Source organism: Mustela erminea, chromosome 3 (assembly GCF_009829155.1).
Source record: "Mustela erminea isolate mMusErm1 chromosome 3, mMusErm1.Pri, whole genome shotgun sequence".
In the NCBI taxonomy this organism is placed as follows: Eukaryota; Metazoa; Chordata; class Mammalia; order Carnivora; family Mustelidae; genus Mustela; species Mustela erminea.
In genome coordinates, this window is record NC_045616.1 from 24,847,353 (window position 1) to 24,919,441 (window position 72,089).

The following is a 72,089-nucleotide window of genomic DNA, read 5'->3' on the forward strand; positions in this document are numbered from 1 at the left end:
AGTATTTTACATATTGAGTTATTCCTAAATTTGACCTTTACTTCTTCTATAAAAGGAAAAGCATAAAACTAATGGGTATATAATATCGTAGAAACCAATCATAGATTTATATAATCAAGTAACCATATGTTCAAGAATTCTTCCCTGTGAGAAAATCAACCCAGAATTGAAGGCTTAAATGTTGTTTTCCTTTTCTAAATTTCTATTTTTTAAATAGTAATATTATAAGTGGATTTGCATGCCATGAACCAGAGGAGTCTGTAATTAATAAGAAAAGAATCATTTTCATATTGTATTGGCAGAGACGCTTATGCTAATTTTCAACAATTGAGGAGGTATGGCTAATAAATAATGTTCTAAATTTTAATACCGTCTTTGTTCATCCTTATTTTTCCTCAATATGTTTTGACAATGATACTTACATTACTACAGAGATCATTTAGCAATGCAGCATCTTAAATATCCCATTACAATTAGCTTTTTGTCATTGTTTTTCTTCTTATTTTTCTTTGTTTTCTTAACACAAACTCCCAACTAAATAGTTCTGGCATCAAAGACATTACCTGAAGAAAATTCACCTCAGCAAAGAGAGCGTTTACATGTTGGGATGTGTCAGGGACCCATCATGGGCCAGTCACTGGAATAAGTGATAACGATGTAGTGAAGGACCAGCCTCCTTGCTTTTCTTCAAGGAAAAGGCAATCTAGCACTGTCACTGGAAGATACATCAACTACTGAAGTAGTAAATCAAGTAAATAGTCCTTAATAGCAACAGGCACAGAGTAAGGTAACAAACTCGAGCTTTAAATCTTGAAAAACAGATAGACATCATGGCATATCATGGTTCACAGTGTTAGAGTTCTCAGGGAGGTCTGTGTCACATGAGTGCCTCAGAGGGAAAATCTGGAGAAGGTATTTAAGTGCAACATCACTGTGTATTGCACACAGATTTGATGTTAACTCATTATCCATGACACAGGCTTCAACATTTGTAAATCTAGCCAGAATTACTTCAGCTAGAACCTTAGTAAGTCTAATTCAACTATTAGTTCCTTTATATAAGTACCATCTCTGTCTTCCATAACTGATGAAGACCAGAGACTTCCTTCTTTTACTTCATTTTCTTTTATCTCTAAAAAGACTGCATCACTGAAAATCTACTTCTCAACACTTCCCCTCTTTTATACTTATTATGAATAAGAACCATTCAGACATACAAGGTTGGCAAGGGCATTTTGGCATCTTGGGTCCCCTAAGAAGCAGGTGCCAGGGTAGGATTAGAAATGTAAGTGAGGGTGCCTGGGTGGCCCAGTGGGTTAAGCCGCTGCCTTCGGCTCAGGTCATGATCTCAGGGTCCTGGGATCGAGTCCCGCATCGGGCTCTCTGCTCAGCAGGGAGCCTGCTTCCTTCTCTCTCTCTCTGCCTGCCTCTCAGTGTACTTGTAATTTCTCTCTGTCAAATAAATAAATAAAATCTTTAAAAAAAAAAAAAAAGAAATGTAAGTGATTGTTCCAATGCAATGCCTGTAAAAGATAAAGGGAGAGAGAAGGAGTAGGTGGAGAGTGACTTCAGACCATGACACTGGTCTGACACCTGCCAGCCATTTTTCATGGTAGAGTTCTCTAAGGCCAGAAATGGTGTCTGACATAGAGAAAGTTTCTAATGAATGCTAGCTGAGTAATAAATAAGTTTTTTGGGGGGTGGGGGGAGCAAGGAACACTGGATACAGAACTCAATGTCAAACAAATAAAGTAGCAACAGTAAGTATGGCTGTTATCACAATGGTGGGGGAACTGGCTAAACTAAAATTTACTGAACTAGCTTCTTCTGAAAGCAAGGCTTTCCCAATTTTTTAGGGAAATTAAAGTGTGACTCTACCATTGCCAGAAGTCAGTAGTAAGCACTGGCTGATCATTTACTGAGTGCACATTACTGAGCACACTTTATTGAATGTGAATGAAAGACCTGACCATATGATAGAGCCATTCAGACAGAAGAATAAATGAGGGTCAAGGAAAACTAAGGGAAAAGAGACATAGTTTAGTGTTTCTGTTATTGATGTTGTGCAGTCAAAAACCCCTAAGCTTAGTATATAAAAGATGTCCATTTTATTAGTTTCAAGGATTCTATGAGTTGAGGATTCAGACAGAATACAATGGCAATGCCTTGTTTTTGTTCCATGAGATCTAGACCTTCCACTGGGCAATATTAGATCAATACTGAAGTTAGAATTCCCATGTATTTGCCTCTATAACTACTTTTTGTTTTCATTTTATTTATTTATTTATTTATTTGTCAGAGAGAGAGAGAGAGCGCAAGAGAAGGAGCACAAAAAGGGAGAACAGCAGGCAGAGGCAGAAGCAGGCTCCCAGCTAAGCAAGGAGCCTGATATGGGGCTCAATCCCAGGACCCTGACATCATAACCTGAGCTAAAGGCAGATGCTTAACCGACTGAGTCACCCAGGCATCCTGCCTCTCTATCTTACGATGTTCTTTTTAAGATAATCACTGTAAGTGTAGTGATCTGAAGGGGCGCGTGCACCCAAATGTTTATAGCGGCAATGTCCATAATAGCCAAACTATGGAAAGAGTCTAGATGTCCATCAATAGATGAATGGATAAAGAAGATGTGGTATATATACACAATGGAATACTATGCAGCCATCAAAAGAAATGAAATCTTGCCATTTTCGACTGAAAGACCCGCGGATCCCCTTACCCAAGAATCCAACACTGCCACTGGATGCAAACAGCAAGAGGTTTATTGGGACGCAGGTACCGGCGGGTGGTCGGCAGCTCCAGCTAACCGAGCACACCGACCGAGGGGAAAGCGGAGTTTATATAGACAGGTACAAACAAGTTTTGGGGGGGACGGCGCTGATTGATTGATAGTTTGAACAGGCATACTTGGCGTCAGTGGATTGGGTCAGGGGACCCGCGCGAAAGCAGACAAAGCAATCTTACAGAAGCAGAACTGGCCGGTTAGCCCATGCATGCGAAAAAAACACTACCAGGATATTGAAGGCCTGGTTACTTATCAAGTAAAGACAATTGGGAGTCTCCTGGTGGAGTGTTACATTCCTGCTATCAAGCATCCTTGTTAATGAGATTTAGGTTTAGAAGAAATTGAACTTTATTTACTTTTCCTTCTACCTCTGCCTCCTTCCATTTCTCATGGAGGGGAGGGTGACATTAGGGCTATTGATAAGGTAACTTCTTTGTTCTAAATCTCAAGGACATTTGCAAACCAAAGGAGACTCCTACCTTGCAGGACTGTGATCTCTGCAAGATAACCATTTGCCCTTCTTTTAGGGCAGTCAGGGGTGCCTGAGGAATGCCACACATATGGAGGGGAGCAGATGAAGGGGGGGGTGCAAGGCGCCAGCTTTTGCTTTGTCTTCAGCCAGCCTCCTGCTCCCTCATCATTCCCCCCTGAACAATTTTGACCCTTAAATCTTTAAGGTGGTTGAATGTGGAAGGTCTCATCTTCTGTAACTTCTTCGTGCTGAATAGGGGCGTAGAGCTGTCCCTACCTGCTTGGGTCAATATTGATCAGGATAGGAACATATAGGGGAGTTACGAAAGGTGGAGGCAGCTTAATCTGGCGCTGACAGTGAAGAGGCGTCCTCGTGTGCGATAAGGATCGTCTGTCGTGGTGTAATCATTGTAACAATGGAGTCTTGGCACCAAGTAGAGAAACATGGAACAAAGCAACATTTTAAGGTTAATAAGGCGATAAGAATAAGAAGCCCGAAAAGGAGATTTGGCCATAGCCCTCCTCCAAGCCAGGAACTTAACCAATCACTAAAAGAGAGAGAGAGAGAGACCTTGTAGAGCCTTAATCTGGGCATTCATATCCTTTATTAGTCCTGTGATATTTTTGTGATAGTCTGGGATGTACACACAACATTCTGTCTTGATAATTGCACATGTGCCACCCTGGGCTGCTGTCAGGACATCTAAAGCCATCCTATTTATCTCTTAAGGGAGGGGACTCTCCAGGGCAGGGGTCTTTCACGACGATGTGGATGGAACTAGAGGGTATTATGCTAAGCGAAATAAGACAATTATCATATGATCTCCGATATGAGGAGTTTGAGAGGCAGGGTGGGGGGGGCGGTGGTAATAGGTGGAAGAGAGGGGAAAATGAAACAAGATGGGACCAGGGAGGCAGACAAACCATAAGATACTCTTAATCTCAGGAAACAAACTGAGGGTTTCTGGTGGGGAGGAGGGATGAGAGGGATAAGGTGGCTGGGTGATGGACATTGGGAAGGGTAAGTGCTATGGTGAGTGCTGTGAAATGTGTTAAGACTGATGATTCACAGACCTGTACCCCTGAAACAAATAATACATTATATGTTAATTGAAAAAAAAAAAAAAAGATAATCACTGTAGTCCCTGAAATGATAGGGTCTATTTTTCACTACTTAACTTTGCACTTTGTTTTCTGATGTTGATTTCTTTCATTGTTCAGGGCCACTTTGAGCAGCCTTCTGCCCTTGACCTAAATGGAATTAGTCTTTCTGAATACCCTGTAGTCATCAGTGGGACTGTTTAACAGATTACCAAGCAGAAGGACCATTAACATTTGTTAATGTGTATTGTGGTTTTTCAACACAAAATGTCCTTATAGCTTAAGCCCTTATAACCTCCATGATTTTCATTTATGCCAGTAATCTCTATCGATTAAAAGGTCTTTCCCCAGAAATTGTATTATTGTAATTATCTCATCAACTCTGGTTAGCTCTAAGCAAAAAGGAAATGTATATCTTCATCGGATCCTCTCAGGAAAGCTTTGATACTTCTAAAGAATGGAATTTATTTTTACAGGCAACACTTTATTTTTACAGTCAAATTTCATCCTTCTTTTGCTACTTCTATTTTCAGCATGGCTGGAGAACCTGTTACTTTCTAAACTCATCCCTTGTTAATGTAATTTAAATGCTGTGTCTTCAGGAATTGGAATTTTTATTCTGGTTGTGAGTCTTTATTGCACAGCATCTTATATGTAAAGATGTTCTTTTAAGGAACTATGAAAGGTTGTCATTACTGTAGGTGAATTGTGAAAATATGCAGGACTAAGTAAAATATGATTCAATTTATACAGAGTTTGAAAGGATGGACAAAAATAGACTGATTTTTTTTTTTTTTTACAGGAGGGTAGAGTAGATGCCACGTTCCTTCTCTCACAGAACTTAGAGTCTCCAATATTTCTCTGTCTCACTGCCCTTATGAGAATATAGAAATTCTTGTTTAATCTCTAATAGGTGTCCTTCTTTAATTCACTTTTAATCAATGTCATTTTTCCAGTCCTGGCTTCAGAACATCTTCTCATTGGCCTCTCCCCTTCCAAGAAAGAGAGAATAACTATGCACTCATTACATCTCTTCCTGTCTGTTTGGGTAAAGAATCCATTAAGGTCTTTGTATCTGCCTTATTTGAAGCCTCCATCAGTAAAACATGAACCCAGAAGAATCACCTTCTCTGATTCTCTTAATGACATATAAGCCATACTATCTCTGATACCTTGGCCACAAATGATTAGATCAGAAGCTGGTGCCTAAATCAAGGGTAAAGAAGCCTAGGCTGGATGTGAAGAAGGCTACCTGTTTCTGATGTGGCTTGGCCTAAAATTCCACCCGATAGGGGAGCTGTATATTTAATGGTGATAAACTGACACAATCCCTTGGGCTTATGACATAAAAATAAGCACCAAAACATTCCATCATTTTATTTGCCTAAATATCTCTTGTATAGTTTAGTTCTGGGAATTATCAGTTCCAAGTGATTAGTAATCAAAAAGGGGCTATAGCTTTTATATTCTTGGTCCTTCATGGTCATTATGTAGCTTTGGAACAAATATTCTCTCAAAGGATTCCTGGAAAAGATTTCCCTTTATAACCCTGAAGAGCTTAACTAAGACAGAGTACTGACAGATCGATTAACCCTTTGTGATAAGGGTCCCAAGACTACCCCAGGGTCAGTGATTCTTTAGAAGGACTCACAGGCCTCGGCATATACACACACAACTATAGTTAATTACAGTTATAGTTAATTATAATAAAAGGATACAAAGCCAAACCATCAAAGAGGAAAGGCATATGGAGTAAACCGGGGAAGGAACTTCAAGCTCAAGCTTCCAGGAGTCCTCTCCCAGTGGAGATACACAGGATATGTTCAATTCCTCTAGCACCAGTTGTGATAACATGTGTGAAATGCTGTCATTAGATACTCAGCTTCCAGATTTTTGTTAGGGGTCGGTCACGTAGACTCATTCCACTTAGCACATACCAAAATGCTTGACTCCTTGAAGATAAACAAATCTTCAAATTAGGCCACACTCTTTGCACAGTCTAGACACAAGGACCCACCTTCATCAGTTATGGAACAGTGGGAATACTCCCAAAATTCAAATGCCCAGACAAAAACCAATGGCCAACCTTGCAAGCCAAGTTTCCTAAGGTTAGCCCTTCAACATCCCTTCACCCTCTTGCCAGGTATTTCTGTTTCCTAAGATAAATAACTTCAAATTATTCTACAATTAACTTAAATAGCTTTATTAATAAACTTTATCACTTTTGTAATTAGTTTTAGCTTTTCCTAAGTTAATAAACATGGCAATGGTTCAGTTATGGAAGATTCATTGCCACGGTCCACTTGGGTCCACAAGAAGTAGTTGCTTTTGATACATCTCTACTGAAATGTAAGAAAAATCCTGTAGTGCCATGATTCCAAGCAAATCCGGTCATGGAAATTAGTGATTCATATTGGCTATCAGGATGAACTTTATTATTTGCATCAGAAGACCATTACGAACTAAACCATATTCTAAGGAAGAATGAAAATAAAATACTGTGCATACAGATGGGAACAGATGCCATGTTATGACTTGCTGGATTATCTGCTGAGCTTAGAAAGTCTGCACTTTCCCATTTGGGGAAAGCCATAAGAGTACAGTTAGAACTGATGCTCTCACCCTGAAAAAGAAATCAGAAAGCTAATGGTGCAGCTTTGATTTGTAATCAGGACTTGGTCTTCTGCATCTCCACTCTGTACCTTACAAAAGAACTCGCTTCTCACTGATCCCTTTCCTCCCAATCTATTCCACAGGGAGCAAGACCTGATCTCTTCTTAGTTCATTTTTTTCTAAGACCTCCCCCAAAAGGTGCAATGGCTATTTTATTGGCTAATTACTGTATCCATTACTTTTTCATAATGAACTTAATCAATTAGAATTTTTTGTTTGGGTTCTGTTGATGATTGCAAACATAATTATTAATCCGTTTTTAAGCCATCAAATTAAATAGTATCTAAAAAACTGCCCATGTTCTATCACTTTCTAAATGAAGAGAAAACATCAGCAGAGGAAGTTTCTCACACTTTTCTTTTGGCCTAATCCTTTGTTTAGATGATGAGACACGTCCATAATGACAATTAATCACTTCCAGGGTGGCTGCTAACTAAATCTGGACTTACACCTTTGAATTCTCCAATTCACTAGCCAACATTCTTCCTAACAGGTTTATAGCTTTTATTAGCATCAGAAGTGTGTACTTTAGAAGAACACACATAAGCAGCATAAGAAACCTAATTTCATAAAAGGGCTTTAACCAAGCGACGATAACTAGTAGCATTCAGTAAATTAGAAAAAAAACAACTGAGTTTGCATTTGTGTGCCATCTCGGGACAGCAATGACGGTCCTAGAATTTTTTTTAAGCAGTGAGCTAAAGCACACCAAGACAGTGTATTTTTTGTAACAGTAACTACATGTATCTGGGTAATAAGATCTACTTTTCATTCAGAATAATTTTCTTCAGAACAAGAAAATAATAAAGACAACCTTAAACAATGGGTAAGAAATCCCCTAAGTCTACAGCTTTAGCAGAGTGATCTAAAACTTTACAAAATGAATTTTTACTATGAAGCTAAGTGACTTGAGTCTCTCACAGGATTCACCGGGAAGTTCTCTGCCCTTCAGTCACCCAACAGACAAATTTCAAGCACTGCATTACAAAATCTGAAATCCTGTTGAAAGAGGGCATGTAATCTAAATAAAACTAGACTATGCTTTAATTTTTTTTTTCCTGTCTGGATATAAAACTTAGGAAGTCTGGAGAACAAATGGCAATTAATTTCATCCTGTAGTTGAATATTCCAAAACTCTGGAAGAGGAAGAAAGTGAGATGCTTAGGGAATAAAATTATGACCATTATACACCTAACCGCTATTTCTGCTTCTGTACCTTCACTTGCTAACCCATGAGGAGATGGAAAAATACCAGCAGACTTTCTATGGACACTCTGTAACCACACATCCCCTGCCCAGAATTGAACCTGGCAGAGTGGCCGCTCCCGGACCCCCCACCTGGCTCTGGGCTGAGAGATAACAGCCATCTGGCGCCAGAGAAACTCCCACCCAGAATTGGACGTGACAGAATGACTGCTCCTGGACCCCCCCACCCAGCTCTGGGGGCAAGAGATAATAACCATCTGGCACCCCACGGCTTGACAGGGAGACCCCAGCCAATCCTGAGGTGACACATACCCTAGCGGTGCCAACCAAGCAGTTTGAAGAAAGACAGCCCTTTGACCTAACCAATAATCTGTTCCCAGCCTTTTCCTGCTCTGTAGCGTGCCAGTCATACTATAGAGTTGCTTTTTGATTTTCCCATGGTATGTGGCGATTTGTTACAAGATACTATGATGTATGCTAAGTCCCTGCCTCCCCAAAAATAGTGTATAAAAGGTGTTGTGATCCCGAGCTCGGGACCTCTTAGCGTCACCGGCAACAAGTGCACGGAGGTCCGGGTTTGAACTCGTAATAAACGACCCTTGCTGTTTGGCTTTGACTCTGGACTCTGGTGGTCGTCTTTGGGGGGTCTTGGAGTTTGGGCATAACAAAAGATATGGCAAATATTTGACCACTACAAATTTCAGGGCTATTGATGGCTTTTCAGTCTGGGGAACATACTAATCCCATCTCGGTTGTCTGGAAACTCTAATTAATACCAATTCCAGAGTTCATCTTCCACAGAGGCAGAAAGCATACTTCACATGCTTTAGTCCCAGTTTCCTAAATCTTTCTCAGGAAAATAAATAAATCTTCTCATTTACAGAGTCTGGGGGAGATGACTGTCCATCCAGGGAGGGTCCTGGTATGTATTCATAGCCACTGCCCTCACCGCCATAACATGTGTCTGCTACAAGGTGCCACTGTGGAGGGCTGCTTCCCCAGGGTTCTGCGTCTTCAGGCTCATAGAAGGGAGCTCTCACTAAAGGTGAAAAGGAAGTAAATAAATATAGCTTGATAACTACTGCTGGAATGATTTGGGAAGTTAAAGACCATGCTGGAAAATAGACTTTCCTAGAAGGTATAGGATGACAGGATGATTCTTAGACTTATACATTATTCACTTAAGACTGGAAGGCTTGGGAAATAGATCAAAGGAAGAGAAGTTTAAATGGTGTTACTCATTTTATAAGAGTGTTTTCTTCTATATCTTCCCAGAGTAAGAAGTTTGAACTTAGGCAAAAGTTTCTCCCAAACTTATTTCAGTAATGATACCTCTTCCCCAAAACTCAGATTATACCATCTTTCCTTTATCTTAGACTTCAGATCAGTTTTACTATGGTCTTTTTTCATTTTTCTGTTTAAAACCACTATCCTTAAATATGCACACTTGACTTACTTTTCTTTCTCTGTGTCATTGCCACACGTCCAATTTTTTCTGTAAGCATGAGATCAAATATATATTGTTTGTTTGTTTCCAAGCAGGTCTTTAAAACCTTTTAAATTTTCCTTATATAATTTTCTGAAAACTTAGCTTAATTTTGGCTTTCTTCTTTCAGACAATTACTACATTTATCTAATACTTACCCTTTACTCCTTGGCTTTGATTATGTGCTCCTCCTTCCAACTTGTCTATATCTTACTTCAGTTATAAAAAACAAAAACAAAAACAAAAACAAAAACAAAACAGAGAGTTCCCTGTAGGCACTGCAGATCCTTTAAGTGTCTCACAGTATGTTAATCATCAAAATACATTTTCAGTATGTAATTATACTATGGAAACTTTTTCTTCAGGCTGAAATTTTCTTTGAACTTCTGGTCTAAAAATTGACTTTTTATTTGATAAAGACTTTTAGAAATCTCCTTTTGCATGTTCAACATGTATTTATTGTCTAACTGGTCTTTATCTTCTGTATTGCTGTTGTTCTAAAGTTCTGTTTCATGCCAATTAATTAATCAGGCAGACCTTTTGTATCAACTTAAACTGTGTACAGAGTACAACTTTCCCCATACTGTTTCCTTAAAGTGTCTGTGCAGTCACTAAGATCTTGACTGCAGGCTAACTTCTATAGGATGATCAGTTGTTCTGTGCAAAGCATTCTGTAAGTCACTCAGATGTGTGCCACACATCGCAAGCAATGAAATAGAGAGAATATTAAAATTGTCATTTTTTAATTTGAGACTAGAATTCTTACCCACCCGCATGAAAAGTCATTTCCTTGGCTACATTTTCCTGGGGATGGGTACAAGGGGATATTTTACAATACGTAATTTTGCATCACTTGACACACGTGATAAATTTTTAGTGCTATTATTTTGGCCCAGATCTGGGTCAAGTATCTTCATTCTTGAATTCCAAGAATGGCTCAGTTTTCACTCAGTCTCTATAGAGTGTTTTAAGTTTCCCATTTATTTCCTTTCTTATTATACTGTATCAGAAACTCCTCTAAGAGAATTAAAACTTTATTAAGAACGATGTCAGATTATATTCTGCTTTAACCTTGGTGGTGGTCTTTTTATCACTCGGTCAACAAATATGGAAAGATTATCTATTGAAATACTCACTGTTCTAGCTCCGGGCATTACAAGTGAAAACAGAACAAAACAAATCCCCGTCCTCAGAAAGCTCACTCTTTACTAGGTAACAACACAATAAATAAGGTTTTAAAAAAAAATCTGTTAGAAGGTGATGAGTGCTCTGAAGAAAAAACAAACCAATGGAAGGAATACAAAATTCATATATGTGTAGTTTGCAATGGAGTGGCTAGGGTCTGGTTTCCCTCCGATGGTGACAGCTGAATAACGACCTAAAGGAAGGAAAGAGATATTCAAGTGAATGTTCAGATAAAGAGTGTTTCAGGCAGGGGGAAGGAAAAATACCAAAACCATGGGCTACAAATCTGATTGAAATGATTTAGGAATCATAAGGGTCCTGGTGTAGGTTTACAGTAAAGTACGAGCAACTGAGAATGTAGGGTCAAAGATCAATTGTATGATGTGATGCTTCTTTGTGGTTGGTTTGTAAGAATATTAGTCTCATGATCTAGGAAGACATCGCTATATTTAACTGTCATGATCTTATGTCATATAATCTTACTTTTTAAACAATATGACTCCGGTGGCTCTCTGAGAAATAGGCCAAAGGAAGGCAAAAGAGAAAAGGACAAAAACTTCTGAAGCCTGTTACTAGAAAATAGATAGGAGGAGAAGCAGTAGTAGCTTCAGGCAATGCATTAGCCTTAAAAGTTGGGAGACGAAGTTAGGTTTGGAACATATTTTAAGGCAGAGTTACAGATTTTGCTGACAGAACATGGGTTATGACAAAATAAGAGAAAAGGATGCCTCTGAAAGTTTTGGCCAAGGCACATGGAAGAGGTAGTTGCCTAGGATGGAAGAATAGGGTTTCATGGGTGGTGCTAGAGGAAGAGAGACTATGACCTCAATGTTTCAAGTGTCCAGCCTGAGATGCCCAGGAGACACCCAGCAGGAGATATTTGGGAAGCCTGTTGGGTTATGCCTACAGCTGAGCAGGGAGGTAGACTGTGGAGTACACAATGGATCGATTAGCCTGTGGATGGATATTAAAAGCCTAAAGGTTTTATGATATTCCCACAGAAGTGAATGTGTAAAGAAAAATAAAGGAAAAAGCCTAAAGGTTTTATGATATTCCCACAGAAGTGAATGTGTAAAGAAAAATAAAGGAAAAAAAAAAAAAAAGCGGGGCAGGGGGGGCACTCTGTGCTGGCATGATCCAGCATTAGGAGGCCAGAGAGGTAAGAGAGAATAAATAAAGAAGGTAGTAAAACAATGTCCAGAGACATAAGAAGAGAAACAGAGTAAGGAATCCTCTAAGACAAGTAAAGAAACGATCTCAAGGAGAAAGTCGTGATCACAATGCTACATATAGTTAGGTAAGATGAAGCCCAAGTCCCCTGGATTTAATAATATAAAGTTTGAGTTCAAATGAGAGTAATTGTACAGGCGAGACTGAGAGAGAAAGGGAGACTAGAAATTGTAAAACACCTTTTTTTTTTTTTAATTTACAGAGAATTATTTTTCCCCCACTATAAAAAAGAGAGAAGAATGAAGAAAGTGATAAAACAATGATTTATGTATGTCTTAGTTTTATTGGTTTTTGTGATAAGACCATAGGGAGTATTTTTGTGGGGTGATGAGAAAGTGGTTGCAGAGATGGGGAAAATGGTGATGCAGGAGGGGAGTGTGCAGAACAGTGACCTTGAGCTGGAGAGAGAGAACGTGACAGTGTGGGGAGTTTGCACAAGAGCCCACTCATGGCTCAGGAGAAAAGGCTACGTAAACATAAACAGGTGCAGAAGGGATGCGGGGCTGGTGGAGGTTTACTTCTGATTTCTCCCATTTACCCTGTGAAATAGGAGGCAAAGTGTGAGAATGGAGAAGGGATTTTTTGCAGGGAGGAGGGCGGAGGGGCTGGTCAATGTGATGAGGACCTCTGTGTTTATTAATTGGTGTTTCTCCAAGTTAGGCTTCTATCCTCCTACAGACAATAGAAGACAGGACCCTACCTTTCCTGAAGATGACCTTTCAAAGGGAGGGTTCCCAGGTCCCTAAGAAAGATATTTCTGGGTTGCATAACTGGCAGGAGGCTGGAGATGTACATCTCATAGATGCAGAGAAAGAATCCACGGTTGAAGTTTTTCTAAAGCAAATTTTTTTTTTTTTTTTAAAGAAAAGGATGGTCAGAGACCTATAGTGACAAAGAAACCTGTCAAAAGTTTAATCAAGCTGAGGGAAACTGTAAGGCTGTGTTGATTGTAAGGACCTATTTAGCTGGAGGCTTCCATCAAGGTTAAAATAATAACTTTGTTTAACACTTAAACTATCCCTGCTCCCATTTCCCCAGGGGACTTACTTAAAAACAAGTCCCAGAAACCAGCTCCAGGTAACAAAGCTTGAATACAAGGGTGGGTCAGGCCATGTGGAGACATCCCATCAGTGGGAGGGATGCAAACTGTCTCCCTAGTTACCAAGGAGTATGCGCCCCGCCCTTTGGGCAACTTTGGGAGCCAATTCTGACCAAGGTGATAGGCTGGTTCAGATGTCTATTATAGGGTAAATTGTAATTCAATTGGTCGCCTAGCATGACTGTGCAGCTTTCTCTGTGTGTTACAATCTCATTGGCCACCTGTGCATGGCCAGGCCCAAACGCATGGCCTTTGCCCTTGAAAGCTAGTCTGGGAAACCTAGAAAGGTCTCCCCTCTCTGTAAGAGGTGTGGCCCTGGCCGGTCAGTTTGATTCTTGATGCTTGGCACAAAATAAAGCTTTGTTTGACCTTTGCTTTATATCAGTCTTGCTCCTTTAATCACGGGCCCATTTTGGGGGGCATAACATTGGTTACGTTAAAGGCTAGGATGAGATGAGTGGCCATGAAATGAAAGTTAGATCAGTCCAGAAAAGTGGTTTTCTCCTATACTATGTGTTGTGAAAGATTCTGATTTAATTAAAACGGTGGTTTTATTATGCCAAGAGGTTACTCAAACGGAGGACCATGAAATTTAAGGACATAAAATGGAGGGGGACAGGGAGCACCTGGGGATAAAAGAGAAAATGAAAAATTAGTAAGCTCACTGCTGATAGGGTTAATGCATTACACAGATGTCGAAAGTAGAGGCCCCAAGTGGAAAAGAGAGGAGGTGGTGGTCAGAGGTGTGGTGCTGGAAACTGGTGAGATCTGGATGGTCACCATTGGACAAGGGGCTGATGGAGAGTGCAGGACTACATCAGTGGTAGCAAGGAGGTTTGAATGGTTAAAACATATGAATATTTAATCATCAAGAAGAGTGCTGGAGAAAAGGAAAGTAAGCCAGCCTTTAAAATTTTTTTTATAGAAACGGTGACTTGGGGGAAGACAGACAAGTTACATTTAAAATAGGGGCAATTCTTCTTCTTTTAGCACCCAACCATTTGCCCAAAAATTGAATGTAAATGTAAATCATCACTCCCTCAGGTAAATGTGTTGAACAAAAAAACTGTAAGAACATAGATCAAAATGTTTACTGCTTTGGAGAAAGGACTGTGAATGATTAGAATGTTCTTCTTTGTTCCTCTATGTGTTTTCTTAATTCACCACAAATGAAAACAAAATATTTTTCTAATCAGGAACTAGTAAGTTAGGATGGAAAGAAAGAAAATAATCATATTTTCGAATATGTCATTGTGACTAAAGCAGGTTACCTTGTGATTATGAACTTGGTAAATTATTGTTCCTTCACTTTAAAAAAAATATTCAATACCAATTTCCATCTTATAAATATTCCCATTCATTATTTCCCATGATTGCCAGGGGAAATGAAACTTAGCATAATTGGGGCTGTGGTTAGAGCACTGTGTTTTTTCCCTGCAAGTTTTATACTTCTGTTGGAGTCAAACTGCAAAATTTCCTTTCTGAGAGTCCATTTTGAGGCATATATATATATATATATATTCTCCCATTTAACTTTGGAAACCATATGGTATTTCAGTTTCCAGGAAACTTTAATGACAGCTTACTCGCCATGAACCCAAGTCACAGAATTCCAGCTTCCTTGCCTGGCCTACTTTTCTGGCCTTTCTAATGAAACCTCAAACCACTGGCTAGATTTTCCATCTGAGGAGTAGGTAGTCTGGTCTTCTAAAATCATTTTCCTTTAATTTTTTGTTTAATAAGTTCCATTAGGCAACTTACCTGTCCTATGTCACACAGTTGTGACTCATAAGCAAGAGATAGAAAAATAAGCAGTTAGGGTTTTTTTTAATATTTATTTTCAATCTGATAACATAATTACGAGCCAGTCTGCAAAACAGTGATATGGCAATAATCATTTTCATCCATTTTCACTATGTCAGAAACTCCCCACAAAAATTAATTAAATGCTTCCATGAACTCTGAGGGACAAATTTTCTTTAAGGTCCTAATTAAAAATCCATTATTTAAAAAAACCCCAATGCATTAAAATTTCAACCTGGCAATGAAATACTGACAAGTTGGTTTTTGTTTTGTGTTTTTTTTTTTTTAAATGAAAGACTTACAGACCAGCAAGCAACCCAGTACTGTCAGCACAAGCTCCAAAATGAGTTAACTATGACCCCACCTCCACTCCCAGCAAAGCCACCATCTTACATGCTTTACATTTCTTCTCCCTGTATTTGCCAGAAGTTCTTTCAAAAGTTTTCACAAGCATTTATTCAGTGTATTGGCAAAGCATCTGTGAGGCCAAAGATGGAAGTAAGAAGTGAATATTAGATTTTTAGATCTGAAATATTCCTTGTTTTACATCCTGACATTAAATCAATGCAATGGAAGAATCAGCAAGGTGTCCTCTTCCCTTACAAAGCGCACTCAAAATTATGTTCTCTGACACAAATTTCTTAACTCTAGATTAGTATTACTCTGCACAATATCATTGGTATTACTTTGCAAATGCTTGCTTCTCTTTAGTAGTAACTTCTAAATTATCAAGACTCTGAAACTAAGTTAAAAATCCAAATTTCATAATAAGACTTTGCTAAAAATCACTGGAAGTCTCTAGGAAGTGTGTGTGTGTGTGTGTACATGTGTGCATGCACACGTGTGTCTGTGTCTGAGTGTATACAAAAATTACCTAGGTGGCATAATATTCTTATATTAATCAAAACTTGAAATAATATCCCTCTGGTGTTCCCTAGATCATCTTCAGGGTCATATTTCCCACTCATACTTTGCAAATCAAGAACACAGAACATAAATATAGCTAAAATGTGAAAATGGTAATTAATTTTGATCTTGCTTAAGCCATAACCATGTATGGTAGAGAAACATGTATTTTCTCTTTTCAGTGGGGAAAGGCAATGTCGCAGGTTAAAAAAAAGGAAGTCATGCCGATTCCAGAACTCTAGGCACTGCTCTTTCATCTTTGCAAGAAGAGAAGACTTGAGTTATCCTTCATTTGGGAGAAAAAGATAAAACAATAACAAAAAAGTTTGTCTAGAGGGCGAGCAGATCTGCAACTATCTGGACCATATATCTTTAAAACGTTCCTTATATGGCTTCTTTCCTCCCAGTTATCTGTACGTTACTGTTTGTTTTCAAACGGTCGTATGTATAGATTTTTGTCAAGATGTTACTTATAGGGGATCAGGAGCAAAGACACAAAAGACAATAGGAAAGGTCTGCTAGCTTGATCTTCTACTCAAGAATACATTGTTCTGCCTGGTGCCAGCTCAAACGTGATCATACTTCAGGCTGAATAATTCTGCCTACAGTAGATGTTCTGATATCAAATTACTATATGGATAGCGTAAGACCAGACCACATCCCTGTAGGTTGTGAGTGGGATTTGAACTAAGGAGAGTGGATATTCTGACTGCAAACTATTCCGTGACAAAAATGAAAGACAAAGATGTAAACCTTTCAGTGGAAGTCCCAAAGAAGTCGTTCTCAGCATCCTAGGGGCAGTTTTGAATAGAGGTGCTTAAAATAGTCCTGAGGGGTAAACTTGATTTTGTTAAGCCGCATCAGGCTAGCACCTGTGCCCAACATCATCCTGGGAAGCCCCCTGACACTGAATCACAGCTGGTGGCATCGGCATGTAGTACCCTTCAAGAGTTGTCATAGCTTGTTTGCACCAGACTTCCCTTTCCTTCCCCAGTTCTTTGATATTCTAATAATAGTTTACAACCTTATCTCCATTTCCATGGGAGAGAGGATGAGCAGAGTGAGGACTTTGCCTTGAGATGGCAGCAAGTAACCAATGGAGGAAGGAGTGATCATTGGAAAGAACAGCATTAGTCCACAATGTGATATGTGGTTGATGTGGCCAGTGACTGCCAGGCCTAAACAGAAATTTTCTATAATACCGAAGGGGGAAAACCTATTAAAAGAGTAGATATCATACATCCACGTGTGAATATAGGCATTTTAGCCATTTTGATTCAGACATATGTTCAGTATAACATTTGCAATTAAATGTTTTTATTGAAGTTTTAACCTGTATGGGAGAAGATATTTCATATATCCAATAAGGGATTAATATTCAAAACACACAAAGAATTTACATAACTCAACACCAGAAGAACCCCAAATGAGCCAATTAAAATGGGCAGAGGACCTGAGTAGACATTTTTTCAAAGACATCGAGATGGCCAGCAGATGTAAGATGCTCAGCATCATTAATCCTTAGGGAAATTCAAATCAAAATTGCAACAAGGCATCGTTTCACACCGACCAGAATGATAAAAATCAAAAGCACAAGAAGTAGCAAGTGTTGCTGAGGATGTGGAGAAAAAGGAAGCACCATACATTGCTGGTGGGAATGCACACTGGTGCAGTCACCATGGAAAACAGCAAAGAGTTTCCTCTAAAAATTAGATAAGTACAATATGGCTCATTAATTTCACTACTGGCTATTTAACCCAAGAAATGAAAACACTAATGCAAAAAGATATATGCAAACCTTTGTTTTTTGCAGCATTATTTTCAGTAATCAAGATATGGAAGTAACACAAGTGTCCATGGATAGATGGATGGATAAAGAAGATGTGGTGTGTATATTATATATACATATTGCATATGTGTAAGGGAATATTACTCAGCCATAAAAAGAATGAAATTTTGCCATGTGCAATAACATGGATGGACCTAGAGAGTATAATGCTAAGCAAAAAAGCTGGTCTAAGAGCAAGACAAATACCATATGATTTCACTCATATGTGGAATTTAAGAAAGAAAACAAATAAGAAAGAAAGAAAAACCCCACATTCTTAAATAAAGAAAATAGACTGGTGGTTACCCGAGGGGAGGTGGGAGGGGGGAATGGATAAAATAGATAAAGGGGATCGAGACTATACCTATTTTGAGCACTGAGTAATGTAGAGAACTGTTGGATCATTTCACTGGACACCTGCAACTAACATAATGTATGTTAATTATACTTAAAAAAATGTCCTGAAGTTTTCTTCACTGGCTTTCATTTCTTATGCTTACATGGTAGACATCAGTCTCTCACATTTGGGACAGTCTTCTTGAAAGATTGGCCCTTGGCTGGCACATGGAACCCATGAGGGTCTGGGGCACAGAAGCATTGGTTTGATGTCCAGAGAGTAAACGTGGTACTGAGGTTTGAAATATACATGATTCCCAATTCTGAGTCCAGTTCAAAGTGTATCCAAACCAATTAAACAAGCAGGAAAAATGGTGCCACATTGGCATTCTAGGTTGGTACCCTAGCTCTTTATTAATTCATCCATTTTTTTATTAATTTTTTATTTTTTATAAACATATATTTTTATCCCCAGGGGTACAAGTCTGTGAATCGCCAGGTTTACACACTTCACAGCACTCACCAAAGCACATACTCTCCCCAATGTCCATAACCCCACCCCCCTTCTCCCAAACCCCCTCCCCCCAGCAACCCTCAGTTTGTTTTGTGAGATTAAGAGTCACTTATGGTTTGTCTCCCTCCCAATCCCATCTTGTTTCATTTATTCTTCTCCTACCCACTTAAGCTCCCATGTTTCATCACCTCTTCCTCATATCAGGGAGATCATATGATAGTTGTCTTTCTCTGATTGACTTATTTCACTAGCATGATACGCTCTAGTTCCATCCATGTTGTCGCAAATGGCAAGATTTCATTTCTTTTGATGGCTGCATAGTATTCCATTGTGTATATATACCACATCTTCTTTATCCATTCATCTGTTGATGGACATCTAGGTTCTTTCCATAGTTTGGCTATTGTGGACATGGCTGCTATAAACATTTGGGTGCATGTGCCCCCTTGGATAACTACGTTTGTATCTTTAGGGTAAATACCCAGTAGTGCAATTGCTGGGTCATAGGGCAGTTCTATTTTCAACATTTTGAGGAACCTCCATGCTGTTTTCCAGAGTGGTTGCACCAGCTTGCATTCCCACCAACAGTGTAGGAGGGTTCCCCTTTCTCCGCATCCTTGCCAGCATCTGTCATTTCCTGACTTGTTGATTTTAGCCATTCTGACTGGTGTGAGGTGATATCTCATTGTGGTTTTGATTTGTATTTCCCTGATGCTGAGTGATTTCATTCAACAAGTATTTATGAAGCCTTTCCAGTGCCAAGAACTGTTGATAGCATTGGGAACAGAAGAGTGAACCAGACACTCTTTTCTAACAAAAGTTAGACAATTAAAAAAAAAAAAAAAACGAAGAAAAAAATATAATGACTGGTAGCCATAAAAGCGATGAAGAAAACTCAAATAAGGTTAAGAGAAGAGAGCATGGAAGACATGGGTGCTCAGGGTGACACCTGGCACGAAAGCGATTCTTACTAAGGGCATTTCTATCAGGGAAGCTCCCTTTAAGGTGTTTTGTGGACACTGAGAATCTGCCATGGAACCAGAAAAAAAAAAAAAAAAGGATATCCAGGTAAACCCAAAAACAACTGGGAGACTTTGGGATGCACGGCTGGTCTGGGTTATGCACATGGGGTAAGAGCCATTCAGTTACCGCTTATTGGTGTGACCTCACTGTGCCGAGAATCTACTGATACTGCTGTGACCTCACTGTGCCCAGAATCTACTGAGGCACAGGAATATTCAGATGAGACAACTGATGGCAGGAATAAAAATGGAGTAATTGAGAAAGACAACTGGAAACCTGGACCTGGAGCAAAGACCAGAGATCACATCTCAAGATATATATTTGGATGTCATAGCAACAGTGGTAAGGCAATGATAACAATATAACAAGACAAGTCAGTGTCAAAGGTGGAGTCTGGAGGAATGTTCACATTTAGGTTCAATATCAGAGGGGAGACAATAATTTAAGGAGAATCAAAATAAAGAAATAGTAAAAACACCAAAAACATGAGTGTATTCAAAAAAAAGTATTCAATAATGTTGAATTCTACAAGAAGAGGATAATTGCTGAGGAATAAAAGAGTAAATTTATTTAGAGGATATATAGAAACAAGAAAAAAGCATCATTCATGTGTCAAAATATAAGGCTCCTTTTTAGGGCATGATAAAGGAATTCAGAAGAAAGAGCTTTGGATCAGGTGCCTCATACACTGAGCCAAGAAAGGAAAGGAGAGCTAGGATGGCACTAACAGCTGCACCTATCACAGAGCTGGCTTTCACTTTGTTTTTTTGTTTTTTTTTGTTTTGTTTTGTTTTGTTTGTTATCTGTTGTTGTTGTTAATGAGGAGTAGCAGAAAGGAAGAAGCCCGTGGAAAGAGAGAAACTGAAGTGAGCGAAGACAAGAGGGATGAAAATGTGCGCACTTACATGGAGCACTGTAAGGAAGAAGACCAAGAACCTGAAGAGGTTGTGCACTTCCTCTGAGGCAGCAAGATGGATAGATCTTTCTCGATGCTTCGAGGTGAAGAGTAAGTTATAGCTAAGAGTTAGTGCTTGGTAACCGCCATCTCCTTTGAGAGACAGGAGGCAACGTCGCTAGCAAAATCTGCAGAGCTAAAAGATCTAGAAAAGATACAAACCTTCCTGACATTTCAGTCATACAGTGTTAGCCCTTCCAAAGCAGGGACATTCTATTTGGAGACCTATTCTACCTCTCCTCCTCCAACTCCCACCCAAACATGTTGCTGAAAGACTGGAGACTTAAATGCTAGGAGGAGGAAGATTTGAAGATTTACATGAGGCTGACTGATGTGGGTCAGGAAAAGGTACCCGCTCATGGAGCTGTACGGGTGAGTTCTGCCTACAGGTGAGTGCCACCTCTGATGGTTCACACTCCCACCCACAGAATATTACCAAGACTGACAGTTAGGTGTTCAAGGCTCCCATCTTTTTTGGTCTTTTTATTTATTTATTTTTATTTTTTCTTATTTGACAGACAGAGATCACAAGTAGGCAGAGAGTCAGGCAGGAGAGAGAGAGAAAAGAAGGAAGCAGGCTCCCTGCTGAGCAGAAAGCCCAATGTGGGGCTCGATCCCAGGACCCTGGGATCATGACCTGAGCTGAAGGCAGAGGCTTTAACCCACTGAGCCACCCAGGTGCCCCTTTTTTGGTCTTTTTAAAAACTAAAGAAGAGTCGCTGCACAATGTTACATTAATCTCAGGTGGACATTATAGTGACTGGACATCTCTGTATGTCATACTATGCTCACTGGAAGAGTAGCTACCATCTGTCACCACACAACACTATTACTATGCCGTTGGCTACATTCCCTACACTGTATATTTTTAAACCCAATGCAACTGGCCCCACATAAATTCTAGTGAGGGTGGTAAAAACAACCCTTAAGCACAATGTTATTTGACTGAAAATTCCCTAGATTCTATTAACAATAAAATTTTAATAAAATATTTTAAATCAAATACCTAAAGCTATTTATTTGGGCTTTTCTTTCATCTTAGCCTATTTTTACCCCAAATTAAATTTAAACCTATCACACTTCCACTATATATATATTTTTAAAGCCTAATCATCTATATTTTTAACCATAAACATACAATGTTTACTTTTGCAATTCCAGAAGGGAAAATGTGTATAAAAAGCCAGTACCATCAAGCACATGAATGATGAGATAAAATTTCAAAGAAACCAAAACTGCCAAGAAAGGAAGAGGGAAATAGATACATAGAGCTATTTCTAGAGACCTGCGCTAAAATTTAAAATTTTTATTATCCCCTAGAAACTGTACCACAAATGACATCATAGGATTGTTTGAAAAGTGCAATTCGATAAATGATTTCATAAGATGTTTTGGACCATCCTGGGACTGCAACCACAATTATACATCAGTCTTGTGCAAAAACAAAAAGGCATTCCTAGTACCAAATAAATGATTGATAAGCAACGCAGCCCACTACCAACCATTTTGTGGTAGCCCCTATTTATATTTTGGGTAGAGCCAATAGAAGACTCTAGGCTATCTCAGGACAGGCGATGGCAAATTGGTTTTCTTCCATGTGCCAACATCAATCAGTTGGAGCGATGTGTGAGGAAGGGCTCTGAAACCACGTTTTGCGGAGGCAGGAAAGAGCACTGGTATTAACTATTTGTATCTTTCACAGGCATGGCTGGGAGTCAGATGGGACTACTCCCATCTGCTTTGGGAGAAGGGGGGATGCAGAGGGGACCAGAAAAGCAAACTGAAGGCTTTGGTTTCCTCCCAACTTAGTCCACATCAGTTACTCTCAAAAGGGAAGGCACCCAAAGTTATAGCCAACGTGGAACATGACTGAGGAATGGGGAGAACTCCCTGCCTGCCGTCCCCGTCCAGGTATCGGCCGCAGTGAGGATGACAACAAGAGAAAGTGAATGAACCTAAAGAGAGTGCGGCAACCAGAAGAGAGAAATGGGATGTCACAACCCAACAATTTCCGTGTCAGGGCAAGAATCACTGAAGTCCGTACATAGATTGTAGAGAATATTACCTGGAATGGCCTCGTGTGGACAGAGAAAAGCTTCAAGATCAGAAATTTATTATTACTGTGACCAAAGTTGACACAGGGTAGCTTTTCTTTTTTTTTTTTTTCCCTGCATAAGCAATTTTATGTTTGTGCTGCAGCATTTTAAACAGGATCTGGCTAGTTAAAGAGAGAAATGAAATTGCAGGAAAGTCGCTAGAGCTCTCAGTTCTATTTAAAAATAATTCTTAAAAGCCCAAATAATAAGGGGATCCAGTGGCCATTAGTATTGCCTTGGTGTTTGGGTCTGCACCATCAAAGTCGACACCTAATTGCATCTCCTGTTGATTATTGTTGTAAATGGAGCACAGATATGAATAAAATACACTTAACAAAGCAAGATAAAATAAAACCATAAATTTCAAGTTAATACCTGTCAGCTAAATGATTTCAGCATTTTAGGAGGCAAAGGACAGAGAGACGTGTCTCTCTCAAAGCATTTTTTCCACATATTAACCTGGAAGTAGCCTTGATAATTAATTCATGATATTTGATTTCATTTCACTCAGGGTATGAGTCACACATGAGCTTTGAGTTCTCACCACTTTGGACATAATTATAGCCTAAAAAAACATTAAAATGAACTTTCATTTTTCAAGAAAATGTACAAAGAAATCATTTGGAAGAAGAATCTCATATTGATCTTCACTTTTTGAAAATTACATTAGTATGGAGGTAGTTTTGGGAAATATAGAACCATTAGTGCTTAAGCCTATATATCCCGCTAGTACCTTTTAAAAGATAGCTAATATTTAAATTATTTGTTTCTGAGTACTATTCTCTTTATATTAAGATAAAACAATTTCCTTTGGTTGCCAGGTAGTTTTTCTGAGTTTGATCAATTAGTTATCTTTTGAAATCACTATGTCATAGTTAACTAATTAATGTTACAATATGAAATATTGTATAAGCTAATGACAACATTGTGAACAAAAGAAAACTGTCCATATTGTACACATTTTTTTGAAAATCCTCCCATAATCATTGCTAGCTCTTTTGCATTCTGAAATGAGTATTTTGGCTTGCTAAATAATGACAATTTAAAACTAAAGATCTCAAAAAACCTGGAATGGTAATGGGAGCTATCATCCATTCACACTAATTATACCTCTAGTTATAGATGAAAAGTGACAAAAGCACATCGAATAAATCTTGCTTTGACAGCTGCTGGTAGAATTTCTGTTGTTTGGTTATAATCATTTTTTAAAAAGTAGGTTTTATATTCTGCTGGATTTCTTAAAGTTCTGAGATTTTCCATATATGTAATATTTATTTCAGAATTGTCTGTAGCAGCAGAAGTTGAAAATATATACCAGGTAACTGAATATTTGTAAATATTGAAATTATGCTCAAATACCCGTGTTGTGGTTTATCACTAGTTAAGTAACTTATCTCACGGAGTCCTTTGTCAGAAATTGTCCAATGGTTGGCTGAATATTCTAAACATCAACCAGTAAAATTGGGGGGAAAAAAAGGCAAAGTAATTCCAAAGTAAACTTGCAAATCTCTTCAGAGACGACACAAAATTAGTACTAGTGAATGAGTTGAATCATATGGAAACTCTTCACAAAAGAGAATCTAACCAGGGGCACCTGGGTAGCTCAGTGGGTTAAAGCCTCTGTCTTTGGCTGGGGTCATCATCTCCCGGTCCTGGGATCAAGACCCGCATTGGGCTCTCTGCTCAGCAGGGAGCCTGCTTCCCCTGCTCTCTCTGCCTACTTGTGATCTCTGTCTGTCAAACAAATAAATAAAATCTTTGGAAAAAAGATTTTTTTTAAAAAAGAGGATCTAAGCAAATTATACCAGTTAACTGAAAAGGGGAATCATTAAGAATGGTAAAAAGCATTTCTAAAGACAATGATTGGAAGGAATATCAAAAGATCAATAGTGACCTTTAGAAAAATTAATGAAATTTTTGGATTTTTGTAAAAAGATTTATTTATTTATTTGAGAAAGAGAGAGCATGCGCATGCATGAGCTGGTGAGGGGAGGAGCAAAGGGAGGAGGACAAGCACATTCCCGCTGAGCATGGAGTCCAACTGCAGATTTGATCCACAACCCATGAGATTATGACCTGAGCCAAAACCAAGAGTCAAAGCCTTAACCAATTAAGCCAGCCAGGCACGCTTGATCTTATTTTCTTTTCTTTCTTTTATTTTTTTTTTCCAAAAGTTGTACTCTCTACGTTCCCGTGGCAAAAGTCAAAAGTAAAACACATTAGTAATGTGTTGTCTTACAAATTTGTCAGCAATACTACACTCAATTTCCACTGTACAAACGAGGGCAGAGAGGAAGATGGCAGTGGCGGCAGCAGTTGTGGTGACTAAGCTGAGCCCAGGGACAGGATGTTGGTGTTGGTATTGAGAGACCTGCACATCCCACACCAGTGCAACAGTTTCTTGGCTAAATTGAAAAAAAAAAAAATGCTGGTGTCAGGAAAGATTCAACACATTGTCTTCCTTTGCACCAAGAGTTACCAATGTGTTGTCTTCCTTTGCACCAAGAGTTATGACTATCTCAAGACTTCATATTGTGAGGAGACTTTGATGACAAGCTGAATTATTCAGAACAGAAAATGGTGACTGTTAGGCAGCTCAAAATGAGTCTGATCCATGGGCATAGAGTTATTCTATGGGGAGGCACGGCCAGTCTGGCCCTGTTGCAGAGGCAGTCTGATGTGGACATCCTTATCTCAGGACACACACACACACACATTTGAAGCATTTGAGCATGAAAATAAATTTCACATTAACCCGGGTTCTGCCACTGGAGCATATAATACCTTGGAAACAAATATTATCCCTTCATTACCTTTCTCTTCATATCCCTTTCTCTTTCTCTCTCTGTCTCTCTCTTTCTTTATTATTTTTTGTTTGTTTTGTTTTTGTTCTTGTTTTTTTATGTCAGGTAAGCCACACACAATCAGATGGTTAATCTGCCCACGCGTCTTTCTTTAACACAGTTCATGGCAAGTCTCTCTTAGTAACACGGGGTTTCTACTTATCACACGTGATGTAAATTCACTGTGGTTTCAGAATGGCAAGACCCACCATCAGTTTAGCTTAAGTGTTTTTGGGTATTATAACATAGACATTACTTTGCTTTAAATATATGGTATTTTTGTGAGGGCAAATGTGTGTGTGTAAAATAGTAAAGAAATTGAGATATGTATTATATTAATAGGAGTCTGAATAGAAAGGAAAATATTAAGCATGATAATTTTTATAGAACTCAGAAATGCACTGTTTTTTCTATTTTGTGAGTTGATTTTTACTGTGGCTGTCATTTGTCCTAGAGGAAAAATAGCTACTTGATAAATCACCCAAAATGGAAGAACATGGCAAGGTCAATTACTGTCTTCCAGATTATATATTTTGTATATGGTCGGAGACTTTTTCTTAAGTTGGGGAATTTTGACTAATTTTCACAGCTTGGAAATGGGCATTCTTTGCTCACTTATTAACTTATCAATTTTCTTAGAAGAACCAATACTCAAAGTACCAGTAAAACCTGAAGCCCAGGGGTGCCTGGGTGGCTCAGTGGGTTAAAGCCTCTACCTTCGGCTCAGATCATGATCCCAGGATCCTGGGATCAAGCCCCGTATCAGGCTCTCTGATCAGCAGGGAGCCTGCTTCTCTCTCTCTCTCTTTCTGCCTGCCTCTCCGCCTACTTGTGATCTCTGTCTGTTAAATAAATTAAAAAAAAACAAAAAAACAAAAAACAAAAAACAAAAAAACCTGAAGCCCAGTCAACAGGTTCTGACATAAAACCTGAAACACTTTGGCCACCAGGAGAAAAGGGATACTCTCCTTTCTGAGACAAGGTCTCTCTGTTTCCTAAAACAAATTTCTGAAAATGGGCATTTCAAAGACATGCTCCGTTTTTCTTTCATTTCAGTAGTAAGCAGTTGCCATTTTAGAAAACATAAGTAGTCCCGAGAGGAAAATACATAGCGGTACAAGCCTTTCTCAAGAAACAAGAAAGGTCTCAGGTACACAACCTAACTCTACACCTAAAGGAGCTGGAGAAAGAACAAGAAAGAAACCCTAAACCCAGCAGGAGAAAAGAAATCATAAAGATCAGAGCAGAAATCAATGAAATAGAAACTAAAAAAACAATAGAACAAATCAACGAAACTAGAAGCTGGTTCTTTGAAAGAATTAATAAGATTGATAAACCCCTGGCCAGACTTATCAAAAAGAAAAGAGAAAGGACCCAAATAAATAAAATCATGAATGAAAGAGGAGAGATCACAACCAACACCAAAGAAATACAAACAATTATAAGAACATACTATGAGAAACTCTACGCCAATAAATTTGACAATCTGGAAGAAATGGATGCATTCCTAGAAACAAATAAACTACCACAACTGAACCAGGAGGAAATAGAAAGCCTGAACAGACCCATAACCAGTAAGAAGATTGAAAGAGTCATCAAAAATCTCCAAACAAACAAAAGCCCAAGGCCAGACGGCTTCCCAGGGGAATTCTACCAAACGTTTAAAGAAGAACTAATTCCTATTCTCCTGAAACTGTTCCAAAAAATAGAAATGGAAGGAAAACTTCCAAACTCATTTTATGAGGCCAGTATCACCTTGATCCCAAAACCAGACAAGGATCCCATCAAAAAAGAGAGCTATAGACCAATATTCTTGATGAACACAGATGCGAAAATTCTCACCAAAATACTAGCCAATAGGATTCAACAGTACATTAAAAAAATCATTCACCACGAACAAGTGGGATTTATTCCAGGGCTGCAAGATTGGTTCAACATCCACAAATCAGTCAATGTGATACAACACATCAATAAAAGAAAGAACAAGAACCATATGATACTCTCAATAGATGCTGAAAAAGCATTTGACAAAGTAGAGCATCCCTTCCTGATCAAAACTCTTCAAAGCTTAGGGATAGAGGGCACATACCTCAATATCATCAAAGCCATCTATGAAAAACCCACCGCAAATATCATTCTCAATGGAGAAAAACTGAAAGCTTTTCCGCTCAAGTCAGGAACACGGCAGGGATGGCCATTATCACCACTGTTATTCAACATAGTACTAGAAGTCCTAGCCTCAGCAATCAGACAACAAAAGGAAATTAAATGCATCCAAATCGACAAAGAAGAAGTCAAACTATTACTCTTCGCAGATGACAGGATACTATATGTGGAAAACCCAAAAGGATCCACTCCAAAACTGCTAGAACTTGTACAGGAATTCAGTAAAGTGTCAGGATATAAAATCAATGCACAGAAATCAGTTGTATTTCTCTACACCAACAACAAGACAGAAGAAAGAGAAATTAAGGAGTCAGTCCCATTTACAATTGCACCCAAAACCATAAGATACCTAGGAATAAACCTAACCAAAAAGGCAAAGAATCTATACTCAGAAAACTAGAAAGTACTCATGAAAGAAATTGAGGAAGACACAAAGAAATGGAAAAATGTTCCATGCTCCTGGGTTGGAAGAATAAATATTGTGAAAATGTCTATGCTACCTAAAGCAATCTACACATTTAATGCAATTCCTATCAAAGTACCATCCATCTTTTTCAAATAAATGGAACAAATAATCCTAAAATTTATATGGAACCAGAAAAGACCTCGAATAGCCAAAGGAATATTGAAAAAGAAAGCCAAAGTTGGTGGCATCACAATTCCGGACTTCAAGCTCTATTACAAAGCTGTCGTCATCAAGACAGCATGGTACTGGCACAAAAACAGACCCATAGATCAATGGAACAGAATAGAAAGTCCAGAAATAGACCCTCAACTCTGTGGTCAACTAATCTTCAACAAAGAAGGAAAGAACGTCCAATGGAGAAAAGACAGCCTCTTCAATAAATGGTGTTGGGAAAATTGGACAGCCACATGCAGAAAAATGAAATTGGACCATTTCCTTACACCGCACATGAAAATAGACTCAAAATGGATAAAGGACATCAATGTGAGAAAGGAATCCATCAAAATCCTTGAGGAGAACACAGGCAGCAACCTCTTTGACCTCAGCCACAGCAACATCTTCCTAGGAACATCGCCAAAGGCAAGGGAAGCAAGGGCAAAAATGAACTATTGGGATCTTATCAAGATCAAAAGTTTTTGCACAGCAAAGGAAACAGTTAACAAAACCAAAAGACAACTGACAGAATGGGAGAAGATATTTGCAAATGACATATCAGATAAAGGACTAGTGTCCAAAATCTATAAAGAACTTAGCAAACTCAACACCCAAAGAACAAATAATCCAATCAAGAAATGGGCAGAGGACATGAACAGACATTTCTGCAAAGAAGACATCCAGATGGCCAACAGACACATGAAAAAGTGCTCCATATCACTCAGCATCAGGGAAATATAAATCAAAACCACAATGAGATAGCACCTCACATCAGTAAGAATGGCTAAAATTAACAAGTCAGGAAATGACAGATGCTGGCGAGGATGTGGAGAAAGGGGAACCCTCCTACACTGTTTACCCTAAAGATACAAATGTAGTGATCCAAAGGGGCACGTGCAACCGAATGTTTATAGCAACAATGTCCACAATAGCCAAACTATGGAAAGAACCTAGATGTCCATCAATGGATGAATGGATCCAGAAGATGTGGTATATGTACACAATGGAATACTATGCAGCCATCAAAAGAAATGAAATCTTGCCATTTGTGACAACGTGGATGGAACTAGAGCGTATCATGCTTAGCGAAATAAGTCAAGCGGAGAAAGACAACTATCATATGATCTCCCTGATATGAGGAAGTGGTGATGCAACATGGGGGCTTAAGTGGGTATGAGAAGAATAAATGAAACAAGATGGGATTGGGAGGGAGACAAACCATAAGTGACTCTTAATCTCACAAAACAAACTGAGGGTTGCTGGGGGGAGGGGGGTTGGGAGAAGGGGGTTGGGGTTATGGACTTTGGGGAGGGTATGTGCTTTGGTGAGTGCTGTGAAGTGTGTAAACCTGGCGATTCACAGACCTGTACCCCTGGGGATAAAAATATATTATATGTTTATAAAAAATTTAAAATTTAAAATTAAAAAAAAAACCAAAAACATAAGTAGACCCAGAATTTCTGATTTCCTTCCAATTTAGCTAATAGATAAAATTTCTTATTGCTGATTTTGTGCTAAGGTTGAACCCTTTCTCTTTAAGATTCTGACCACACTGCTTTCTAGAAATTCTGGTACCAATATGTGATCAGGGTGCCTGGGTGGCTTAATTCGTTGGGCATCTGACTTCAGCTCAGGTCATGATCCTGGGGTCCTGTGATTGAGCCCCACATTGGGTGCCCTGCTCAGGGGTGAGCCTGCTTCTCACTCTTCCTCTGCCCCTTCCCCTATCCTTGCTCACTCTCTCTCTCTGTGTGACAGATAAATAAAGGGAATCTTTTTTTAAAAAAAAAAAAAAAGGAAATATGTAATCAGATCTCTCTTATTATGAAGAGAAACAAGCACACTGAGTTTAATGGGTACTGAATAAACCCAAGTTGACAGTCATGTGCAAATGTAGGAGCTTGTTTGAAGGGACACTGTATACAGTAAAGAAATGTTTTCTTTTCTTTTTTTTTAAGATTTTATTTATTTATTTGACAGACAGAGATCACAAACAGGCAGAAAGGCAGGCTGGGTGGGGTGTAGGCTCCCCACTGAGCAGAGAGCCCAATTTGGGCCACAATCCCAGGACCCCAGGATCATGACCTGAGCTGAAAGCAGAGGCTTTAACCCACTGAGCCACCCAGGCACCGCAAGAAATGTTTTCTTAATCACCTAACTTAAAGGACAAGGAAAAGATTACTGGGACTCATTGAAAAGCTTCATTTGTGCTTGAATTTGTGGATTTATTTTACTTCAAAAATTGGCCTAGTTTTTAAATTGTTTGGAATATTATGTAATAAAAAATATCTATAATACAGCCACATTGGTGAATTACATTGGCAGCCTACCAAACCAAGAAATTTCAAGTAACAGGTGGTTATGACATATTAAAATGAATAGAATTTCTTGCTCTCACTAACAAAGGAAATAGGGTTTCTAAAAGGAGGGTACTTAAATTTCAAATAAGATTTCATTTGTAATAGAATATGAGTTTATTAGTGAGAGGGAGACAAACCATGAGACACTGTAGACTCTGAGAACCAAACTGAGGGTTTTGGAGGGGAAGAGAGTTTGGGGTTGGATGAGCTGGATGGTGGGTATTAAGGAGGGCACATATTGCATAGAGCGCTGGGTGTGGTGCATAAACAATGAATCTTGGAACACTGAAAAAAATAAAGAAAATAAAATAAAGAAATTACTAAACAAGGTCTCTGAGAGGGTCAAGTAAATCTGTATTTGACATACAATTCTAAAAATATAATCAGTCCCTTGAGAGGAAATGAAGCACAAAAACTGGCTTGTTGGAGAAAAGAATATAATACAGTAAATGACAGATATTTCTTATTTTGATACCAGGCAAAAATGTTTTTCTGTAAGTCATATTAGTGTACCTACAGAAGCAATTCCTTGGATTTCTACAACAAACCAGAAAATAATTTCACAAAGACATGGACAACCACATTTTCGGGTTCTAAAATTTATCTTTCTGGACAATCAGGTATTTGAGGATTTTTTTTAAAAAGGTTTTTTTGATAAATTAAAATAAATGACCACAATTGTTACCATCAAATTTGAAATGAGGTTAGAAATTTGAGCGTGTTACCTACCTCCCTCATCCCTGTCAGATGGAGAAAATGCATTCATTCCTTCTATACCTTATCTCAGTCGGGAGATCACAAACCACTGAATGACCAGTCCAGTCCACGGTTCCCATTGAAGATTGTCCCATAAAGCAAGCCCCCTCTGAATGTCCCACTGGCAGATTCTAGCCATTTACTTGTTAACTGTCCTGCATGTGAGAATAGAATTATGGCCATTTCATAGAAAGACTCCCTCAGTGACTGGGGAGAGAGGGAATGAACAGGGGGTGGGGAATAAAAGAGCAATGGAGAAGGAAGCCGGTTCCTTTTTTTTTTTTTTTTAAGATTTTATTTATTTATTTGAGAGAGAGTGAAAGAGAGAGAGCACGAGAAGGGGGAGGGTCAGAAGGAGAAGCAGACTCCCTGCTGAGCTGGAAGCCTGACACAGGACTGGATCCTAGGATTCCGGGATCATGACCTGAGTGGAAGGAACACTCTTAACCAGCTGAGCCACTGAGGTGCCTAAAACGCAGGGGCAGACACTTTGCAGCACTACAGCCCCCAGTGCTTGGCTGAGAAAGACAGAATCAATCTCAACAGAACATCAACATCCATGCCATCTATTCATAAACTCTAAACCCTTCCATCAGACTTGGACCAGAGGGCAAGGGAACATTTTGCTAGATCTGACCACTTTCTCTTTTCACAGGAGGCAAGAAATAGAACCTTATTCCTCTTGGAAAATTCCCCTGACCCAGGCTAAGGAAAGGATGTGCATTTTCCCATAGGACCTGATTCAACTTCTCCATCTGAGCACACTTCTCTCCATTCAGTTTCCCTCCCCACCCCCACCTTTCCAACCCTTCTCCCTCCCTCCTGATCTCCCTTCTCTTCTCCCTTCTTAAAGAAATGATCTGCCTGTCCTGAGAGGAAAATATATAGCGGTACAAGCCTTTCTCAAGAAACAAGAAAGGTCTCAGGTACACAACCTAACCCTACACCTAAAGGAGCTGGAGAAAGAACAAGAAAGAAACCCTAAGCCCAGCAGGAGGAGAGAAATCATAAAGATCAGAGCAGAAATCAATGAAATAGAAACCAAAAAAACAATAGAACAAATCAACAAAACTAGGAGCTGGTTCTTTGAAAGAATTAATAAAATTGATAAACCCCTGGCCCGACTTATCAAAAAGAAAAGAGAAAGGACCCAAATAAATAAAATCATGAATGAAAGAGGAGAGATCACAACTAACACCAAAGAAATACAAACTATTATAAGAACATACTATGAGCAACTCTACGCCAATAAATTTGACAATCTGGAAGAAATGGATGCATTCCTAGAAACATATAAACTACCACAATAGACCAGGAAGAAATAGAAAGCCTGAACAGACCCATAACCAGTAAGGAGATTGAAACAGTCATTAAAAATCTCCAAACAAACAAAAGCCCAGGGCCAGACGGCTTCCCGGGGGAATTCTACCAAACATTTAAAGAAGAACTAATTCCTATTCTCCTGAAACTGTTCCAAAAAATAGAAATGGAAGGAAAACTTCCAAACTCATTTTATGAGGCCAGCATCACCTTGATCCCAAAACCAGACAAGGATCCCACCAAAAAAGAGAGCTATAGACCGATATCCTTGATGAACACAGATGCGAAAATACTCAACAAAATACTAGCCAATAGGATTCAACAGTACATTAAAAAGATTATTCACCAAGACCAAGTGGGATTTATTCCAGGGCTGCAAGGTTGGTTCAACATCCGCAAATCAGTCAATGTGATACAACACATCAATAAAAGAAAGAACAAGAACCATATGATACTCTCAATAGATGCTGAAAAAGCATTTGACAAAGTAGAGCATCCCTTCCTGATCAAAACTCTTCAAAGCTTAGGGATAGAGGGCACATACCTCAATATCCTCAAAGCCATCTATGAAAAACCCACCGCAAATATCATTCTCAATGGAGAAAAACTGAAAGCTTTTCCGCTCAAGTCAGGAACACGGCAGGGATGGCCATTATCACCACTGCTATTCAACATAGTACTAGAGGTCCTAGCCTCAGCAATCAGACAACAAAAGGAAATTAAAGGCATCCAAATTGGCAAAGAAGAAGTCAAATTATCACTCTTCGCAGATGATATGATACTATATGTGGAAAACCCAAAAGACTCCACTCCAAAACTGCTAAAACTTGTACAGGAATTCAGTAAAGTGTCAGGATATAAAATCAATGCACAGAAATCAGTTGCATTTCTCTACACCAACAGCAAGACAGAAGAAAGAGAAATTAAGGAGTCAGTCCCATTTACAATTGCACCCAAAACCATAAGATACCTAGGAATAAACCTAACCAAAGAGACACAGAATCTATACTCAGAAAACTATAAAGTACTCATGAAAGAAATTGAGGAAGACACAAAGAAATGGAAAAATGTTCCATGCTCCTGGATTGGAAGAATAAATATTGTGAAAATGTCTATGCTACCTAAAGCAATCTACACATTTAATGCAATTCCTATCAAAGTACCATCCATCTTTTTCAAAGAAATGGAACAAATAATGCTAAAATTTATATGGAACCAGAAAAGACCTAGAATAGCCAAAGGGATATTGAAAAAGAAAGCCAAAGTTGGTGGCATCACAATTCCGAACTTCAAGCTCTATTACAAAGCTGTCGTCATCAAGACAGCATGGTACTGGCACAAAAACAGACACATAGATCAATGGAACAGAATAGAGAGCCCAGAAATAGACCCTCAACTCTATGGTCAACTAATCTTCGACAAAGCAGGAAAGAATGTCCAATGGCAAAAAGACAGCCTCTTCAATAAATGGTGCTGGGAAAATTGGACAGCCACATGCAGAAAAATGAAATAGGACCATTTCCTTACACCACACACAAAAATAGACTCAAAATGGATGAAGGACCTCAATGTGCGAAAGGAATCCATCAAAATCCTTGAGGAGAACACAGGCAGCAACCTCTTTGACCTCTGCCGCAGCAACATCTTCCTAGGAACAACGCAAAAGGCAAGGGAAGCAAGGGCAAAAATGAACTATTGGGATTTCATCAAGATCAAAAGCTTTTGCACAGCAAAGGAAACAGTTAACAAAATCAAAAGACAACTGACAGAATGGGAGAAGATATTTGCCAACGACATATCAGATAAAGGACTAGTGTCCAGAATCTATAAAGAACTTAGCAAACTCAACACCCAAAGAACAAATAATCCAATCAAGAAATGGGCAGAGGACATGAACAGACATTTCTGCAAAGAAGACATCCAGATGGCCAACAAACACATGAAAAAGTGCTCCATATCACTCGGCATCAGGGAAATACAAATCAAAACCACAATGAGATATCACCTCACACCAGTCAGAATGGCTAAAATCAACAAGTCAGGAAATGACAGATGCTGGCGAGGATGCGGAGAAAGGGGAACCCTCCTACACTGTTGGTGGGAATGCAAGCTGGTGCAGCCACTCTGGAAAACAGCATGGAGGTTCCTCAAAATGTTGAAAATAGAACTGCCCTATGACCCAGCAATTGCACTATTGGGTATTTACCCTAAGGATACAAACGTAGTGATCCAAAGGGGCACATGCACCCGAATGTTTATAGCAGCAATGTCCACAATAGCCAAACTATGGAAAGAACCTAGATGTCCATCAACAGATGAATGGATCAAGAAGATGTGGTATATATACACAATGGAATACTATGCAGCCATCAAAAGAAATGAAATCTTGCCATTTGCGACAACATGGATGGAACTAGAGCGTATCATGCTTAGCGAAATAAGTCAAGCAGAGAAAGACAACTATCATATGATCTCCCTGATATGAGGAAGTGGTGATGCAACATGGGGGCTTAAGTGGGTAGGAGAAGAATAAATGAAACAAGATGGGATTGGGAGGGAGACAAACCATAAGTGACTTTTAATCTCACAAAACAAACTGAGGGTTGCTGGGGGGAGGGGGTTTGGGAGAAGGGGGTGGGATTATGGACATTGGGGAGGGTATGCGCTTTGGTGAGTGCTGTGAAGTGTGTAAACCCGGTGATTCACAGACCTGTACCCCTGGGGATAGAGTATTATGCCTCCATCAGAAAGGATGAATACCCAACTTTTGTAGCAACATGGACGGGACTAGAAGAGATTATGCTGAGTGAAATAAGTCAAGCAGAGAGAGTCAATTATCATATGGTTTCACTTATTTGTGGAGCATAACAAATAGCATGGAGGACATGGGGACTTAGAGTGGAGAAGGGAGTTTGGGGAAATTGGAAGGGGAGGTGAACCATGAGAGACTATGGACTCTGGAAAACAATCTGAGGGTTTTGAAGGGACGGGGGGTGGGAGGTTGGGGTACCAGGTGGTGGGTATTATAGAGGGCACGGATTGCATGGAGCACGGGGTGTGGTGCAAAAATAATGAATACTGTTATGCTGGAAATAAAAAAAATTAATTAATTAATTAATTAAAAAAAAAAAAAAAAGAAATGATCTGCCTTCAGCTCCATAGCAAACAGAAACAATATTTTCTTTGCTTAATAAAGAGGAAGCAGGTAATTGGCTCCCCACTCATTTACCTTAACGGGTCCTCTTGTAAAGTTCAGAGGCCCAACTTGCCCAAAAATTTGCAGGGAAAGATCCAGAGCCCGCTGGCTCCTAGGACTGTAAACCCATCTCTCCTCAGAGAGGCACCATGTCTCTCACAAGATACACAGGAGATATGACAATCACAAAATGAGTCTTCTTGTATCCTGAGCAGATACGTGTAAATTCTGTTCTACATTACTGCAGAAGTCTGTGAGAAATCCTGGCCAGATTCGGTCCTCTATTTTCTACTACTAGCATCCATGTAGATCTGCTAATGCCTACTTGATAATAAGATGTGTTCCTTCTTGGGGTGCCTGGGTAGCTCAGAGAGTTAAGACTCTGCCTTGGGCTCAGGTCATGATTTCAGGGTCCTGAGATTGAGCCCCGCATTGGGCTCTCTGCTCAGTAGGGAGCCTGCTTCTCCCTCTCTCTGCCTACTTGTGATTTCTGTCAAATAAATAAATAAAATCTTAAAAAAAGAGAGAAGATGTGTTCTTTCTCTCTCCTACATTGGTGTGGACATCATTGCATTTCCCTAATCCTTCCTTCTTTTTGCCTTCTTTCTTAATATTTTTCTTTCTTTTCACAAATATTGAGAAAGGACAGAGAGCACTAGAGTAAATGCAAAAAGACATTGGGAGCATGACAGCCTGAACTAAAAGGTAAAAAGGAGACAGTCTTATTTGTTCCAGAATCTTTAACTTCTGCTTCAAGATTTTAAAATATAGGCTTTATTTTTCTTGCTTTCTTGATTAGCTTTTAATTACTTTTTTTTCTTGTGACTACCTGTTTATTATTTATTCAGGATGTGTGTGAGTGTGTGTGTGTTGGCTGCCTACATTATTTCTAGTTCTGGTTGCAAAAATCCTGACAAAGTATCTGTTGATTCCGTTGTTTTTGCATGATTCATGGTGTGTGGTCCAACATTAATGATGCATGAAGCTTCTAAACACCTGAGCTTGAACGGGGGAGGATTCAATGTTCTTTAAGAAGTTGACCCTTTAACTGCCATTAATCAACTAAGTCTATGTGCTTCCCTTGAGTGCAAGCTTCATTAGTCTTCCTCCTTTCTTCTTTTTAGATGATAAGCAAACTAAATCTTTCTGGAGAACAAGATAATAGAAATAAATTTAAATGTTTACAGCTTTATTACAAAAATTAGAATATTCACTGCATTCGACTCCTGTTTGAAGTTAACCAACTCACTCTGGAGTTAACCAAGACTATCACCTATATGTCGACCAAGATGACCTTAATGTTCCCTTCCACTTAAACTTTGGATAAGTTCCTTCTTAATTTAAGGCCCTGATCTCTGTTTTTTAGTGGATTTACTTTAGAAAACTTACAATTAAAGTCTTTCCTCTGTCCTTTAGGATGTAAATCTTGCTCCAGCTTTTTTTTTTTCCCCCCCTCAGAGCCATCGCTTTGAAAGGCAGTCATCAAGAAAAGTAGAGCCCCTGTCTTCCACCTCTGTGAGAGAACAGGATCCTAACTTTCACAGGCGCCCTTGGCAAGTACAGACAGTCTAATCCCTAACCAACCTGATAAAGTCCTTCATTACTTTTTTCACTAGCTCAATCCAGGGCTTAAAAATTCTTCTGCCTTTGTTTCAGTATAGTTTTATATTACATTTTAAGTATAAAATGGAGTTTACATATATTTTATACATATGAGGTTTATATATCATGCATAGTTATACACACATACATATGTATACACATATACTTTATGCATATATAAACATATAGTGTACATATTTATGTGCACACACACAGATCTAAATTCAATAACACCAGAGTCACGTCCTATGGTGGAAGCAGATAGAGCAGATGCAAACTATTCTATTTGTGAAATAACACTATTGTTTTGTTCTGCACTCTTCACTGGTCCCTTCTTATCCCAATACGTGAATACACACACACATACACACACACACACACACACACACACACCAAATGTGAGAGCCTGTGACATTTTGGAGCAGAGTTATCCCCGGTCTTTCCTGTCATCTGTGAGCAAGGAGAAGCTGATCTCTCTGGAGAAGGGTGGTGAGGCTCACCCATTTCCAAGCTCCAGGGCAGATTCTTGCTGGATTGCATCCAGGTCAGAACTCTCAGTCCCCTCATATGGACTGACACTGTTGTCACTGTTCTAGGAACTGAGGGCTAGCTTGTGTGGTCTCTGCACTTCAATATTTTCTGTTTCCTTCATTACATGTTGGAATATGGAGAAACTTCATTTCTGCCTTGGCCACCTTCCAAGGAGCCTTATTCCCTGATGAACCTGGAGGTAGGCACAGGACCCCACTTCTTACAGCTGCATGCTGGGGGACCATGGTGAGTGGACTCCTACTAATTTAGACCATAACCCAGCAGGTGACAAGAAATTGTCCTTCTTTGAATTTCTCCTGTAGCTACATCTATTCTGTCAATCTGACTGTTCAACCTTACACTCCACACCCATACTCGCTTCATTAAAATTTACATGGACTTTCTGATATAGTTCACGGAAAAAACAATGAAAAGCTTCTCTGCCTTATGTCACTCAAGTTGCTGGTAAGATAGCTTGCTTGAGGTATAACACAAAAATATGAAGAATATAAATACATATGGATGAAAATCTGTGTATGTATTACATGCCTATTATATAGTGGCACTGCATAATCATTGTCTCATACAATAGCAGTCATCCAACTTGGGTGTTACTATTATTTTGCAGGTTGATAATATGAGCTAGAGTTTCAGAAGCAAATTGGTCAGCTAAGGAGCCATAGCCTATAAATGTACAAGCTGAAATTCAAACACAGGCCTAGTCTGGGCACAGATTTTAAGCTCTTTCTTAAGTATCAAGAGATTCAGACATTCATTGCTAAGAATTAGTACATGGTGGGGCGCCTGGGTGGCTCAGTGGGTTAAAGCCTCTGCCTTCGGCTCAGGTCATGATCCCAGGGTCCTGGGATCGAGCCCCGCATCGGGCTCTCTGCGCCGCGGGGAGCCTGCTTCCTCCTCTCTCTCTCTCTGCTTGCCTCTCTGCCTACTTGTGATCTCTGTCTGTCAAATAAATAAATAAAATCTTTAAAAAAATAAAAAAAAAAAGAATTAGTACATGGTGACAGGAGGAAAAAAACTCCAATCCCCAAAGTGGCAGGTGTAATTAAAAAGGAAAACCCTAGGAATCAGAATGCCTTCCAAGTTAGTTGTGTGACCTTGAGCAAATTCTCTAGTTATTTAGATTAACAACTTCCTTCTCCATGAATAAGGAATTAGGGAAGCTGGTGACCTTACAGATCCAGAAATTAAAAATTATATGGTTCTTCCCAATGTTAATCACTCTAAGATACTTCCTGGAAACACACATTTAAAAAGAAGGCTTACAACTATTTCCTCTGGCAATTTCTAAAGATCTACAACCCAGTGTTGTATAAGAATAAAGTTAGGAAACTTGTAAAAAGAGTAATATGTTTCCATGTGATCTTTAAAAAAAAACAAAAAAGCATCAAAGTCCTTAAGCCTCGCTTCATTCATCCATGTGGTGGAGATGAAAATAACAAACGCTATTCACCTCAAGTTTTGCTGCAGAAAGCCTGTCTCTTTCTTCTCCCTGCCACACACTCTGAGTGCTTAGGCATGAATTGGAGAATAATTTTTTTTGCTCTCGAGCCAACTTGATGTACAACAGGAGAGAGAAAAATCCATAAATCCCAATATCTAGCTTACAATTTGCCTTCTATGTGCAAGGTTGAAAAGTTTTTTCAAGGTTGAAAAGTTTTTGTGTCCACATTCCCCAGGGCCCTAAGAAGCCAATAACCCTGACAAGGACAGCTGGAAATGGAGGCAATGAATAGGGTCAATTGAAGTTAGGCTGGCAAAGTAAAACTCCCTTAGTTTACACATATTAAGCTGCGTCCAAAGCAGATCTGCTTTGGGGAGAGGAAGATGAAAGGAAGTTGGCCAAAGCCAATAGGCTACCATTGTTATGCAGATACCCCAGCGATCACATCGAAACCATTCCTCCAGCTCCAATTAAACCGATGCTTACTGAATGTCAGCCAAATGTACAATGATTTTTGCAGTTGCCTATAGAACTTAAGTAAAAAAAGCAAAGAGGCTCAGATTTCCTTTTCATTACCCATTAATGTCATCCCCCAAAAAATCACACCATCCATTGACTCCATTACAAAATTAAGAGAAACTTTACCTTTTATCTTTACTAATCATTGAATTTATCTCTACCTATGAACTTAAATATTAAGGTGGTTCATAATTTTTCCACACCTTTTACAAATCAGTCAAAAGCATCCTAAAGGAGAGAGATGAGATCTCTAAACATCTCAAACAGCTTTTCTTATATTACAAATATATTCTCTTTCCAATATACATAATTTATTATATACACGTATTATGTACATATAACATATGTAAGCAACAGGGAAAGACATAATATGAAAAAGAAAGAGAGTTGCTGTGCACAAGCCAATTACAATATAATCTGCAGTCCAGTGGTTTGAATGTCGTATAAAAATATGTTCTTGGGGCACCTGTGTGGCTCAGTGTGTTAAGCCTCTGCCTTCGGCTCAGGTCATGATCCCAGGGTCCTGGGATCGAGCCCCGCATCTGGCTCTCTGCTCAGCAGGGAGCCTGCTTCCCCCTCTCTGCCTGTCTCTCTGCCTACTTGTGATCTCTCTGTCAAATAAATAAATAAATAAATAAATCTTTAAACACACACACACACACACACATACATATATATTCTTATCCTGATATGCAAGAGATGAGACAGCAGTCACAAGTTTGAAATTCTCATTAGATCAATTTACTTGGCCTTTGGCAAGGAGTAGTTAATTTGTAAGGAAAACAGTCTTTTCTGTTGCAGGACTTAAGGACTGAGTTTTACTGACAACAGCCTCTTTCAAACTGCAGTTATGAATTTTAGCTGAACTTCAACAAATCTAAAGGTCATTCCATTAACATAATCTTTGGGCTGGCCTTGACCGCTAGGTTTTTAATTTCAGCTGAACCATACTTGAACTGTTCTGAAATACTTATTACAAAATACACTTCAGTCTCTATCAAAAAAGGGAAACTCCTGCAATTCAATCTAGGCAAGTAATATTAAAAGAAATAAAAAAGCCTCTACCGATTCTTAAGTTTAAAAGTACAAACCTATAAAAAACAAATCTAGGGATACAGCCATCCTTAAGTAGCTAATGCAATAGGAGTTTAAAATGACAATATTTCATAACTAGGACTTATTGTGGTGATCATTTGACAATGCATCTAAATGTCGAATCACCATGTTGTACAATTGAAACTAATATGACAGTGTATCTTGGGGTATTTCAATTAAAAAATCAATAAAATACAATGGTAATCTTTCTACCTTGGGTTTGGCTAAGGCCCCCAAAGGCTGAGAACAACAGTGCAGGTGCCAAGTACCTGTATATTGTACAGTGGGATATTAATTCACCAATGCTAGAGCTAGAGCATAAGAAATATATTTCTTGGATCCTACAAGATCAGCCTCTTCACCGAGAGAGAGGAGGAAGGAATGGAGGAAGGGAGGAAGGAAGAAAACAAGGGAATGAGGAAGATAGGAGGGGAGAAAGAAAGAAAGAAAGAAAGAAAGAAAGAAAGAAAGAAAGAAAGAAAGAAAGGAAAAGAAATTGAAGACTGAACAGTCAGAGAGCATTTTCTTTGAGAACCTTGTCAGTGAGCTAGAACTTTCCCATGGAAGCAGAAAGACAAATCTTCCTCTTGCAACAATCTAAATGAAGGGCGCCCTCTCAAAGACTCTATATACATCTTCAATAATTTGACACAGAGGACCAATATTTGATACACACTCAAGAAGTTTAAATCTAGGGGCACCTGGGTGGCTCAGTGGTTTAAAGTCTCTGTGTTCGGCTTGGGTCATGATCCCAGCATCCTAGGATCAAGCCCCACATCCAGCTCTCTGCTCAGTGGGGAGCCTGCATCGCCCCCCCCCTGCCTACTTGTGATCTCTGTCTGTCAAATAAATAAATAAAATCTTAAAAAAAAAAAAAAGGAGTTTAAATTTAAGAAGCTTTGCCTTTCAGGCAGAACAATAAAGTTGGAGGAGAGAAGGTTTGATGGTGGAATTTATTTCAAATGTATCAGTAAAAAATCAGTAATTGAATTAAATGTGGTTTCAATTGATATCCCAGTAAAAAAAAAATCAAAGATTGTCAGAGTGTATAAAAATGCTTTTTGATACATGTAAAACATAGAGAAAAACTGAAACTAAAAAAGAGTAAGATATGCCATGCAAATATTTACCAAACTTATTAATTTCAAACAAATATACTTTAAGGCAATAAAATTTGTTTGAAATTAAAAGATTCAACTCACAGTAATGATATCATAATTTAAAACTCTTCCCATTGAATAACACAGTCTCAAAACATATAAAGGAAAAACTGAAAAAAAACTACAAAAAATACGGAGATACAAATGCAATAAAAAGATACATCTCACTCAGTAATTGATAGAACAAAAAGACAAGAAGGATTTTGAGTTCTCACCCTGAGTACAATGGCTGACATTAGAACCACTCACTATTCTGAATAACAATTTTTTTTAAAGATTTTATTTATTCGATAGAGAGAGATCACAAGTAGGCAGAGAGGCAGGCAGAGAGAGAGAGAGGAGGAAGCAGGCTCCCTGCTGAGCAGAGAGCCCGATGCAGGACTCGATCCCAGGACCCTGAGATCATGACCTGAGCCGAAGGCAGCGGCCCAACCCACTGAGCCACCCAGGTGCCCCTGAATAACAATTTTTTAAAGGGGTGTTTTTATGATCTTAATACCTCAAACAGACAACAGGCTAGAATCTATACCCCAGCAGCTTTCCAAAGGCTTGTGTACACCATCACATCCCAAAATAATTCTAAGACCCTACACATGCTCATTATGTCTTAAAAAGATAATTATTTAGATAAGATGAACATACATATAATCTTATTTTGCCAACCAGAGAAATAATCTTTTCCCAATATTTCCCCCATGCATGACAGACTTAGAAGCAGTCTGGCAAGCCAAACAAATGAGCATGGGGGGAACAATTTATCAGAGGAAACACTAAAAAGAAGAGGGGTATTTATCCTTGGTTAGTTGCATTTACAAGATGTTACAGAGTATGTGGAGAAAGGCAGTATTTTACCAACTTTTGATACCCTACCAGTATCTGTAGTGAGTGTCTAGGGAAACAGTACTCTCAACCATGGTTAGGAATACAGCCTGCTTGGAGGAGCTGTGGCTATTTCAGACCCTTTCTTGGTAGATGCATTACTATTTATCACCATCCACTTCTTTTTCCTGGAGGAAAATTATTCTTCCTTTTGCCCTTGAGGTCAGTAAAAGCCATGGGCCTTGCTTTGCACCATGAAACATGAGCAGAGATGACTTGTGTCATTTCTGAGCTTTAAGAGCAAATGCAAACTCTAGTCAGTTCTCATGATTCAAATTAGTTACATTCTGTAAAGCCTACAAACAACTAAGTAGCAAATACTAACTTATGGTTCCTAAGAGAAATAAAGGGTTATGTTCCTTTGAGCCTCAGGTCACATTTTTGTCAACCTGTCAGTACAACTGTTGGTCATATCTCATGAACCCGCAAATGTAACAATACTTTCCATAACTTTGGAGACGGCTGTATGGCTTGGATATTTACACTATAGCTGTTACTGGAACCCTTTTTGGAGTAGCATCAGGTACAGATGGGCAAATTTCCCCTTCCCCTCCCCAGATGTACTCTATTATTGGCTTATGACTGAACTCACAGCCAACAGCCTCACCATTCATGCCTGAATAAAGCTTCTCTAACATAAATTATTTTCTCTATAATGCACATCACAGACTCCTTGTACTTTAGAAGAGGAGAAAGCACTTCAGCACCATGCTTGGGGAGATTTTAAGCAGAAAAATCACTAACAAAATAGGGAAAAATATGGAAAAAAGTCACTAAAGTTGCCACAACAAAATCCACTCATTTATAATTTGCGACCTGAAATGAGAAGGCAGAGGGTTACCTTGTTTGACCTCAGCTGGAAAAATGTACATTGGATAACTGAGATGTTTCCCTGTTCTGTGCATGTCTGAGACATGTCTGAGACCACAGCAGCTCCGTGAGCACTGGCTTGGGAACTCCAGGTACACTTTAGCAAGAAGGTGAATTTTCAAATAAAGAATCCAGAAGTGAGAATCAACTCTATACCTTAATCTTGACTGGTGATGTCCCAAAACTGGCTGTTCCACTACTCTGGGCAGTATAGGCACCTCCGGTGACTATAGATGAACATGCTTCATGAGTCAGAGTTAAACTCTTATGCTTTAAGTCTTCTTTGGGACTGATGGTTACTATAACCTAGACATCCCTGACATAAACATTCCTTGACCCAGAAATTTCACTGCAGGGTGCCTGGGTGGCTCAGTGGGTTGAGCCTCTGCCTTCAGCTCAGGTCATGGTCTCAGGGCCCTGGGATCAAGCCCCGCATCGGGCTCTCTGCTTAGCAGGGAGACTGCTTTCTCCTCTCTCTCTGCCTGCCTTTCTGCCTACTTGTGATCTCTGTCAAATAAATAAATAAAGTCTTTAAAAAAAAAAAGGAAATTTCACTGCAATATTTATCTAATACCCTTAGGCAGCTGTTTTAAGGGTATAATTTATATGTAAGTATAAAGAGAATGATTATATAAATAAGCATACATATATGTATATATAATTTATATGGTGACAATAGGTAGTCAGTGAAAGAATATATGAAGTGATTTCTTTTTTTTTTTTTTTTTACATTGTGTGGAAAAAAAATCTTCTTTAGCAGTATTGTTAAAAAAGTTTGAGGCAATGTTTCCAATATTTACATATATAAATTGATTTGAAAAGTCAAGTTGAATTTGAATGTTAAGCATGCTGCAAATCACTATTTTTGAGCTGCTACCAACAGTTATGCCCTCTGACGCAGGGCTGTTGTGGCACACAAACCGAACTTGGTGACACTGAATGTTAACTCAGTCAAGGAATGAAACAGTCTGTGTGTTTTGCTATGAGCATAAAATCACCATTAATCACTCAAATTGCCACTATGTACACAGGAAATGTCAATCTGATACTGTATTCAAACCACAAAACTTTTTATCATTTTCAGATTATTTCCACTTATTCTGTTGAATTATGAAGTTTCATTTCTAACACAGGAGGAGGATAGTAACAGATGACTAATAAATAAGAAGTCTGGCTCCAATTTCTTTAAATATATACATGTTTGAAAATTATTCCTCATAAGGAAGAAGCATAAAATTAAATCTCTATTTAATTAAATTGCCTTCCATTGAACATATTGGAAAACAAGGCATTTAGAGGCTCAAGTAACTGAAAAATTAAAGATGTAGTTGCCCCATGTTAATAAGCTGATTTCATTCCGAATCTCCACTCTTTTCCACCATGAGAATTTTACCTAAATCCCCAAGTCTTTTTGCTCTCAAATCTCAAATTGGCTTCAACCAGAGTTATATGCTTCTTTATCCTTAGTATAGGGGGGCAGGAATATGTTCTCTTCCTGCACTAAGTCTCTGGCTTCCTTTTCTTTGAACCAACCAATTCCCTTGTTAACCTTTGAATGTGGACATTAGGAGAAAGTGAACCCATCCCCTGATTTGCTTAGGTGTTGGAGTGGAGTTAATCCCATTGATATCACGTGGTTGAAAGATATGATTAGGAAAAGAGAATAGATAAGGAGTTTCCAGGAAAATGAACACACTATCTTTATCTCAACTGATACATGATGTTAACTATGGTAGAAGTAAAATGGTGAAATCTGCTAAGATTCAAGTCACTGTCGTAAAGAACAGCCGCGGGATTTGCCACGTCTACCCAATGGTGGACTATTTAACGGGATTATAGAAAGTAAGGATATCTCAAAAATTTTAGACTCAGCAACAGGCGGAATATAAGAACCATTTACAGAACTACAGATAAGAGGTAGAGGAACAGGGTTGTAAGGGAACATGGAAAGTTCTGTTTTAAATATTACTTTGATCCCTCTTTTAGACACTCAAAAGGAGATACAGAGCTTACACTCTTAAATATATCAGTGTGAAGTTCAGGGCAGAGGATCAAAGCCAGAGGCAAAAACAAATCTTTTTAAAAATATAGATGGTAGTGAAAGCCACTTTCTCCCTTGATTTAAGTAGATCTGTTACCATAGAACACAACTTGGAGTACATGAAGACAATGTAATCATTGCAGAAATAAAACAGTTTTAACCCCTTCCATGGGCTTACATAACTTTTTCTTCTAAAAAAGTAAAATGTGTATTTATTAAGAAGATGAGTATAATGAGATACAAACATTGTATAATGAACTTATTATTAATCAGTTAACCCAGTATTTGAAGCTTCAATCTTTATCTCCTCTTTTTTTTTTGTTTTGTTTTGTTTTGTTTTGAGAGAGAGAGAGAGCATGTACACACCATGCACAGGGGGTGGGGAGAGAGGTAAAAAGAGAGGTAGAGACAGAATTTTAAGCAGGCTCCATTCCCAGCACAGAGCCTGATGGGGGTGTGATCTCACAACCCTGAGATCACGACATGAGTCAAAATCAAAAGTTGGTCACTTAACCAATGAGGCCACCCAGGCGCCCCTGAAGTTTCAGTCTTCATAAACTGGACACAAAAGTGTTGTTTCAAATTTCTTTACTTTTGTTACAAGTCATTTCAGTCAGCCTGGAAACTTCTTTTTGAAAAGAATATTGTATGGCAGAGAGGAATCACTATTTGATATTATAAATGGCTTAATAAAGAAGGTAACTGAATTACCACCTCTGAATTAGGCCCTAAGAGACCTCTTCCAGGAGATGGAATGACTCTTAATCACTCGCTCTCCTCCTCATGAGAGAAGAGCAGTTAGAGCCTGGGTTGTGTCAGATAACAGATAACTCTGAAAGTATATCCCAAAACATGGTTTATCTGCCGAAGTCATTTATTCTGGCAATGTGTATTTATTTAGAAATGGTGTGTGAATGGTAATACTTTACAGCTGAACATCTGTTTTCTATCTACCCTATTTTCTAAAATGCCAGTTGTGGGGGAGGTGATCCAACATGGCAGAGTAGGAAGACCCTGAACTCCCTTCCTCCCATGGACATACTGAATCTACACCTACATATAAACAAGTTCCAAGAAGAACTAAGGGCCAGTGCTTCTCACAGTAAATTATACAAGGACCACAAATAGAAGGGTAGAGACATGAAGACACGGTGAGGACAGGAATCCCATGCCTCATGTTACAACCCACCATAGAAAAGAATACCACTGAAGGACCCACACATAGACTTGTGTGTGCACAAGTCCATGTGCACAGCAAAAAACCAGTTGTTTGAAGGGAAACTACACTCTAAGGAAATACAGTTTCTAATGCAAATAACCCCCCAAATAGATGAAGGAACTACTAGAACTATCTCTGGAGTCAGAGATGCTGGCAAATGTCATTTTTTAAATCCCACTTCCACCTTAATAACATATACAGAAGCAGGGTCCAGGGGCTCTAGCCAGACTTCTAAGGCTGCCTCAACATACTCCAGGCCCCTGGTCAGACCAGCTGCAGCTGTCTCCTCAAGGCTGATGCCCGCCATGTTTTTTGCTCCAGCTCCAGCTGCCCCTCAAGGCGGCACAGTGCAGTGCACACTGGGACATCTTAGTCCATGCTTGATCCAGCTGTCTCTGCTGCCGTGGCCCCCAGTGGCTCCAGCTCTGGGCATTCTGCCAAACCAGCCCCAGAATGGTGCACTGCAGGACTCCCTAGCCAGTACCTCTCCTCCAGTACCAGCCAGCCAGCATTGGTGAGGATATGGAGAAAAGGTGACTGTCACATACTGTTGGTGTGAATGTAAATTTGTGCAGTCACTGTGGAAAACAGCATGGTATTTTCTCAAAAAAATTAAAAATAGAACTACCATATGATCCAGCCATTCCACTTCTTGGTATTTATCTGAAGAAAACACAAACACCAATTCAAAGAGATAGATGTACCCTTATGTTCATCGCAACATTATTTTCCATAGCGAAGATATGGAAGCAACTTATGTGTCTATTGCTAGCAAAATGGATAAAAAAGATATGGCATATAGTATAGAAATAAAATGCCCATTGTGTCATCAGCCTATTTATTCATAGCTAATGAAGTTGTCCTATCTACCGTATACCTTTGAATCTCCAATTCTTATCAATCATGCACAATAATTGTGGCATCTTGGATCATTATAACTACAGTAAGTACTTAAATAAATCTTTTATGGAGCCAAAACAGTAGGCACATGATGGATATGTAAGTCAGTGACTACTGACAATTGAGTTAAGCGACCTTCTTTCTAACTGGAATTTATTTTAAAAGATTTTATTTTTATTTATTTATTTGATAAAAAGAGAGCACACAAGCAAGGGGGGAAGGAAGGGCAGAGGAAGAAGGGCAAGCAGACTCCCCACTGAGCAGGGAGCCTGACACCGGTCTCCATCCCAGGACACTAAGATCCTGACCTGAGCCGATGGCAGAGCTTAACCTACTGAGTCACCCACGGGTGCCCCTAATCACTGAAATTTTAATTCCAGTTCTAAAATAGAGAAGCTAGTTTCATGAGTATTTCTTTTAAGTCTTCCTCCATCATCTGAGTGGCTATGTTGATATATTTATTCTCCGTTCAATTCAGTATAGATTAGTCACTGGCTGCTTTTAAGCTAAAACTCAAAATTTATAAAACTGAATTTGTTATCTTTCCCCAGATCAGCTAACCTCAAAAGCAAATCTATTTGCCAGTATTATTTTCCATCACCCAGACTTGAAAATCTGGAATTACTTGACTTACCTCTCTTGTATGCTCCCAACACACCCAGTCAATAATCAAGATTTTACATTTGAGAAGTTAAGCATTTATTGTACTCTGTGTGTGTAGAGGACAAAGATGACTATGATCATACTTGTACTTCATGAACTCAAACGCTTGCATTTACTCCTTTTTCTATATCTTTACTGCTCCTAAACCAAGCTCAACCAGCTTTCTTGACTCCATTCTCTCTCCTATCCAATTGATCCTAAAAATTGCTGCCAGATTAATCTCAGCAAAAACACTTTGCATATGTTATATTCCTTCTCAAAAATTTGTAATCGTGCCACTTTTTCTGCAGAACTATGCTGTATATCCTTTCGGGTGTTCAAGGCATGCAGCAATATGTTCCCCATCCTACTTTGAAGCTCTCCGTCCACTCCCCCAAACCTTCTGCTCCATCCACGCTAGTCTACACACTACTCCCACGCAAAGCATATATATCTCTACTACCAAGACTCAGCTCTCATCATTTCCCTTGCCTGCAATGTATACTTCCCTGAACTAAATGTATCTAAGTAGAATAATACATGTTTGAGAATATACAATATTTACACCATTTTAGCTTTGTTTTTTAAAGAACATTAGCCATTTATTGAATAAAACTATCTATATATAGCTTTTAAGTATACATTCCATTTTCCACTTAGGTTATACATACCTTGAGCTTCCTAATTTTGAGACATACACAACATACATAACTAAGGAAATAGAATACAGACTTAAAAATTAAGTAGATATATGCTTGAACAACCTCCCTCCCCTGTGCACATGTGGAAGTTGAATTTAAATACTCAGTAGAGAATGTCTTTATATATTTTTTAAAGACTTTATTTATTTATTTGACAGACAGAGATCACCAGTAGGCAGAGAGGCAGGCAGAGAGAGAAAGGAGGAAGCAGACTTCCCAGCGAGCAGAGAGCCCGATGCAGGGCTCGATCCCAGGACCCTGGGATCATCACCTGAGCCGAAGGTAGAGGCTTTAACCCACTGAGCCATCCTGGTGCGCCTAAAAATTTATATACTATAGATTTTTATCATAAATAAAATTCCCTATATTATAAATCTTATTTTTCTTTGTATAATTGAAGGCTTTATGCTTTTTTATTGAGTTTGGCTTGGAGGTAATTATACAATGTTAATTTATTACTGTGAATTGGAGTCCATATAATAAGGCCCCTTTATTTGTTTATTTATTTAGAGATGGAAAGGAGAGGAGGGACAAAGAGACAGGAGAGAATCTCAATCAGGTTCCATACCCAATGCAGAGCCCAACGTGGGGCTCAATCTCACAACCCTGACATCACAACCCGAGCTGAAATCAATAGTCAGACACTTAAAAGACTGAGCCACCCAGGTGTCCCAATAACTCCATTATTTTACTCAGAATTATAGAATTAGGGACCAGAGGGACATGATAAGTACTCAAATAGATTTTTTAAAAAACCACTTAGAGCCAGAGTGTTTCTGAAAGACATAGGAAATAAAATTAAGCAATATTAATTTCTAGCTTCTCTCATAACCCAAGACATGTAACAATATACCACCAATTCAAATAATGTAAGAATAAGGCATATTTATCCAAAATTACTATTGGTTATATAGATTTTTAGTGTTGGTTTATTTGGATGATGAGAAGCAGCCTCTGGTCTGTTACAACCTCATCTCACTTTTTTGCCCTGCTATTTTAGAACAAACAACTAAGAACTGAATCCTAAAGTAAGCCTTGAATAGATGAAAACTAGTTTCTAAAAGTTCAAAAATATCCTTTATATGGAATAACAATAATATTAACAATAATGATTACATTAATTGGCAGGATGCCTCCTAAGAGACAACTTTTTCTAAGGCTTTTGCATTGATGAATTCATTAATATCAGACAAAATCCCTGTAAGGTGCATTCTATTATCAAATCCATTTTACAAACAAGTAATGTGAAGCTCAAAGGCTAATAAACTTGCTTAAGGGCACACAGTATTTTCTAACCATAAATGTCTGACTCAAAGGCTTTGTTTTTATTGAGCATGCCTTTCTATCCATTACTTTCTCAGAAATGGAGTCTTATTTCTATGGGGACATCTGGCTCATATCTCTAAAAGTGGAAAACAGAGAAAAACAGTTTATCATTATTTAGTCATCAAATATTCACTGAAAAGTTGCAAATCTTGGAGCTAAGTGGTCTAAAAAACCCTTTTCAACAATAAGAGATGAAGGCAGATTTGTAATATTCACACAACCTCCATTTTGAAGGATTTATGATTTTAGTAACATAAAATATGCTGGTACTTTTTCTGGAATGTTTGAACAAATGGGGTCTTCTCATTTGACTCCTTCATCAGGTGTCCTTATTAATTCCTGAGGTTTCATTCTTTTGCTATGCTGTGATTCATCAAGGTTGAAGATGACATTCAATCTACCACATGCTCTTCTCTTTGTAGTATTTAATCTGATAAACAGAAGTCATGCCAACACAACACAACAACAAAATCTCCAATCAGGAAATTGTTTCTGTGTCTCGCATCAAAAGCTTTGATAGAAGTGATAAAGTGTACAATTCATGGCATAATTGACTATCCACCAGCTTTTAATTAAAAGAGAAAAAAATGAATACATAGAATTGATAACTCTAAGTCAGTGTAGAGTCACATTTTGATGGTCTCTAAGGTAGCCTTAAATGTTTACACTTGTTCATGATTAATGTTTTGAGAAAGTGGGAATTTCATTAAAAATAACTGAGTTCCATGGAGCTTCTGAATATACAAAAGTGTAATGATAGTTACAAGCTTTCATTATGGTGTGCATTAGTATGTAAGACAGAGGATTCCCCGAAGATGACCACAGATTATATTTGTCCATCAACTGCCTACTGTCAGTACACTGCATACTGTCCAACTCGCTTTATAACCCTGTCCACCTATGGAAGTACCCAGAAGGAGCTCAGAGAAGATGTGATGGTGAGCTGAGATAGTCTTTTTCTTCAATAGCACTAATCAGCATTTTTAGTAATTATCACATGCAAGGAACTGGCTCACCACTTCCCATTTAATCTTCATTCAACCTCATAGCAGCCCTCTAAGTTAAGTGCTATTTTAATTTCATTTTCATAGGGAAATAAACAAAAAGAAGCTAAGAAAGGGGGTCCCTGGGTGGCTCAGTGGGTTAAAGCCTCTGCCTTTGGCTCAGGTCATGATCCCAGGGTCCTGGGATGGAGCCCCGCATCTGGCTCTCTGCTCGGCAGGGAGCCTGCTTCCTCCTCTCTCTCCCTCTCTGCCTGCCTCTCTGTCTACTTGTGATCTCTGTCTGTCAAATAAATAAATAAAATCTTTTAAAAAAAAAGTTAAGAAAGTTACCTTCCTAACTAGAAAGTACTGGAGCCCATGTTCAAACCAAATCATTGTGTGATTCTAGAATCCATGCTTTCTCAACCAAGCGATAGCGCCTATCTACCCTTCCTCCTGGCCTTTAGCCAGAGACAAGTGAACAAAACCAATATGTGGTCAATCTTGAATTGGGTCACCATATTGTACCCATCTGTGTCCTCAATGCCGAGAAGTGAAAATGAAGGTATTGGAGTGGGAAGCCAGAGGCCCAAGTGGACTTGGAGATGTAAGAATTCTGTGATAGGGGAGAAATAGAGACAAGACTGGCAGCCAGGGAGTCTCTACTGAAATTCCAGAGAGATGGTTCTAGAATTTCTGACTTTTGCTTTGGCCTCATCAGGCTGAGAAGTAAATTAAGAAGTCTGATAAGTTGTCCCCTCAGCCTTCATCTGATTCTTGGAGTCAGAGAGTATTTAACTCTTCATTGTTGCCCAAAAGTTTTAAGGAGGAAAACATCTTTGTGAATGTGCTTCCATGACCTCATAGAGGTATAGTCAATAAAGAAAGAATTTCTCCCACTTGTAAAGGATAAAAATTTATCTTCTCAGCAACTCTATCTCAAATTAAAATGCAGCACCCTGAGGGGAAGACTCTTCCCAAAGAATACTCCAGCTTGACTGCATTCTCCTTAACACAATGAGTCACTTGCATTCAATTACTTTATCCCTCTAGAGATAACCAGAATAGGTAATTGACATCATTCTTAGAGTAATTACCTAGGAACTGGTTAAGACACCAAAATATTAACACACCCAAATTGATTCTACTAAAGCTGTATCTGAAAAGAGTATATTTAAATAAACTTAAAATTGTACAAACACACAAATTACTGTTGTAGTTATTTTCTGTGGTTGTGAAGTACATTTCTGAGAAGCTACCAAACCAGTGGCTTATTGTCTATTTCAGAAAACCATATATTATGTATAAATGAACTCAGAGGGCTGACACTTGACAATGGTGCCAAGATGAAAAGCAAATACAAGAGAGCTCAGTTAAGCATTTTGAAGCAAAAGATTGTATTTGATTTCACCCTTATGTGGGGCACAGCCATAGCTTTTTATTATGTACAACCACTAGATCAATTTTAGAATGCAGAACTGCCTGACACAACTCACAAACTAAATTCACTATTTCTGGATCAAATACAAATTTTATTTTCAGATACAATTAAATTTATACAAATACTAATCAGTTGTCTGAAATGGGCTGGTGTCTAACAACCTCCGCACCCCTCTGCACACAGCCTATTAAAAACACCATAGGCCTCTGGTCCCACAAGCTCAAGGGATTTTCCAGCCCTGTCTGCTACCCTTGTTTACCTTTGGTCCAGTGTAGCTCCCATAGTTCCCAACAGCTACAACCTCTGCAAAATCTGTCACTCCTTTTACTAACAGCACAGTTGGGCTGTCTGCTGGGCTTTGGTTTCAGCCTCCCCTAGCAGAACTCCCAGACTGCCTTGCTTCACACATTGCCTCTAGCAGGCAATCCCTGCCAGCCCACCAACTTCTCTGGTGGTCGTCCCCAGGCTGGAGTCCCTGCTCCCGAGGATGGAAGGGAAACTGACTGTAAAAAGCCAATGTTAGTGCAATAGAAGTTACAGTTTCCCAACTTCCTTCAGAGATTTTAGAGTAAATAATGTAAATAAGTACGAATTCAGTTGAAGATTCAGAAGCATGATTTTTATATCAAAAGAATTAAAGAAACATTAACTCTCTGACCAAGATACAAACAGTAGACTATAGCCATTCACAAGATTAGGTCATATGACTGATGACTGACATGTTTCAAAAACCCTTAAAGGTGCCTGGCTGGCTCTGTTGGTAGAGCACATGTCTCTTGATCTCAGGGTCATGAGTTTGAGCTCCCTGATATAATTACTTAAAAAAAAAATACAATATATATAGAGATATAGATATATCTGATAGATATAGATATATCTATATATTTAAATAAATATCCTTAGAGAAGAAAAAAAATTCTACCCATGTGCATTAACCTACAGTATAGACTAATTACGGTACACAATGACATAAACATATGCACTAACTTTGTCAGTGGTGCATGGGCTGAAGCCCTTTTATCTCAGACTTGTTCAGGACCCCATGCACACAAAACAAATAAAATGAACCCATTTAGAGCAAAGATATCTGATAAAAATATAAGGTGAGACACATATGTAATTTCAAATTTTCTAGTATCTACACTTAAAAAATAAAAATGTAGAGGTGGGATTAAATTTAAAGATTTTATTTTTTTAATGTTTACTTTAATTTTTTATTATTTATTCCGAGAGAGAGAAAGAGCATGAGCAGGGGCAAGAGAGGGAGGGAGGGGGAGAAGCAGGCTCCCCGCTGAGCTGGAAGCCCTACATGAGGCTCTCTCTATCCCAGGACCCCGGGATCATGACCTGAGCTGAAGACAGATGCTTAACCCACTGAGCTAAGGTGCCCCAAGGTGAAATTAATTTTAATAAGAGATTTCTTTTGACCCAAGATATCCAAAACACTATGTCATAAACATATCAGTTATATGTAAAATATAATTAAATATAAAATATATTAAGATATGTTAAGAATTATAATAATTTACAGTTTTTAACAAAGTCTTTGAAATTTTATGCTTAGAGTGCATCTCTGTTTGGACTAGCCCCTTTTCAAGCACTCAGTAGCCTCATGACGTTACCAAATGACATGCTGATAGGAATGGATATTTATTATCAATTTCCTACAGAAAGAATTATTTCTATAATGTGAAGGTACCCCTAAAGAAAATGAGACAAAATTTCATGCTTATTAAAATATTCTGAAATAAATTAAAAGGATTTTAATCTCCTCAAAAACAAGTCCTCAGTAGTCCAGTAGTCACGAGCTCTAGCTCTGAATTCTTATGGCTGCCCAGTGAAAATTTGAGTTCTCTCTTTCTAGGCATCCATCTGGCTGGGTGTGTCACATAAAGCTGTCTCGGGTTTCTCCATGGAAATATGGCTCTGGGACAAGGGATGACAGGTTAATGGAAAAGTACATGCAGCCAAAAGAATATATAACAATGAGGCATAAGAATTAGTGTATTTTCAATCCTTTCTGCAATTTCAGGGATGACACAACATTTCCATGAATTCTTATTTCCTTAATTAATTTTTTATGCTCCCCTGTCTCCTTATCTCTAAACAACTCTACAAATTTAATGAGATTTGACTTCATCATAAGGATTTTCTAAGTAGAAAAGTAGGGACTTTTTTAAAAAGTTCATTTTAGAAAAGTCTTACACTTGAGAGGCACGTGATACAAGCATTTTTACTTGAAGAAGCCAAAAACCAATACAACAATCTCTTCCTAGAATTCATTAGGCAACGCCACAGTTTTGTCGTCATTTGTCCGTTCAACCAGCATCTTTCAAATAGACATGGCGCGCCATATGCCGTGCACGGAGCATAAACGCAACAAAGAACATCCCAGCCTCGCCCCCAGAAGTGTATATTCTATCGGAAGCAGCAGACTGTGCACTGTCTGTATTCATATTAGAAGGTTCTCCAAGAAAAAGATGCACAGGCCATGTGGAGAGGCAGCAAGAAGGCTCCTAACCTCACTTAAGAGACCCAAATAGCTCTTTAAGTTATAACAGCTAAGCTGAGCCCCAAAGAATCAAAAGACATTTTAAAGCCAAAGTAAGGGAAGAGAGGGGAAAAACAAACAAACAAACACGAAAGGCGAGTTCAAATGATACATTTTGTTTTTCATGGAGCTTTAAGAAGGTTTGGCTGGTCTCTTACTAGGAGGAAAATGTGGCAAGAAATAAGGCTGGGGAATAAAGTATGCAGAAGCCAAATTTTTTGAAGGTCTCAGTAATGCTAATCCAAGGATGAGGAGCTACTGGAATGATTTATTGAAAAGGGGTTTTGTGGGAGGCTGCAGTAAGGCTTGAGAAGAGGACCAAACCAGGCCCTGACTTGTGCCTCCTTTAAAGTCCGAGTAACCTAACTAAAGGTTTAGGACGGGAAAAATTGAGTAGCACTGAGAAAGGGTCTGTGTTATGTGTTGTGCGCTCACCTACATGACTTCCCACAGGCTTGCTAAACAAATGAGAACAATTCAGTTGAGGTCATAAGTTCATTGCTGGTACTTGCTACCCTAGTACAGCCCATAAATTACTTCCAGGCTTGCTGTATCAATATAGAACAATTGTACTGGCATCAGCCATTTGGCATCACAAGGTCTGCTTATAGTTAAATGTGAAACTTATCATGGGAACTCGTGGTTGTTTAACTAGACAGAGATGTATTTCTTCTCCTATTATGACTATATATCTGGCCTTAATGCTTTGAATAAACTTAGCACTGTTGGACATCCTCCTCAATGTTCCTCCTGCCCCCATCTCTCTGCTTCTCGAGTTCTTTTCTTCATCCTCTTACCCTCATGTTCCTGGTCGATTTGTCGCGCCGGCCATGACAGGGTTTCTAATATTACATATTATAAAAGTCAGGCAGGCTAGTCTGTGGAGATCACACGGACAACAAGCAATATGGGAATGAGGAAAGCTCACTGAGCAAATGCTCCACTAATAATTGGCAATTATGTGGACACCTAGAGATGAGACATAAAAGGAGGATATGATCATGATTTCCAGAGCACTATGGGTAGTGACGCCTTTCACGGAAGCAAGGGATCTCACAATAAACGCTAAATCAAGCACTTTGTGCCAAGTATGATACTAGTTTTACATATCGAAGAATTTCATCTTCACAAAAACCATATGAAGCAAGTACTAGAATTATCCCTACTTTACTCTTGCGGCAACGAAGACGTGGCAAGTGACATAACTTGCCCGAGAACACACAATTTAGGGTGCACTGTAAGTATCTGTCTCCAGAGACAGCAGTCTCAGCCAGTATGTTGAAAGTTTCTCGGTAATACAGAAATCATGTAAAGAGGAATTTCTGATATTTTGTTTTGGTTCAAAATGGTTTCAAAGAATGTCATATTGTTGCCAAAGTTTCTGAACTGTTCCTGAGAAGCAAATGCATGTCCTAAGGTATTTATTTAAAAACAACAACAACAACATAACTATTCAGGGGTGCCTCCATGGCCCAGTAGGTTTAGGGTCTGACTCTTGGTTTCCACTCCATTGTGATCTGGGGGTGCTGAGATGAGCCTCGGGCTGGGCTCCATGGCTCAGCAGGGAGTCAGCTTCAGACTCTCTCTCTCCCTCTCTCTGCCTCTCCCACTTGTGCTTTCCCTCTCTGTTTCTCTAAAATAAATAAATAAATCTTACAAAAATTAAAAAGCTTTAATCAACTAGAAACTGCCTAGCAACACCTCAATCACTGCTCAACTAGCCCATATGATTCTTGCAGGACATACAATATAAAATTGATGTGACCATCCATGAAAGATTTTAATATTAAAAAAAAAAAAAAAAAACCTTGAGGTTCTGGAAGTCATTTCTATTTGAGGTTGTGAATCAGACGAGTAGGTTACTATTAGGGGGACTGTAGTCCCAACTGACACAATCCAACACTGGTTTATGCTTATCATCAGCAGATAGTTACCAATAGTTTCTTATGTAATTCTCAGACATACTCTAGCAGAGAAGATAAGTTAATTGGTAATCCTATGGGTTGGGCACAGAAAGAAAACATTTCTATGCCTTAATACTGTGTGTATAAGTGAGTAGAAGTGTGAGTGTGCACACACATGCACTCACTAGGAATTTATCTCTAATTTCTGACCCAGGAATTCCTTGTTTTAATCAGAGTCCCTATTCTCCCAAACCCTCCCCTCACTGACTTTGCCTTTCCTCCCTCCTCAGCCTATACAGCTACAAAAGACTCTAAAACCGAAAATGAAGGCTACAAACACTCAACTACAAAACTCAAAAATTTAAGTTTAAGTGTGGGAACTAGAAAATTCAGAATGGCACACAGCAAATGTTCTCTCCTCCTAATTTTGGAGCCAAGAATTTAAAAAGATGCCAATTACTGGGGAAATTAAGGAGAGAGAAATCACACAGATAAAACAGCAAGAGACAGAAACCACAATAGCACCAACCATATCGAGGTCAGGAATCCAAGCAGGACTCATGCTGTGTTATTATATACGTAAACTTCTGGTATGACAGGTTGCCAAGAGTCATGCCTAGTTCATCAGTTGATGACTTAGTTAGATAGCACTCTACTTCATCCCTCCATAGGCTCCCTCAGACCCACCGTCAGTGTCTAGAATGTGTTACCCAGAGGCCAAGATTTTGAACAACTTGGACTCTTGAAAGGGGGGAGGTGATTATGTGAGAGAAAAAAACACTTTTCCCCTGACTAAAGTGAGATAAAAATGTTATAAAACTTTTAACTTCATTATGTTTCACTGAGAAGGGTTTTTCATTTCCTTTCCAGTTACTTATCAAGAAAAAATAAAATTACATAAGACTTTTTTTCCTCCCTGTTTATTCCTATCTTTGAGTGGAGCCCACAGACTAGATCAGTAGTAAAGAGAATAAGCAATGTCAAGAATGAATAGCCTGGGTGACCATGAAACTAAATCAGTCTACTTAGGGGACCAGGGATGAGCCTCTGTGTTTTTCCAGACCATGATCTTTCCAGGCAGAGTGACTCATTCCTTTCCATCTAATGGCAGCTGAGCACAATGAATGAATGAATGATTTATTTATTTATTCCACAAATATTGATTGAATCCTTCCTTTGTACATAGCATTGAAATAGACATTCAGGATACATTAGTGAACTGGCTGCTTGTATTTTCCAAAAATTGCTGCATCTATAAATCCAACACATGTTTTCTTGTGAGGTAAGGAGGAACCCCTCTATCAAAAGGCTAGGGCCTCTGATTTCAGCAGAAAGGATGCTTTATGACTTTTGGGGTTGGGTTATACATGGCGATAGAGCTTCTGACTGATTTTATGACTCTTAAAATAGACACCTAAGGAATCCTGAGTCAATATCTGAAAAGTCTAGCTACCCTGAGGCTGTCACACCAGACAAATCATGTGGAGTGGCTACACTGAAATAGAAAGGCCTAAGTGATGTCAGCTGTTGGAGCCTCAAGTCCCACCGCATGCCTCCCTATCTAAACAAGCCAGTTCCTGCCCCTTTTATCTCCATGAGCGCCCACTAGTGATGGCATTGACAAAGAACACAGATGAGCTCAGACTGGCAAGCAGTGGCAGGAACACCAGCCTGAGAACCTGGAGAATCTCCATGGAGCCATAGACAGGATTTTCCTCCTCCACTTTGAATCCTCATAAATGTTTCTATGCACACATACACAGGTGCATGCGTACAAACACACACATACGCGTGTCTTCCCATTTAAGGCCACAAACATGTGAATGATAAAACTGTAGATGAGTCTGGGTCCTAGACCTCATCTTGCCCAGCCGACACTGAATGGGACCCATGGACAACAACCCTGGTGGGCACTAACCCCTGTAACGTGGCATATCTCTAACCAGAATAAATGCTGATTAGTCATTAAGTTTTGGGATGGTGGAGTATGCAGTATGAAATAAGCATACTGAGATAGCAAAGAGATAGCAAAGCATAAAGAGATAGCAAAGCTTGATTGGTAGTATTTGCTGATTTCTGTTGTGTGAATACTCCCACCATGGTTGACTTCCATCTACTAAAGGTTTAACAACCGATTCTCAAAATTCCATATTACAGTTCTCACAATCCAGTATGAAGCAGCTCAAGTACAACACTGTCTGTCCTTTTGGAGCTTATAATCTAGTGGGAGGGAGGTTTGTTCAATATATAGAAGCTTATCAGTGTAATTCACCATATCAACAGACCAAAGGGAAAAAAACTCATTGTAACAGGTAACTGAAGAGTGATGTAGTTCAACATGCACTCATGTTAAAATCTTTCATCAAACTGAGAAGGGAACTTTCTCCAAAATCCTATAGCTAACATTATAATTAATAGTGACAGACAAAATGCTTTCTCTCCCATATCAGGAACATGACAAGGATGTTCATTTTCATCATTCCTGTTCAACATCATTACGGAGGTTCTAGTCAGAGCAATGAAGTAAGAAGGAAAAAAAGCATATGGATTGGGAAAGAAGAAAAAATTGTCTCTACTTAGAGACAACATGCTTGTCCGCATGGAAAAACTCAAAGGATCTAGCAAAGGAACTACTAAAACTAATAATTGAGTTTAGCAAGTTTGCAGAATACAAAGTCAGTATTCAAGACTCCGCTGTGGCTCTGTATGCTAGCAATGAACAACCGTAAATTAGAATTGGAAGGTACAGAAAACATTACATGTTTGGTTAAAATCTAAAAACAAAAGTGCAAGATTTGCATAGTAAACACTACAGAACTGACAAAAGAAATTTTAAAAGTCTACAGAAACAAAGTATAAGCAAATATATTAATATTATGCATTATATAACTTTGTATTAATCAAAATGTCAATTCTCTGGAAACTAGATACAGTAATTCCAGTTAAAATCTCAACCGCATTTCTTATGGAAGTTGACAAGCTCTTTCCAAAATTACATGGTGTAGCACGAGAAGTAAAATAGCCAAAACACTTTTGAAGAAGAGCAACAAAGATGAGGCAGATTTATACCACCACATTTCAAAACTTGAGCATTGAGCCACAGTAACCAATACACTATGGTGCTGGAGGAAAAAATGAACCTACAGATTAATGGAGTAGAATTTAGACTCCATAAATAGATCCTTGCACACACTGTCCATTGATTTTCCACAACTGTGCAGTGCAAAGGATAATCCTTACAGCAAATGGCAATGGACAACCATAATCTTACACAAACAAAACGGACTTTTGGCCCTTACTTTGTACCATCTTCAAAAATTAGTTCAGAATGGACATGGGCCACAGAGTTAAATGCAAAACCTAAAGCTATAAACATCTAGATGAAAAACTGGGAGAAGAGAACATCTTTGTAGGCTCCAGTTAGGGAAAACGAATTTAGGTAAGCCATCAAAAGCAAAGTCCATAAAATTAAAAAGGGACAGAGCTGTAGGGGATGATTGTTATGGATCTTCATTTACTAATATATGTACTCATAACTGAATGTCATACAAAGAAATTCATGTTGCACTTGTAGACAGGGAAAGTAAAATGTCAGATGTTAGATCTTTATGATGAATTATTCTTTTTCTTTAGCTGAACAACCATGTACCATTCTCTGTTCAATAGCCAATGGGATTCTTTTTTTCACAAAGACTTACCCTTGTATTTTTAGGCTAAAAACATTAAAAGCCCTCCAAAAAAAATCTAGATTTAAAATATATATATATATATATCATTCAAGCCTTTTCCCTTCTTTTCCAGTATCATAACCCATTATTCTCCATATCTTGCACTGTACATCGCACGCCCTTAGCGGGTCAGTAGTACAAGAGTGTTACTGGAAAAGTAGAAAAAACTAAAGTGGTGTTCCTATGGGAAATATCAAAACTGACCAGAAAGGCTCCCTTCCAGGACAGGAATTGATTCTGAGAAGAAAATGCTGGGGGTAAAATCAAAACTTCAAACAGGTGGCTGTACTAGCCAAGTGGCTTTTAATTTTTTTTTTTTTTTTTAAGATTTTATTTATCGGGGCACCTGGGTGGCTCAGTGAGTTAAAGCCTCTGCCTTGGGCTCAGATCATGATCCCAGGGTCCTGGGATTGAGCCCCACATTGAGGCTCTCTGCTCAGCAGGGAGCCTGCTTCCCACCCCCACCCTCCCACTCCCCACCCCCCCACCCCCCACCCCCCGCCTCTCTGCCTGCTTGTGATCTCCCTTTCTGTCAAATAAATAAATAAAAATCTTTAAAAAATAAAAAAGATTTTAATTTACTTTTCAGAGAGAGCAAAAGCAGGGGGAGCAGTAGGCAGAGAGACAAGCAGGCTCCCTGCTGAGCAGGGAGCCCGATGTGGGGCTTGATCTGAGGACCCTGAGATTATGACTTGAGCCCAAGGCAGATGTTTAGCCAATAGAGCCACCCAGACATCCCAAGGTGGCTTTTAATTTTATTTTGATCTGAAGTGACAGCTCCAGAGACCACAACACGACCAAGTATGAGTAAGCCAAGGGAATTTACAGATCTGTGTGCCCAGAAAGGAATTCGTGTTAAGCTATGAGGAGCAGTTTAATAGTCCTGTCAAACAAACTGATGAACGTGCCCACGGAAGTTCACAGACTAAAGGACAAAGCTCTGTCGTGTTCTTTGACTTGTCTCTCTCCTCAACATGAATCGTGATAATTGTCAATAGTGTAAACCACTGATCTGTGCGTCATAGTTTTGAGAATTCTCCCTTAATTGCTACATCAAAGAATTTCCATCATTAGCTCTCAGATTTGCATAGACCTACAGGAAAAGAAAATGCCCATATTCCAAGCCGCCAGGTCAGTACAATGAGAAAGGACACCTGTTTTAAATTAAAATAGTAATTCTCGAAAAACCTCTTGGAAGAGAATAGCTTACTTCTACACCCATCTGCACTATATTTGCATATACATTTCCTAATGTTTGGGATTTAAGTGATGCTCCAAAAATAATTAAATGTTCATGAACTGCTAAATAATATTGGTCTGTAAGTTCTCTTGAAAAAAATTTGCTTAAGTTATATACATAATAATACCACATGTATTAGAAATTAATACCCATGACTATTTAAGGCCCTTGACAATAACATAAATATACACAGAGAATACCATTTTCTGTAATTATGCTCACATTCTCTTGGAGAACAAAGTACTCAGTCTTAGAACTAAGATTAAAAGTAAAAATCTGAATTAAACTGGATATACTTTCCCCAAAAAAATGTTTTCTTAAAACAATAATGAATTATTAGTTTAAAAAAAAAAGAGAGAGAAGGAAAGAAGGAAAAAGAAACTGAGAGGAAAGGAAAGTGTTATATCCTTCAACTCCAGAATGCAAATGAAAGAATGACATCTCAGATGAATTGAAATAAAACCCAAAGTTTATCTCAACCAAATTATAGGATGCAACTATAAATAATCTGTTATCTGGGATAAACTATTATTTGCTGAGACTAGTAAAAATTCCAAAATTTCGAGGGATTGTGCTGGCTTTCAGTTATACTGAGTAAATAGGAATAAGATTTTTTTTATGACTCTATAAATCCAGATTTCTTAATGAATATTCTCCAATTTCTGGCCCTTTAGTACCCCAGGTTTGTGCTCAGTCATTTTATGCGTTTACTTCTATGGAAAACTATGTGTAATCATTCACATCAGTCATTATCTATTCCCATCTTCCATCTTGCCACACTGCATTTAGTTTGAGTTAAGATGTAAATGTCTGAACGTACCAGAAAACCTGTGTCAGAAAGTGGGCATCAGAAGCTGAACCCGGGAATCAGGAGCACTTCTTAGGTCAATCAGGGGTTCAAAACCACAAAGGCCTACTGTGCAAACAACATGCCATTTTATATCAGAGGGGCACTCTCTTTCTAGGACAATAGACTGAGTTCCTTAAGATCAGAGGTAATGAAGCCTGATTTTTGTACTTCCAACGTTAAGTGCAGTGCCTTACACATAGTAGGTACTAAATAAAGTGTACTGAATATATAAATACTTCAGTGTGAAAACACATACACATTTTCCAAAACCAGTGAAGGAGATTACAGACCTCAAAAATCTTGAAAGATCTTACCATTTAAAAGCCTGATCTCATGAATCATGGAAATAACTTGGTACAGAAGAATTACATTAGGGAAAGAAAAATGGATCTAGGTTTTTTTTTCCTCATTTCTTTGGTATCCTTCTTTCTTTCTCCTGCAACTTAGTGGTCCACATAATCCACAATCTTCCTGTTTTATTTTATTTTTGATGTAGCAAAAAATACAAGAAAATATATTTATTAAAATTCTTGAAAGATAAAGAGAATTTATGGGTTGTCTGGGGGGCTCAGATGGTGAAATATCTGTCTTTGGCTCAGGTCATGATCCTGGGGTCCTGGGATAGAGCCCCATGTCGAGGAACCTGTTTCTCCTTCTCCTTCTGCCTGTCCCTCCCCCCCGATTGGGCTCTCTTGCTCTCTCTCAAATAAATAAATAAAATCTTTAAAAAATGGGGGGGTGGATTTTACAGTTGAGTCCCTACATATGTCAGGCACCTTACAAACATTATTTAACTTGATCTTTAGAAGTACAAATGCAGTGATTATTATGATTATCTTATAGATGACAAACTATATATATATAAAAAAAAGAAAGAAACCAGAAGGCAAATGATTTGATCAATCTCTCTTGGTAAATAATAGAACAGCATTTAAACTCAAAGGATTTCCACCTCAGATCTCACACTTTCCCTATCTCTGTGCTTTTTACAAAATAACTAATTTAAAGCAATATTGCTTATATTATAAAAGATTATTTTCAGTACATTTATCAAAGACTTTCTTAAAAGGGAAACTCTCTAAGTGAAGTTAAAGTACTAAATTTATGCAAAAATTATTTAATAAATTAATCTTGCAAACACAGGTTGTTTAAAGTCTACTATCATCAGAAATCTAATGCCAGTGACATTAAAAAATATACACACATAAGAAAGTGAAATGGAAGCAAGGAATTTAGGACCTATTCTAACATTTGCCATTGATCTTTATGTCACTTAATCACATTCTACTAGTAAATCAATCTGTTTCTGATCTTACAGTATGAAAAAAAAATGGTAACCACCTAACTAGGATGTTTGACAGTAGCTATTTTCTCATCTAACTTATAAGTTCTTCAAAATATATGTATACATATCTAAAACAATTAGAACTGATCTGAAAGTAAAGAATGTTCAGAACAGAGAAAGACAAGCAGCTTCAAATCTTCCTCTAATAGGCACAGAAAGAAATTCATGTATATTTTTTATTAAGCGTGACCCTTTTAATTGATTTTCAGTTACATCTTGTGCTAAGAACTACCCTAAAAAAACTCTGAGACTGGTAATTTACTGCAGTAGAAATTAAACCAGGAATTCAATTATTTATTTATTTATTTATTTATTTTGCTAAAAGCAAACATCATAGAATTTTTAAATTCTGGGAAAACAAAATGGGTGACAATGTGGATGGGACTTTGTTTTTATTCATGGTAGTTTTAACAATGAAAAATGGCATAGATATTATTACATCAAGGTTCAGTCTAACATAATAACACCAAATATATTTTTTTAAAGATTTTATTTATTTATTTATTTGACAGAGAGAGAGAGAGAGAGAGAGAGGCATCACAAGTAGACAGAGAGGCAGGCAGAGAGAGGAAGGGGAGCAGGCTCCCTGCTAAGCAGAGACCCCGATGTGGGGCTTGATCCCAGGACCCTGGGATCATGACCTGAGCTGAAGGCAGAGGCTTAACCCACTGAGCCACCCAGGTGCCCCACCAAATGTATTTTTGAAGTCTATTTCATTCATTCATAACTCAACACTATTACCAATCTCCTAGGAGCCAACACTAGGCTAGATGGGGTAAAAAGGATACAGTTCCTGCCTTTGCCCTCGTGGAGCTTACATTATAATGGGAAGTAGAAAAAAATTAATTAATAATAAATAAGCTAAAAAAGCTATACCACAATAAATTCTGAGATCAAAATATGTAAGGGATTTCTTTTATATCAGTGTACGTATGGGGGACATTTAATCAACAATCCATGTCAGGAACAAAAAACAATAGTCCTATTACTAATTTGTGAGTTGCATATACCCCATAGGAATTTTCTAAATTAAAAGGAAAAATAGGGGCACCTCGGGGGCTCAGTGGGTTGCGCCTCTGCCTGCGGCTCAGGTCATGGTCTCAGGGTCCTGGGATCAAGCCCCGCGTCAGGCTTTCTGCTCAGCAGGGAACCTGCTTCCCCCTCTCTTTCTGCCTGCCTCTCTGTATACTTGTGATGTCCCTCACTCTCTGTCAAATAAATAAATAAAATATTATAAAAAGAAGTAAAAATAATTATTAGGTTTATCCAACAAAACCATTTTCCTACTTTCTTGTCTATGTGAACTAAAGTATAACCATATAAAGACAATGTTTTTTGATAGTCATCACTATTTTCACTTTATTTAAAATTTTTTTCTTTTTCTAGTTACTTTTTGGATCCCCCCTCCCATTTCTCTCACCCACCACCCCTTACCTCTGGCAATCATCAACCTATGAGTTTTGTTTTGTTTTTCTTCTTTTAGATACCATATGTAGGAGATATCACTAGGTATTTGTCTTTTCTGCCTGACTTATTTATAAGTATATATATATATATATATATATATATATATATATATATATATCAAGGTGTATATATATGTCCTTATTATCACAAATGGCAAGATTCACTCTTCTATAGGCTGAATAATAGTCCATTGTATATACACTCCACACTTCCTTTGTCTACTCATCCCTCAATGGACACGTTGTTTCCTTATCTTGATAGTGTAAACAATACTGCCAAGAACACGAGGGTGCAGATATCTTTTCAAATCAGTGTGTAGTGTTTTCTTTAGGCAAATACCCAGAAGTGCTGGGCCACACTGTTTCATTTTTATTCTGAGGAAACTCCATACTGTTTTCCACAGTGGTTGCACCAGTTTACACTCCTATCAAGAGTACACAAATGTTCCTTTTCTCCCCCGACACTTGATATTTCTTGTCTTTTTAATACTAGCCATTCTCGCAGATGTGACGTGATATCTCATTGGGGTTTTGATTTGCATTTCCCTGATGATTAATGATGATGCGCATTTTTTACATGTCTGTTGACCATTTGTAGGTTTTCCTTGGAAAAAAATTCGATTGGAATTATCTACCCAGTTTTTAATCAGATTGGGGTTTTTTTGTTGTTAATGAGTTGTACGAGTTCTATATACCTTATGCCTATCAATCCCTTATTAAATATAGGATTTGCAGATATTTCCTCCTATTTCATAGGTTGCCTTTTCACAAATTTTATTGGTGGTTTCCTTTTAGTTTGATGGGGTCACTTGTTTATTTTTGCTTTTGTTTCTTTTGGTTTTGATGTGAGATTAAAAAAATAATTGCCAAGACCTATGTTTTCCTCTAGGAATTTTGTGGTTTCAGGTGTTACATTCAAGTCTTTAATACATTTTCAGTTAATTTTTGTTTATGGAATAGAATAGTAGTTCAGTTTCATTCTTTTCAATGTGACTGTCTAGTTGTCCCAAAAACTATTTATTAAAGAGACTATCCTATCCTCACTGGAAATTGTTGGCTCTTTTAGAAGTGTCTACTGAGCACAAACAGGGGGAGCAGCAGGCAGAGGGAGATGAAGACAGAGAAGTAGACTCCCTGCTGAGCAAGGACCCATATGCTGGGCTTGATTCCAGGAGACTGGAATCATGACCTGAGCCAAAGGCAGATGCTCAGCTGACTGAGCCACCCAGGCATCCCCTATTTAAGATTTTCTATATACACTGTCATCACATTATCTACAAATAGTGACAATTCTGCTTTCTCCTTTCCTGTTTGGATGCTCTACTTTCTCTTTCTTGCATAATTGCTCTAACTGAAACTTCCAATACTATGTCAAATAGAAGTGGTGAGAATGGGAAACTTGGCCTTTATTATTTTGAAATATGTTCCTTCTATTCCTATTTTTCTGATTTTGAAAAAAAAAATCGGTGTTGAATTTTGTCAAGGGCTTTTTCTGTATCTACTACAATGACATGACTTTTATCCTTCATTTTGTTAATATGGTATATTACACTGACTGATTTGCAGATGTTGAAATGTCCTTGCATGGCTGGAAAAAATCCCACATAATCATAGTGTACGATTCTTTTAACATATTGTTGAATTTTTTTGCTAATTTTCTGCTGAGGATTTTGGTTTCTATGTTCATCAGAGATAATAGCCTATGATTTTCCTTTCTTTTGACATCCTTGTCTGGCTTTGTATTGGGATAATGTTGGCCTCATACATTGAGTTTTGAAGAGTTCTCTCCTTTTTTGCAAGAGTTTGAGAAGGATTGGTATTAATTCTTCTTCGAACATTTGGTTGAATTCAGCAGTGAAGCTGTCTGGTCTAGAATTTCAGTTTGCTGGGAAGGTTTTGATCAGTGATTCAATCTCCTAATAGTAATTGGTCTGTTCAGATGTTCTATTCCATAATGATTCAGTCTAGGAAGGTCACATGTTTCCAGGAATTTATCCTTTTCTTGGTTATCCAATTTGTTAGTGTATAATTGTTCATAGTGCTTTTATGATCCTTTGTACTTCTGTGGCATTGGTTGTAATAGCTTTTTCCGTTCTCATTTTATTTATATAAGTTCTCTCTTTGTTTTTTCTGGTATGTCTACCTAAAGGATTGTCAATTTTGTCTATTTTTTCAAAAAAACACCTTTTAGTTTCATTCATCTTTTCTATTGCCTTTTCAGTCTCCATTTCATTTATTTTCTACTTTAATCTTTATCATTTTCTTCCTTCTACTAACCTGGGGCTTTGTTCTTCTTTTTCACCAACATTGTTTTATAACACTTTAAGATGTAAAGTTAAGTTGTTCATTGGAGACTTATTTGTTGAAATAGGCATTAACAGCTATGAGCTTCCCTCTCAAAACTGCTTTTTCTATATTCCACCGTTTTTGGTACATTTCTATTTTTGTTTATTTCAAGGTATTTTTAAATTTCTCCTTGACCCATTACTTTTTCAGTAGCATTTGGTCATCCTCTCCATATTTGTGAATTTTGCAGCTTTATAGAATAGAAACTTTTTGGTTTCATACCCCTGTGGTTAAAAAAGATGTTTCATATGATTTCATTCCTCCTAAATTTATTAAGACTTGCTTCATGGCCTAACATATAATCTATCCTGGAAAATTGCTACATAAACTGAGAAGAATGGCTATTTTGCTGTTTGGGGGTAGAATGTTCTGTATATAACTATTTAGTCCATCCGGTCTAACATGTTGTTTAAGACCAGTATTGCCTTATACATTTTCTGTCTGGATGATTCACCAATCGATGTAAGTAAGATATTAAAGTCTCCTACTATTTAATTAAAGTCTTCTACTCTATGAATTAAAATATAACCACATTAAGACACAATGTTTTATAACAGTAATCATTATTTTTAAACAGTGAAAGAACTTTTAGTTTTTGCTACCGTGGATATGGTCATTATGTCATTTGTAATAAACTACTGTAGGCTGTCTTTTCAGTATCAATTTATCTGTTCTTCTACCAAAAGAATTTTGAATTACATCAGAAAATATACTTTTATCAGATTTTATTTAGGAGCATTGATTCAACACCCTGCTCCAGTAGAAAATTCTCTATATTTTAGGTTAATCTTATCTTTCCATTCTTCTGGCCACAGTGATTGGCACAAGAATGGAGATGGGTCATTCAGAATCAATTAGATTTGGAGAAACATTTACTGTGAATTAAATTTTTCCTTTCTTTCTTTCTTTCTTTTTTTTTAATTGGGAGTATCAAGATGGATGTCCTTTTCTCTGCTGTTTCTAAATGTGTAACTGATCTAGACCCTGGCACTTTTGTAGCCAACATTGGGGTCACAAGGAGAGAGTCAATTTGAAAATCAAGTGAACACCAAGGAAGCAGAGCAGAGAAATGTGTTTTGGTCAGATCTTTGAACCCACTATTTAACTATTTATTTTATTTCTTTATACTATAGGATGAGATTTGCTAAAGAGTGCTAACTGATGCTAAGTAGCCTATACCATCTTCTGGATCTTTGGTGGGAATTACATGGCATCAAGGCAGTTCCTATCTTGTAATAAGCTCTTCCCTCACACTTTCACTCAGTCTCACTGTCCTCAACCTCATGACATTTCTTGAGGGGGCATCTCACAGCAGTATAAAAGTACAGTATTTAGTGGCAAAACTTATTTTCCATAACAATGCATGACATAAGTGTCTTTTATATGTTGTCAGATACCTTGGGAATTTTATAAAAGAAATCCTCAAGAATCAGTGCAGATTCTCCTTCAATTACCTGGGGGTCTTTCCATCCTAACTGGGGGTTTAGTAATGTGAGAAAGATTTAAATCATCTCTTTAGGTGCTGGTATGTGGCTACTTGGAAATGAAAGTGCATGCAATGTTGTTAGACTAGAGAAAAATTAAAGAGTTGTATTTTTTAAAAGATTTTATTTATTTATTTGACAGACAGAGATCACAAATAGGCAGAGAGGCAGGCAGAGAGAGAGGAGGAAGCAGGCACCCTGCTGAGCAGGGAGCCCAATTTGGGTCTCAATCCCAGGACCCTGGGATCATGACCTGAGCTGAAGGCAGAGGTTTTAACCCACTGAGCCACCCAGGAGCCCCAAGATTCGTATTTTTAATACAGCATATACTTGCAACAGAAAGTTTTTGGATCACCCAACAATATCATTTTGTTTTGTCTTTTAATCTTTTAAAACAAAAATTATCAAAAGTAGCTTTACTGATTTGTACTGCTTTAAGTTTTGGAGAAAACTATGACATCTCTCCCCACTTTAATAGTATACCAATGCTCATATTTGCAGACTGCTTTCTAGTATTTGTTTGGCACATATTTTATGTAATTATGTACAAATTTCATATTCATTGCTTTGCTCTATCTTTTCATTTAAAATTTTAATAATGTAATTTTTCCATGGTGATACCTAAATAATTATCATTTTCATGGCTTCATAGCATTTTATTAAGTGAGTGACAAAACATACTTAAGCCCATTTCCTGCTATTAGCTTCTATTTTTTTTTTTAAGACATTATTCATTTATTTGACAGAGAAAGATCACAAGTAGGCAGAGAGGCAGGCAGAGAGGTGGGGGGGGAAGCAGGCTCTCCACTGAGCAGAGAGCCTGATGCGGGGCTCAATCCCAGGACCCTGAGACCATGACCTGAGCTGAAGGCAGAGGCCCCAACCCACTGAGCCACTGAGGCGCCCCTCCTGCTATTAGCTATTAGGAGAAATACATGTTTATCTGGCCATCAATTCTCTACAGAATATAATTTCTGATGTTTAAAAGAATGTTTGGATATAAAACCTTTTCTTTAGCAGAGCACTTACCCTTGGCATCTACTGAAGAATGCAAGCCAGTCAAACCCTAAAGCCAATGTACACTGTATCAGATTATTCTCTACCCACCCAGGAAGGCCTATTCATCTATTTAAATTCAGAATGTCAACTTCACAGTCAAAGACCCAGGGACACTATCTGCCTACCCTCTTTAAATTGACTACGAGGAAATGGTAGATTGCCCATCTCAGTGTCCAGCTGTTTGCTACATATCTGGGCTAAGCACACAGCTATGGCTTGGGTCTGGCACTGGCTTTAATTTTTAAAATATTACAAAACTCATTCAGGTGCTTGAATTTATCAAATTTAAACTTTGGAATTTCTTAACTTCTATTTCACTTCTCCAAAATACTTGTCATGAAGGCTCATCTCTCATAGGCATTTTCCAATTTATTTTTTAGAAAGTCAAGCTTCTCTTTCCTAGCAATCCTCTCCACAAAATTGCTTGCTTTTAGAAGCATGGCCACCCTCAGAGGGGAAAAAAGCCAGAAACCTATTTGGTAGTAAAGCCTCCTTATTGGTTTTAAAACCTTTAAGCACTAATATGAGAATAAAATTATTATAGTTAATATTTATTGAGGAGTTACTATTAACCAAGCATCAATGCAAAGTGCTTTATATATTTTAAATTTAATCATCACAGAAATCTGTTAAGTACTATTACTAAGGTCATTTTTGAAAGGAAGAAATTGAGTTTTTAAGGTTTATGAATAACTTACTCAAGATTACATTATCTGTATGTGTTGGTGCTGAGACAGGATTGATGTTTAATTCTATAAGAAATTAACAAGGAAACCCACGAACTAAAC

General features: G+C 38.3%; 1 pseudogene; it reads left to right on the forward strand.

Annotated features, from left to right (window-relative positions):
- Window positions 1–25,008: 25,008 nt before the first annotated feature.
- LOC116587172 lies at window positions 25,009–47,853 on the forward strand (annotated as a pseudogene).
- Window positions 47,854–72,089: the final 24,236 nt, after the last annotated feature.